This window comes from Haemaphysalis longicornis, unplaced genomic scaffold (assembly GCF_048455015.1).
Source record: "Haemaphysalis longicornis isolate Haplotype H1 unplaced genomic scaffold, Haemaphysalis longicornis Haplotype H1 scaffold_9, whole genome shotgun sequence".
In the NCBI taxonomy this organism is placed as follows: Eukaryota; Metazoa; Arthropoda; class Arachnida; order Ixodida; family Ixodidae; genus Haemaphysalis; species Haemaphysalis longicornis.
Window position 1 is genome coordinate 126,907,304 of NW_027526460.1, and position 57,348 is coordinate 126,964,651.

At 47.2% G+C, this 57,348-nt stretch overlaps 2 protein-coding genes and 1 pseudogene across 6 annotated transcripts; 2 read left to right on the forward strand and 1 right to left on the reverse strand.

Moving 5' to 3' along the window:
- Positions 1-15,810: 15,810 nt before the first annotated feature.
- LOC144153921 (glutathione S-transferase 3, mitochondrial-like) lies at positions 15,811-44,090 on the reverse strand. 3 transcript variants are annotated; one of them, XM_077685692.1, is made up of 6 exons: positions 43,949-44,090; positions 37,648-37,800; positions 22,979-23,043; positions 22,167-22,224; positions 19,101-19,173; positions 15,811-16,198 (listed from the first exon to the last, which is right to left on the reverse strand). In XM_077685692.1, exons 2-6 carry the CDS (start codon positions 37,774-37,776, stop codon positions 16,098-16,100), a joined length of 426 nt encoding a protein of 141 aa, XP_077541818.1. In that variant the 5' UTR covers positions 37,777-37,800; positions 43,949-44,090; the 3' UTR covers positions 15,811-16,097. The 3 variants fall into 3 exon arrangements, with proteins under 3 accessions (XP_077541818.1, XP_077541821.1, XP_077541819.1); XM_077685695.1 differs by having other exon boundaries at positions 43,998-44,070; XM_077685693.1 differs by having other exon boundaries at positions 43,915-44,030.
- Positions 27,160-34,728, forward strand: LOC144152406 (uncharacterized; annotated as a pseudogene).
- Positions 44,066-52,221, forward strand: LOC144153920 (uncharacterized). 3 transcript variants are annotated; one of them, XM_077685689.1, is made up of 4 exons: positions 44,066-44,223; positions 45,879-46,081; positions 49,570-49,723; positions 51,910-52,221. In XM_077685689.1, exons 1-4 carry the CDS (start codon positions 44,122-44,124, stop codon positions 51,985-51,987), a joined length of 537 nt encoding a protein of 178 aa, XP_077541815.1. In that variant the 5' UTR covers positions 44,066-44,121; the 3' UTR covers positions 51,988-52,221. The 3 variants fall into 3 exon arrangements, with proteins under 3 accessions (XP_077541815.1, XP_077541816.1, XP_077541817.1); XM_077685690.1 differs by having other exon boundaries at positions 49,573-49,723; XM_077685691.1 differs by lacking the exon at positions 44,066-44,223 and adding an exon at positions 44,356-44,506.
- The last annotated feature ends 5,127 nt before the right edge of the window (positions 52,222-57,348 follow it).

Consider the following 57,348-nt stretch of genomic DNA (forward strand, 5'->3'; position numbering starts at 1 on the left):
CACATAAATTGCATGAATTTAAACTTTGAGTGTTATTTTTACACATACAGATCGCGTGCTTGTATTACGGAGGACAGAATGGCAATGAAGGAAGCCTGGCTATTCATTGTCACGAGTCCGGTGGCAAGGCCATGTTTGTGTGCTGTGTTGTTTCGAGACGCTGATCAGTGCAGGGGCGGTGTTCTCGAGTTTTGTCCCTTTTGCATCCCTTTCAAAAGTGTCCCTTTTGGCGAGCCCTGATTGGGTAAAAGCAAACAACCGGAAGTGACGTAACACAAGCGCGGCAAACCTACTGCCAACCTTCCTTCATGCTGCCAACCTCCACTGCTTAACCGGAAGTACGTCACGATGAAAGGGGCGCAAAAGGGACGTTTTCAAAAGGGACAGTTACAAGTATACCGCCCCAGGTGAGAGATTGTTGAGGCCACGGAAACGCAGCTCAATGGTGACGGCGCAAGCACGACCGCGAAGAAGGTGGCTGCCTGGCATTGGCGTACAAATACAGGCAGATATGACATGGTGCGAGTTCATGTGCATGACGTGGTGTATATTTCTTTTCATGTTGTCTCTTCTTGGATATAAAATTTAGTTCCGAGTAGCACCTGTGCTTGTCTGTGACGTCCTTCGTCTGGTTTTTGCGGGGCTTAACGGTGGTTCAAAAGTTAACACAGGCGACAAAATTTGATACAAAATACGAAAATATAATGCATCAGTGCAGACTCAAGTAATTCCCGCCCTGGGGCAATATATCCGTGTTTTATAGACTCTAATGAGGGGTGAGGTTGCACTATTTTTGTAGGAAAATACATATAGCGCTGAGGAAGGCCGTTGACATCACACGATTCTCTTAATACAATTTTTGTCGGTCAGTGTACTGATGAACCGCCCTAATAAATGCTTGTTTTTATCGGCCTTCATAGCCAGAGGTGGTGCCGGCACTGTGATAGGCGCGCCGAGGTACACTAATCAATAAGTCCCGTTTCCGTGAAAAGTAGCATCTGTACATGATGTATATAGCTCCCTGGTACCAGGGATTTATACACACCCCCAACACCCCCCTGCCACCCCCAAGAAGTATTTCTACAACCCCCCCCCCCTCGTCCCCCAAAATAAGATTCGACAACCATGAGCACGCTGCATAAAATTTGTACCGCCCCCCCCCCCCCCACTCAACAGCACCCTGACCCCCCCACCCCACCCCCCCCCCCAAACCCTCCCCTCCACACACACACGAGGATTTCGAAATCCCCAAAAAGCGAAATTCCAGATAAACCCCTGCCTAGGACTATCCTTCACTCATTCGCTCGTTTAAATGCATGTGTGTGTCGGAATTTCGATTTAATGAACATGTGTAGTCTCTGTCAAAGTATCCACACCAGAAGTTCCACTCAAGCTTTCAGCTCGAATATTTCGCCTATGAATACAATGAATAATGGTTTTACCGACTATACGGTATAAAACAGTTAGATTTCGGTATCGTTTGACTTCTGTCCTAGGAAACTTTCTTTGAAACTTCGAAGCGGCCTGGAAACTTTCGTCATGGGCTGAGGACTTTTGGCGAAGACTGCATTATTTACATCTGTCTGTTTGGCCATGCAATCTTCTCTTACAGTTGTTTGTGAACGTTGCAGAATTTCCGCCTGCCGCCAATGCATGGTCGTCTACGGAGGGAGTGTAGGTGCAGAAAACGGCTGTGACTCTTGAAACAAATTGTATAAAAATCATCCGCTAAGGTGACTCTAAAGCACTAGCTAACATTGTATGATTACGGTTAGTCGAAACAACTTGTACTTACCTTCCTGCTACTTTCGTTGCTGTTTATTACTTTTATGTACAACTTTGTAACCCCTCCTCTGTGAAATGCTTTCCGACATTGAGGGTACAAATAAATGAATGAATAAATGCCATTGCGCCGAGCTTCCCGTAATTTTCCTAATTCCGCAGTTCACAGTGAATCTGTAAACCTTGTGTAATTCCAGTCTGTTGCCAACACTTCGGCTTCTACTCGGGGGAAACTGGCAGTCCTATGTTTGTCCGGCAGAATAAAGCTCTACTCCTTGCAATTTTCATTCGGCTAGTTAACGAGGAAGTGTACCCATTCGCAAATTGCAAAAAAAAAAAAAACGTGTTGTGTTTCGTGCATAGATGCGAAGATTGAGGTAAAACGCACCACAGCCTCACTGCTTGCTCACCCTTCACAAAGTCGAAGGGATGATAAATTTTTAGCAGCGAAGCTCTTTAATTTTTTCTGACCGCAGTTATAAATACCAAGAAATTTCCGAGCGCGCACGTGTGCGCGTGCCTCGCGGCGACCTCCCAGCCGTTAAAAATACCAAGAAATTGCCGAGCGCCCGCTCGTCAGCTTGGGCCTCGTGACAACCACCCAGCGTCCCCGGCGCACGTTTGTCAAGGCAAGCATACCCACGTAAAGGGAGTAGCCAAAATTGGCCAAAAAGAACTCCAGGGTTCACCGTAATCGTAGCAACACTTGCTCGGTACGAGAAAGACTCTAGCGTTCACCGTAACCGTGGCGACACTTGCTCGGAACGAGAAAGACGCGTCACAGCGTACGACCCTCCAAGGTGATGAATCACTTCCAAAAAAATAAAGGACGCTCAGACCTATAGCAACAATGATGGAGTAAGGGTCTTTGCTGCAGCGAAGAAGGAGCAAATCGTCTGCAATAGTGCACTTTTAGTGTTAGTGTGAGCTTCCTTCATTTTTTTTTATGTATGCGCTGTTATGCCCACCGTCAATCCCACCAGTTATGTACTTTTTTTGGGGTGAGCAATGCATTTTTGTTTTTGCGAATTTTTTAGAACATGTTTATTTTCGCACGAATCGTCGACTTATTCGGTTTTTGTACAAGAATCGGTGTTTGTGTACTACACGGCCTCAAAACTAGCAGCGAGGCTATATAAATAAATCATTTCTAACCGCAACTTTTCACTGCAATCATGCATCAAGATGAACAAAAATTTTGCTCACGTTTTAATCCCAAGTCTATATAGCGCGTAATGGACGGCCATCGAATAGGTATTTGCTGTGCATCTGCGGTACGTGTCAAGCTTGATTTAGCCCCCCCCCCCCTATTTTTTTCGCACTGCCCATAGCTGGCCATAGTTTAGTTCACAAGTAATAAATACTACGGGGACACATCAGCTTTTTCTTCTGATGCAAAGAATGTGTGACCTTCACTTTACGCCTAGTTAAGTGGCGTAGTTTTCTGTGGCTGAGTTTTGGCACCCGCGTTTTGTACTGTATGATGTCGCGAAGCACGCAAGAAACCAATTTTCTTTATGAGTAGGCTTCTCTGCAACATGTGATGTGGGAAAGCCAGCGTTATGAAAATTAAGCTTTACGCCAAGCGTTTAAAGTCGGCTCCACTACTTTACACAAATGCATCGCTCGGAAGAAGTTTTTTTGTAAGGCAACATAAGCAGTTTTGTATCAAAATACGAAATCCCTAGGACCGTAAATTAGCCGGCAGCTTGCGCCCACGGTGTTTCGTTACGTGGACCCAGGGACGGTGCGTTTCACGTGCCACTGTAAGTGATGCTCAGGCATTAATGTTGTCGGTACTACCTCGGCCGAAACCAACGAATACCTTAATACCCTTTTTTCACATTTCGGTCAGGAAGCGTCCTATCTAAGCATGTGTCAGGTAAAACCCCTTCATTCTCCACGAATGCTTCTCTTGAAGTACAATAAGCTATTCACTGTTTGAGTTTCTTCGCGCAAAATCCCCGTTGTAGGCTGTACTGTCAACTATAGAAAAAAATTACACCATCTTCCCACGTGGGAACCCTGAGGGGATGCAAAGCCGTGCAGTCTGGATCAGCTACTCGCCGCTGGCGTTTCAAAGCGGCTCCTCGTTCTCGAAGCGAGGAATCCGCTGCTCGACGCTGCCGTTTACGTTCGGCGTCGCGAGCTCTCCTCTGTGCAGCCTTGTCTTCGGAGGTGCTCGCGGTTCTGGCTCGAGGTTCAACTGACTGGCGCTAGTTGAAGGTATGCCAGCCAGTTTGCTGACGGAATCGTTGGCGTCCATTTCCAGTCATCGGACGGCGCAGTACCGAAGAAGCAACTGAGCGGAGCGCGGACCGGGTTTACTTGCAGAGCAAGAGGAGGAGCAGCGCGCATGCGCGTGATTGGACAGCTGGTGTGGAGAGGGGAGAGGAGGAGGAGCGCGCGTAGCGCACAGGTGGTGTGGAGAGGGGGAGGGGAGAGAGTGGTGTTATCACAGGTGGTGTGGAGAGGAGGAGAGGTGCGGACGCCGGACGCCGGACGACAAAGGGTCGACTAAGAGATGTCGGTGGATCTTTTAGCATGCGCGAGCATCTCGCCCCTCTCCCTTGCGAGCTCGAGAGGGATGAGGGATGCTTCCGCCTTCATCCGGCTTCAAAAGTCTGCAACTCGTCGTTTCTCGCACGTCGTTTGTTCACCGTGCCAATCGTGCTTAGCGCTCTAACCACCTCAGCGGTCGCATCCTCTCGCCTCATCATCAAAATTAGCTGCTTGTCGCTCTTTTGTTGTATCCCACTACCGGCATTTCGTCGCCGTCATTCCTATTCCATCGTTCCATGCTCTTTTGCCGCCCCCACTGGCATCAGGATCGACTGTACAACGCGTACGAACGGCGCCGGGAGTCCCGGGACCCGTCGAGACATCGTACGACCCTACTGCCGTGTCGGCGAGGCAGGTCGCGAGTCGCGCTTCGACTTGCTGCCTCCCAGAAAACCTCGCCGGCGTTATGAAGGCAGCTTTCTCCCCGTGCTCACTCCGCTATGTCGTTTCGAGCTCTCTCCTGCCGCTCGCTCTGTTGACGTATCGATGCACGCGTTGCTCGCAGTGTTGAGAAATTGACGCTAAAATTTTGCCGACATGCCCCATGTATTGCTCGCATGCAACACCATGTGTCCTTTCGTGTTCACTGTTCAGCCAATTTTAATGTTACTGGGGCCTGCACAAGCAGTTGTGTTGATTGTCTTCAATTTTGAAAGTCGGAACATCGTAAATCGAACGTACGGTCATAGACAAATGAAACACCAACCCGAAAATATGAAGCAGAACACACAAATAGCGCCATTTCTTTCCATGCGACTCAAAAAATGGCGCGTGGCCTAGCTACAAAAACACAATTTGTAAATGTGGCTTTCCGAATGTACCAAAAGCGCGCCATTATCGAACCTCAACGAACAGTATTTTTCAATTTTGCGTGTCCTGTTTTATATTCTCGCGTTCGCCTTTCATTTGTTCATGACTGTACCGTCGTGATAAATTGAAATGCCAACAACGGGGCGCGTGGCTTTCAGTACATGCCGCGCATCCTGGAGACGGGCCGCGCATGCGCAGTGCGAAGTTACGAGAGTTTATGTCCAACGTTGATATGGAAACAGCGTCGTTCAGCGTGGGAGCGTTTTTAGTTAGTCTTACCACCGCGTTCGGCGCCCGCTTACGCACGCGTTATGTAACTTTTGTAGCGTAAACTACACTGGCCGAGGTTGGGCAGTTTCGTTTGTGCCGTCAAGGGCCGTTCTGCGCAAGCGCGAGGGACATTGGATTGAATTGACTTGGCTTCGATTGGCTTGGATTGGATTGGATTGAAGTGGATTCCGTTGTATTGTGTTGCGTCATAGCAGCGGCAGACGCACTGGCGCCGGCGTGTGCCCACGTGTCCGCCTAAATTGCGCAGTAGCCAAGTCTGACGCTGCGCCGGAGCCGCTCGATAGCCGTTTCGGGTGGCTCGTGACGAGCCGTGCTGAGCATGCCCGAGGAGCAATGGCTGGACTGGATTAGACTGAATTGGACTAGACTGGACTGGGCTGTATTGGACTGGATTGGACTGGATTGCTGAACCTTAGCTCACGCTACGTATATCCTGTCATAGCAGAGCTAAGCCACTACTAATTTTTTTTATTTCGTGCTGAGCGCCAGACGGACGTTGGGCATACGATGGTCTTTCCATATCACGGTTGGTCACGAACTCTCGTAACTTGTTCGCACTGCGCATACGCGGCCCTTCGCCAGGACGCGCGGCGTGTACTGAAAGCCACGCGCTCCGTTGTTCGTATTTCAATTTTTTGCGATAGTACACTGCTAAATTTACCCCCCGCAGTGGCTCAGTGTCTAAGGCGTAGTTCTGCTGATCACAAGAATGAGGGTTCGATTCCCGGCCGCGGCGGCCGCTTTCCTGATGGAGGCGTAAAGCGAAAAACGCCCGTGTGGTCGAGATTTTGGCGCACTTTAAAGATCCCCAGATGGTCGAAAATATAATCCGGAGCCCTCCATTACGGCGCGACTCATCGCCTGCGTTGCGTCGGCGCGCTAAACTCCCACAATCAACCTATCACACTCCTGAACGCAACTGCCGAATTCAGGAAAGTGCAGTCAACGCTGAAGTCGTCTTCCGAAAGTAATGCTTCCCTAAGAGGACGGTGAGAGTGGTTATTTGTTTGAACACCATTGACGTAACGGTCGTGAAAGCACAAAACGAGATGTGGCCCGGCGCAAGGATGGTGGTTGCCATGACGCACTTGCTCATCTCGTTCCCCGTTTTTTGTGCCGTTTATATGTGAACGAATTTCTGCGTTTTAAAGACAATAGACTTTCTTGGGCTTCTTAAACCCAGAAATATTAGTCTGTATGTATGTCTGTCTCTCCGTCTGTGTGTCTGTGTGTCTGTAACTCGATTTAGCCACCCGGTCAAAGTAAAATTGATATTGCGCAATAGTCTTATATACTCACTCACAGCCAAATGTAAACGTCCAAGCCCGGTTTATTTGTTCATACTTGTCAACTTTGTTGAACAAGAACAAGACATTACGCAAATATAAGACAGGAAATTAGTACACAAGGGATATTTGCAGTGTTCCTTTATTTAAAAATTCATGGATGCTTGGTTTTTCGATAACAAATGATATTCTGCATCTACTGCAGAAAACCGCCGCCTCCTGGCGGCATATAAAAAACCACGCGGCAACAGCAACGAAAGGTTCACTAGCTAGGTTCCACGTTCTGCTTGGAACGCACGTGGAGCACGGCCACGCGGTTCTATAAACCTTCTAGTCGGCCGCCTCCATTCACGCGCGTCTCCGCCGTAATGCAGCGCTGGCATCGAGGAACCCGGCCTGTAGCAGTGGAACGCGGTAAATTCAAATCGCCTTGCGCAAACCTTTCGTGTGTTTACCTTGAGATGAGCGCGACGCATACAGGAACAGCATGAGAGGTGAGCGGGAAAGCAAAGGGGGGCATTTCCTTGGCAAATGTCTACAAAGACTATCGTCTTTTGACGACATTTGCAACGAAAGGAGCAGATACGCGGCCATTTTTTTTTAATGACGGACGCTCAATACTGCGCAAGGTAAACAATCCTCCTGCGGGAACTAGCAACGCGATTTGTCACCCAAACGGTCTATATATTCAGGGGGTGTATACGTATAACCTCAGGCACGCCACCACATGGAACGCGCTTTATTGAGTGCTCGAAGTGCAGTACAGTACACGCGAGATTGCAGGAATGGACCTTTTCACACGCCAGGAATTATGGCAAAAACGAGGTCACGTGTAGCTCTCGGGCCACTCCACGCTGATTGTTTTTCTGCCGCGCAGACCAACAGTTACTGATATATATCTTGAGGTACGCGTTGAAGTCAGTAGGCAGACGGCAGAAACGCTTCGGAGATGGGTTCATTCAGAGCGGCAGGACGGAAATGATGATGTGGATGGTTATCAGACAATCAGGTACGAAAAGATGATGATGATAATGGTCGTGATAAGCAAACGTTTATTGAAGTCAAGAGGTGGGCTTTGACGCTTCAAGGAGGCGTTCTTAGTTCAGATGCCTTGAGCGCGGGCGGCATCGACAGCCCTTTGGGCCAGCCGAAGCTGGTCGTCCAGGCAGGTGCTCGCCAAGGCGTACTCGCAGAGCTCGGCAGCAAGTTTCAGGTTGGGGGGAATCAGTGGTGATTGGTCACACCTGCCGACCATATGGCGTAGCGCTCCAGGTTCTCCGCAAAATCGGCAAAGCGGGAAGTTATGACGGTTGATAGGTGGAGTCAGATAGGATGGGGCAATGTATTAGTCTGGACAGCGCGTAAATGACGTTCGTGCTCTCGGGGTAGAGGTTTGTGAAGGAGGAAGGGGGGGGGGGGGGGAGCGAGTGTCTGGCGCGACAGCCTGTAATTCTGTGTGATGAATGCGTAAGAGGTCAAGGGATGCATGCGCTCGGGTTCGGCAGCTCTCGGCGCACGTACGCTCGGTGGGTCGAGCGATGGCGTCAACCGCCTAGTTTCCTGGGATGCCGTAATTTGCCGGAGCTCATACAATCCTGATTACTCTCTTCAGGGGTTTCTGCTGGATGATGAGTAGTGTTCTCATGTGCAACCGTCCCCAAGCGAAATTTCGACAGGCCAGCTGCGAGTCAGTGGTCATTGCCCTCGCCAAGGCGTGGGCAATGACCACTTTTTTTGCTTGTGTAGGATTGTCGCCGGCAAGAGAAACGCTGCAACTTTCGTAGTTTTTGACGACTAGGTTGGATACCATTGCGGACCTACCCTGATAAGACGCCGCGTCCGTATACGTCGTTTTTGGTTGGTTACCATAGATATCGCAAATGGCTTTTGCTCAGGCTTCCCTCCTGTCGACGTAGTGCACGAGGTGCATATTACGGGGCAAGGGGCCGGTGTACCGTAATGTTTTTGCAGACTTTGTGCGGTAAGTTTCCCGTGAGTGTAGGCGGATGGTCGAAAGGAGCCGAGATTCTCAGGCGTGAGAAGATCCCCCCCCCTTCCCCCGTTTAGTTATCCCCACCTCGCTCTTTGATTGGAGAGATGAGCCATAATTAACTCCTCGGCCGTGTTATGAATGTCAAGCTAAAGAAGCCTTTTGGTTGAGGTGGAGACTGGAAGTCCGAGTGCCTGTTTGTATGCATTGCGGATCATCGTATTGACTTTCTGCGCCTTGGTAATGTTGAGTAGAGCGTATGGTAACACGTTTATAGTCCTCGACACGACAAAGGCTTGGACGATCAGAAGCAGGTCCACCTCTCCCATGCCACGTGTTTTCGGGGCGATCCGGCGTATCATGTGCGTCCCCTGATCGGTCATTGTCTTGAGTTTGGTAATGAGTAACGAGTTGGTCGTGTTTGCTTGGAATGCCATTGCGAGAATCTGCGGGAATGCTGCAATATAGTGATGTTACGACCATTTAACTTGAGGCAGATGGTGGTGTGCCTGGGACATCTTTCTTGCGTGGCGAAACGACTAGCAACTCCGATTTTTGCGGAGCGCAGCAGAGGACGCACGACTTCGCATACTAGCTTACCAAATCCGCTGCTTCTTGCAAGCGATACCGCATTGCCCCAACTGACACTGTGGGCAACCAGATGGTAATTTCATCCGCGTATAGAAAGTGCGACATGATTTAAACACACTGTGCCGAGGAACTTCCGTGTGTCCTCGATCGAAGTGGGCGCTGCTGTAACGTACAGATTGTTGCTCACAAAGAGAATATAGTTTATTCATGCATACCCTCTAGAAGGGTTTACCGAGATTTCATAAACTTGTAATAAGAGGTTGCTGAAAAGAATTCTATGAACAAACATTTTGCTAACATTTTATAGAATACTTCTATTGCGATTTTGCTACAAAGTGACTAACTAATTTTGTAGAGACAAGCTGATAGACCGTTTTGAATATAGATTCTTATGAGTTTCCTGTATGGTTTTAATCTTTTTAATAGGCTTTCTATATAATTCTTACTGGGTACAGTCGTAACCGCCTGTCCTGTGTTAGGTTTGAATAAAGTTTCTGACAGGTTTTAATTAAATTTATCTCAATTAGCTTTTAATAAAATTCTTATTGAGGATAAGTGTAACATCCTTTTGCATGCGAGTCAAGTTTGAATAGAATTTCTGATGCGTTGTTATTATTGGAGACCGGAACTTTAGGCACGAAAAATCCAGGTTTTATGTGCCATTTAGGCATATATAGGCACCTAATACCTCCGTTTAGGCATATATATATGCTCAAGCTCTTTTTGCTTCAGAAACATATTTTAGCACCAATCTTTGACTTGCAGTGAAACCGCGGACACATAATGCGCTGCAGGAAAGTAATTTTATTTTCTTCCGTAAAATAGGCTGCAGAAGAGCTATTATTTTAAAATTTACGTGAAATTCACAGTGATTCAACACCAAAAGACAAGACTGAAAGCCATGAAAAGCCACACAAATCTCAATGATTTGCTGCTTGAAGTTGTACCCCCTTTCAGTCGATAATTGTGCGGGAAAAACAACGCTCAACGTCCACTGAAGTTGGGGGAACGTTCTTGTACTTGGGAACGCTCCATGATCTAATTCCATTTAGAATATCACAATGTTTGCTACTCAGAACATCCTGCAGGTATTTTAGCACGTCGAATCCACTGAAGTGAAGTGGAAGAGACTTTATTGATCGCTGGCAACAGACGTAATATCTCCACTGCGCCCGGACGTAGCCACTCGACGATCCTGGTGGCATTCTAGTAAGCAACGCTTTCCCTACTCACTACGGGGGTGGACACCCTTGTCCCCGAAGGGAGGGCTTCGGCCCGCAGCATTCTCTCCGGCGCTGCCGTTCGAGAGCCGTTAGGACCTACTGGACGGCTGAGAGTTGAAGGAATCCAGGAATTTTACGTCAGGCAGATTTAATCAACCGGTCCTTCGGGGATGGTGGCGGATCTGTCCTGAACCTCCCAGATGAACTCAGCATTCTTAGACAGAGTGGCGCCAAATCTCTCAGCTACTGAAATGCTTTCTGCTAAGAATGCGAAATAAGCACACGAATGCGCATTGTCACGTTGAAGTGTAGCGTGGGGGAAATACTTTGGGCTGCGACGCATTTGTCCATTCCAAAGCTGTTGATAAAACCGGAGTGTTCATGGTATAGTTTTCCGCCCTTAGCCGAGTTTTTAAGGGGTAAAGACGGGCTCTGGTTGAAGAGGCACAATCGGTAACTGCTGCCTGAAGACACAACTGCGCTTCGAAGAAAGATTGCGCGTGGCTGTCGAACGCGAGCTCGCTTGGGCGCACCGGAGGCTGCGAGGGGCCCTAGCCAGACTTTTCGCCGTTCCGTCTCAGTTACGAGGTACACGTTCTGGCCTTAGGTCAGATGGATTCATTGACGGAGCAGAACGAGCTCCTCAGCTCTTCACAACACAGATGAATCCCATTGATAGTACAGGGAAGTGCAATACTTCTCTAGAAATTACTGAGCTATTCTGTTCTGCAGAAGCGGATGACTTGTGAAGCTGCAAGAATAACACCATTCACTAACTATGCGCTATATACCGATTATCAACATTCGACGGCACGCAAGATTCTTTAGAACTAATTCCCTTAATGCGAGGTTCCCAACCCGGCCGTGGCAGATGACGGGTGTCACGACTAGACTACTTGTAAAGTCCTGAGATCCCCATTCCTAAGCTCCGTTTCTTGTTCCTTCTTCGTTCTACGCGTACTGCATCATATGCCAGCCGGCGGGGTACGTGTGATCGGCGGCTGACAATCCACGTGTTCGTGGCATCACCTTAAAACTTTGGTGTCTCAGATCGGCACGTGGTTTCCCGCAGAAGGCGTCTTTGAGCTTGAGCGGCATGTACGCGGCTGTGCCGCGTTCATTTTTTGTTTGCGATCTTTTTATTCCGTTAGCAATAGATATGGCACGTGGGCAGAAATTTTTCCTGTTGGTCCGTGGACACAGCACGTCAGAAGGATATAGAACGAAAGAGTTTGCGCGGACCGGGGTGACGTCGGAGAGCTTGGCTGCGGTGTCGCAGCGCACGGGTTTCTGGCGGCTCGACCGAGGTTGCGAGTTCGAGGTGGTGGAGGCTTGGGCACAGTTTGGGCTTGTCGGCGTGTTTGGCACGACGCGCGGATTTTTCTCGCAAACGGTGTGAAACAAACGCCCTGTTGCGGGCTTCTGAAGCGAGAACTGTGCCTGCAGAACATCGACTCGAAAAATCCAAAAGAGGCATATATAACACAAAAAAGGCATTTTTAGGCGCCAAAAATCCCATATAGTCAAAATAGGCACGAAAAGGTTCATATAGTCAAAATAGGCACTATGCACAATAAACTATTGCTTAAAATGCTCCCCTTCCCTTAGTTCGCGCTTATATGTTAAATAGGCTTGATACGGACTGAAGGGGGAAATAGGCATTTTGCCTAAAGTTCCGGTCTCTAGTTATTACATCTATCCAATTTACCTTTCTATAAAATTCCTATTGCGCATAGTCGTTAACATCCTGTTGCGCCAGAGTCAGGTTTGAATAAAGTTTCTGACGGGTTCTTATTAAATTTATCTCAATTAGATTTCTATAAAATTCTTGTGCCCAGTCATGACATCCTTCTGCAACTGACCTAGTTTGAATAGAATTTCTAATTAGTTTTTATAAGATTTACCTCGATTACATTTCTATAAAATTCTTGCGCCCAGTCATGACATCCTGCTGCATCTGACCTAAGTTTGAATAGAATGTCTGATGAGTTTTTATTACATATTTCTCTATTAGCTTTCTATAAAAACTTTATTGAGTACAGTAGTAACATTCTCTTGCCTGTGAGTCCGGTTTGAATGGAGTTTCTGGCAAGTCTTAACAGCGGAGCTTTTTGGGGGCTCGCAATGTCTCACAGCGATGACGCCACCGCATCGACGGCTGTCCTTGTCCGATCTAGGAACGCGGTGCACGTCCTCCTCCCTATACACGCATTGATAAACTACCAGACCTCTATGGGTAAGCTTCGAGTGCGTACATAAGACGCCAAGTGACGGTGTGAGCGACCGCCCTCATCGGGAGGGAGGGAGGTGGGGAAGGGGGTTCCTAATCAAACGAAGGGTTGTCTCTCACGATCGTGAGGGGTAACTCATTTTGCAGTACGGGACAAACACCGGCCCGCCACCTTCGGACACTTAGCGCGGGCCCAGAAGTTCTCCCAAGACGAAGTGAGGGCCGTGTACCGCGCGATCTCGGTTCATGCGATAGGTTCATGCGATAGGCCACGCGACGCCATTGCACCGCACATATATGCACCGATAAACTACCACATCTCCGTGGGTCAGCTATAGAAACGCAATACAGAGTCTATTAAAACTCAATATATTGAATGCAATAAAATGCTTGCTGCGTGTTCGCAATAAAAAAGTTTTTTGTCTGTCTAATCACCAGTCTACATATAAGCAGTTCGATTGATCCTATGCAAACGCCATAGAGTCTGGTAAAACTCAATATATTGAAGGCAATAAAATGCTTAGTGCGTTTTTGCTATAAAAGTTTATTTACTTTCTATTGGGCACAGTTTATAAGATGGGAGTTTTGGTTCACTCTATAGAAACGCAATATGAAGCGTATTAAAACCCAATGTTATGAACGCAATACAATGTTGGTTATGTGTATGTAATAAAAAGTTTATTGAATTCCTGATGACAATTCAGGCCATTAACTATGAGTTTTAATTGACTTTATTAACTCTACAGAGCCTCAATACACAGTTTGTTAAAGCTCAAAGTCCATTTTCATGGGGGTAGATCAACGTGTCGGTGTACTCGCAGTTGTAGCGGTTTTAGCGCTGCTGCGGGGAGAGCTTTTTTGATAAGCGTCTACTGTTGCGATACGATCCTGGCTGCGTGCTCCGCTGTTCTTTTGATGCCCCTTGTACTATCGTGATGCATTGAAATCCGACAACGGAGCGAAAGGCTTTCAGTACATGCCGCGCATCCTGGCGACGCGATGCGCATGCGCAGTGCGAACAAGTTATGAGAGTTCATGACCAACCTTGATATGGAACTTTAAGACCATCCTATTTCCATCGTCCGTTTGCTGCTCAGCACAAAATAAAAAAAATTGCCCCCACCTCCCCGAAGGGAATCGTGAGGAAGTGCGAATGCATTTCTTGCGCCGAGAGTACACGGCGTAGTAATTCTGCCATCGCCTTGAGAGGCGCAGTACCGGCGAGGGGGAGCTGTCAGGCGAGGGGAGAGGCGCGCCAGCTGCAGAGCATGTGACGTCACGGCGCGAGGAGAGGGGGAGCAGACGCAAAGGCGCCAGCGCGCGGTCACGTGGGAGTGTGACGTCACGGCGCGAGGAGCGGTGCGGGAGCCGGCGCGGGCGCGCGCAGCCACGGCGCGGGAGGCGGAGCGCGCGCGGGTCACGTGGGGTGTGACGTCGCTGCGCCGTTGCTACAGACGCTCCTCTCCGCTCCTCGCGCCGTTGCTAGGGGAGAGGAGGAGGAGCAATGCGGACGGCGGATTCAGGGTTGCTTATAAAGTGCATCGCACTTAAAAAAAATTAGTCATGGCTTAGCTCTGCTATGCCAGGATCTACGTAGCGTGAGCTAAGGTTCAGCAATCCAGTCCAATCCAGTTTTATCCATTCCAGCCCAGTCCAGTCCAGTTCATTCCAGTTTAGTTCAGTCCAATTCAGTCTAATCCAGTCCAGTCACTGCTCCTCGCGCATGCTCAGCACGGCTCTTCACGAGCTACGCGAAACGCCTATCAAGCGGCCCCGGCGCAGCGTCATACTTGGCTACTGCGCAATTGAGGCGCACACCTGGGCACGCGCCGGCGCCAGTGCATCTGCCGCGGCTATGACGCAACACAATCCAACACAACCCACTTTAATGCAATTCAATCCTAGCCAAGTCAAGCCAAGCCAATTTCCAATCGAATCCAATCCAATTTAATGCCCCTCGCGCTTGCGCAGAACGGCCCTTCACGACACACGCGAAACTGTTCAACCTCGGCCAGTGTAGCTTACGCTACAATAAAGGTACATTCCATTCCCCGTTTCCATTCATCGCAGCAACAAAGACAACGCTTGCGTGAGCTGGCGCCGAACGCAGTGGGAAAACAAACCAAAACGCTCCCACGCCGATCGCCGGTGTTTTCATATCCACGTTGGACACAAACTCTCGTAACTTGTTCGCACTGCGCATGCGCGGCCCGTCGCCAGGATGCGCGGCATGTACTGGAAGCCACGCGCTCCGTTGTTCGTATTTCAATTTATCACGATAGTACCTGCATACACTGCATGAAGCATAACTCCCCCATGCAAAGTCACGACAGGTGTCCAAGTTCTCCATGCCATATATAGACACGCATCACTGCCCCAGCACAAAATGTCGTTTGTTCCTCGAGACGTGAACCACGACCGTCGGTGCTGCTCTCATGCCATTGGCAGCCAGTGTTGGCCATGCGTGGCCGTCCACGGGCAGTGCACAGTGCTGGTGCACAATCTTGCCTCGCATCTCCATGCACCACTGCTACCTTCTCAATACTACTACGTGGTACTGTTAAGAACTACTTACCTGGCCTCTCCACCAAACACGAGCTCTTCTCACTGTCTTAAGAACAGATGCTAGCATGGAAAATAGGACAGATATAGAGGAGGCCGATGATGTGCCCTGCAGCTTCCTCTCAACCTGCTCCGTTTTTTTTTCGAGCTAGCTTTCCTAACATACTTTCCTTCCTTTGAGTGGACTTGAAGGGAGGCCAATGCGCACGTGTGACGACAGACGTTGCTCTTAATTGCAAGTTCATATCGGCTTGGGCGGTTGGTTCCATTTGTACAAATCACAAAAGGTGAGGTTTTGCACAACTCGGTGTAAATTATGTAAAATGTAGCAGGATTTGCTGCTTGGCGCACTTTGGTGCAGCAATCACATCCCTTCGACAATTAAAATTGAGCCAGATTGTTGAAAATGTATGCCAGTGAGGTCATCTAAGAGTCTGTATTTTCAGGAAAACAAACCAAACAAGAAAACAATCCCTCATAACACACAAAAATAGAAAGAGCAATTTTATTGCATAAAATTCTCCTTTTATACACTCGCTCTTTCACACTGACAGACCGCATGAATGTTGCCACCATGGTGCATGAATCATGACCCATGAGGATCCTGGGTTATACCGATGGGCCCTGTAACACTTTCCGTGGAAATCTTTCGTTACTGCATGTGAACAAAGGGGTGCCTTAAAAGTAGGAAAGGATGTCGGTGATGTGGGTGAATAAGGACAGACGGTCCGAGACTGCCGGCGGTCCCTGCAGCAGCCGCGGTCAGTGTCCTAAGCGTGTCCCAACATGCGCAGTCCAAGGCGGACGCTCAGTCCGACGAGAATGATCGTGCCGAAGTATTGGAAGCCTCCGCGCATCCGCTTGGCCGGATCTGCATGCACCCAATGGGGCACACGTCAGTCACCGCTGTTACTAGACACTGCGGTTGATTTCATAGAGACTGCAGTGATTTTTAAATGCGGAGCATTTCTTAGGTTCGCCAACTCCTCCGTCCATAGGCGTCCGCAGCTCATGACGTCACGTCGAGGCGCAGGTGCGCGCCTCTCCCCCGTACCCTCCTCGCTCTCAACAACAGCTGCGGCGGTGCGGCAGGAGCGCGTCTGCGCGCGCATGCGCCGTAGCTGCCCCCTGCACCTCGTCGCTCTCAACAACAGCTGCGGCGGTTCGGGGGGAACGCGTCTGCGCGCGCATGCGCAATAGTTACCCCGTGCGCTCCGTCGCGCTCAGCAGCAACAGTGGCAGGTGTACACGTGATAGCGGCGTGCTAGCGGCGTGACAGCTGCGTGACAACAGCGTGGTGGGGGGCGTGGAAAGGTCGCGGCCAATTAAGCATTCCAAACCCTCCCCACATCCAAACGGTAACCACAAACTACCCAATTACGCAACTTTCACGCAATACAACCACCCCTATCCGATGCATTTGCTCGAGTTCCCCCCGTGGGAAGATGCGGGTGGGCGGCTTTTTCAAGTACTGTACAGGCACAACCAAGAACAGGAGTTCCAGTGAGCGACACAGAGCATTTCACAATAAGAGATTCGTGAGAGAACACCCGCTCGTGCTGTCATTTAAAAAAAAAAACAATAAAGGGCGGCCTTACGAAATTGCCATTTACTCACAAACATGTTTAGAGCATTACTGTTACTTATAGCATCTTCGATACACCACACCGGTGTGCACTGGGGCGCACCAGTGCCGCCTTTTCATCCTCGATAAACCACACCAGTGTGCGCCATCTATACTCGATAAACCGGGGCCCACTGTCGCGGGGCAATTTTTGGATGCCCTGTCGCACACCGAGAGTTGACGGAGCGCTGGGGTGCGATCCCGAGATGCATCGCGAACGACGCTGGCGAAGCGACTCCCTCCGCCATCTACTGCAGCGACGGCGTGTCACCGCACTCGTGTGACGGCAGAACGGCTGATGATGTTGCTGACAAGTACAAGTTCCTTGAGTATTCATCAGACAGCAATGCGATGGGCTTAACTGGACCTAATAACGGACAGAGTTGCATATAAGCACACAAACATTATGTGTAATGTGGGAATTTCGCTTACTGCAAAGAAGGCTGCATGGCTGCCCAGTGAGAGTAAATATTGGAACTTTGCATTCATTTTGGTCGAACGAGGTACTACGCAGCCACTGCACTGCTTTAACCTAGCATGAAGGGCCTCCATATTTTGCCGTAGCGGAGAGATGGGCCGAGACTGCAGGCATGATCGCGTTGTTATGGCTTTCAGAAGACAAGACACAGCTTGCAGGTGGCTGCTTAGTATCAGCACGTTGCCGCGCATGTGTGAGGGATATATGTCCTGTGTTGGCTTTCAATAAATATCAGTTTGTAGCAGCGCTGTGACTTATTGGGTCGCTTTCTTGGCACTTGTCAACGCTTTCACGAGTTGGCCTCATAGACCAAGAGATGGCGCTAGTGTAGAACCACTCTCTGTCCTCGATCAACGCTCCGTGCCGGTGCGCCCCATCGTGGTGCACTGTGCACAGCACCGGTTTTGGGGGCAACCCCAGTGCATGTTTCCCGAGGACGCTATTAGCCAAAAGGTCGTCCTCGTGGAGCCAATTGAAGCACTACAAGCTGCATTTGTGTGTGTGTGTGTGTGTGTGTGTGTGTGTGTGTGTGTGTGTGTGTGTGTGTGTGTGTGTGTGTGTGTGTGTGTGTGTGTGTGTGTGTGTGTGTGTGTGTGTGTGTGTGTGTGTGTGTGTGTGTGTGTGTGTGTGTGTGTGTGTGTGTGTGTGTGTGTGTGTGTGTGTGTGTGTGTGTGTGTGTGTGTGTGTGTGTGTGTGTGTGTGTGTGTGTGTGTGTGTGTGTGTGTGTGTGTGTGCGTGCGTGCGCGCGCGCACCCATGTGGGTTGTACAGACACGCACAGCCCTGCCCTGTTGTGTGTGATGGCCACAAGTGCTGCTGCTCAAATATAACATCAATGAAAGCAGAAATTAGGTGCGCGGTGTGGATAGGGGCTAGGAGCTTAAATAACAGCTGTAATTTTTTGCTACTTCAGCTCACTCTGCCCTGTTTTGAGAGCATGTGCCTGTGCGTGTATGCGTGTGTGCGCACACACCCGAGAACGGTCAGTCAATTGGTCCCCGTTACCATTAAAGATTACTGTTCGCTTTGATGTGCAAAGAGGTTCGCCAATCTTTTTTTTTTGCTTTTATTGCTTGACTAAAGAAATAGTGATCCACCTGTGAATACACAGGACAGGCCAATTAAACCACTACACACCTGAACACTCCCACCATCAAACCTGTTCCTTTGCAGTTTCCCAGTTAAAACCAGACAAGAGAATCCTATTCGCAACTACTACAAGACTGTTAAATACCCAACAAATGTACACTCCACTTCGTTAGAAGCTGGAAAACAGCACGTGTGCCTATATGTTGTGCTTCTATGTTCTTCAAATTAACACGTGCTGTTCTCCCACCGAAACTAATGTCCTGAAAACCTATAAATTCAAAGAAACAAATTAACCAAAGCAACAATTTTTTTCCATAGATTACAGAGTGTGCCTGGAATGCACACACAGCCATAAGCTGCCAGTTATCGTACACAAACATTTGTATGAGATTAGACAGACAGACTACAGAGAAATTTAACACGCACTTTTGAGCTCGGCAGTGAAACATTTCACCAACAGACCTTACGAACCATTACCTTGCAGAATAGGAAACTCAAGGGTTTGAATGAATGGACCCGTTGAATAAGAGTTGGCCACACGTCGACGAACAATTCAAGAGAAGGTGAAACCTCTACAACGCACCTCCTGTGGAGTACCCCAAGGCGTAGACGACTCTTCCAGCCAAGTAGACCACCCCGGCAGCCGCAGCCACTTTCTGCGTGGATACACGATGCACGTTTGCACGGTGACGAAACACAGAAAGTCAGCCAAGTTCAACGATGAGGCAAATAACTGAATACTGTTACAATCAAATTAGTGAATGCAAAAAAGGGCCTATATCTGCTCCTTTTGTTACAAATGTAGCCGAAAGACTATAGCCGACTGGCGCCTCTGCCAAGTAAAAGCCTCCCTTCTCTTTCCCGCTCACCTCTTATGCTGTTCCTTTCCCGTCTTGCTCCTCCCAAGATAACACGCCAGAGGTTTGCTTAGGTCAATTTAAATTTACTGCGTTCTACTGCTCCAAGACCGGTGCCTCGATGCTAGCGCTGCTGTACAGCGGAGACGCGCGTGAATCGAGGCACCCTACTACAACGTTTATAGAACCACGTTTCCCAACTCCCCGAGCGTGCCATGCAGAACGTAGATCCAATCTAGTGGAACCTTTCGTTGCTATTGCCATTTGATTTCTTAAATGACGAGGTAGCGCTGGCAACAGCAGGCGATGGTTTTCAGCCGTTCATGTAGTATTTCATTTGCTATCGCAAAAAACACGCATCTATTAATTTTTAAATAACGGAACACTGCAAATATCACTTATGTATTGATTAGCTACCTCATGTTCGCGCAATGTCTTGTTCTTGTTCAACAACGTTGACAAGTATGAACATTGACACTGGACTTAGACGTTTAGATTTGGCTGTGAGCGTTCGTTTCGCTTTGGCAGGGTGGATGAATAGAATCGCAGACAGACAGACCAAAACTTCTGCATTTAAGTAGCCCAAGAAAGACTATCGTCTTAAAAAAATCATGAGCCATTCCACTCTGTGGTTTTAGCACACGAAGGAATTTTCAACACAGGTAGGAATTCATTTATTGTGAACTATTTGTGACAAGTAAATGGAACTCGATGTAATGATAGCAGCCAGTTCCCTTGTAATTTTTGGTGGGAAAGTTTCAATAAAATAAGCATTAGAGGCCGTTTCTGCTCAGCATCCACAATAAAGTTAGTCTCGCCTAACGCATTTTTGCACACACATGCAGGAAAAATACACAGAACGCTAGTCATATAAAGAAGATGGTCTAATCTCGTTAGAGCGAAGTAGTATCGGCACAGCAAATTAGTTAGTAATATCCGATATTCGTTGTAAGAGTACACGTAACAAGCGGCTCTAACAAATCGAAAATCTGGCTGGCGCGAGAATACTTGGTATGGCAATGCATCTTTTTAGGTTTCGAATCCACTATAAACATGGTAACCCTTAAATTTCTCCTTGTTGCATTTCAACCTCAATGAACCGGAACATGAGTACATGAAATTACAACAGAACAAAGTTTACTTGACGAAACAGGCCTGCGTCCTATTTATTTCATGAAGGATGTGATCTTCATCTAGTGGCTGCTCTCAGCCTGAGCAGGATGTTTTCCAGAGCGCCTACGAGCGAAGGACCTTTACACTTTTGCAGTTTTGGACAAGCATAATTTTTTTTCAAGTAGCTTCTCAGACTCCTGCTCAAATATTTCTTCGTTATATTCGATATCGCGCACTGCTCTCACGGTTTCAGTTTCGTTATGAGAGAATAAGTGTCATTAAAATAAAGCGCGACCAACCAAACTTTGTATTTAGCTTTCTATAGCCGATAATTCACTATATCAGTGTTCGCTCTAACGAGGTTCAACTGTATATCATAAAGTTAAAGGAAGCTCGAATTCAAAGCCGCGGCTGTGAAATTAGGTTTCCTACTAATTTTACTAGAACTCATTCAAACTCAGTAAAAGTGAAACATAACTGCAGTGCCCCTCCCATGCGATCAACACGAACAGAACTTGTTCATTTAATTTACACAGAACATGGATCATAAGCCAAACACTGGCAGTAGCTATAATCTGATCATATGGTCTTGAAAAAGTTCCAAAAACCTCTTAAACAGTATAATTATCACATCTTGCTTCACCACGCATTTATCAGATACGAAAAGCGTCAACTAATTATGTCGTAAATAGCGATTCCTTTCCCATTTGGCCTGGTTGGAAATAACTCTCAACCATTTTTTCAACAAAGAAGAAATGTGGCTGAGCCCACCGGGCACAGAAAACGTATTACACTGCTGCTACAATGCTTAACTTCACTTTTCGTGCAATTGGAGATAAAGTAATCAATGGCTAACGGATATTCATTTCTTGTTTATACAGGCCTGGCCAGGTTGGCGCACCCAAACTTGTAGAAGTTAAACATGTCTTGTTTAACAGTGAGCTTCACCACCTTTCCGTGGTGTACAGATATAATTCTGAACAAGTTTCGTTCAATGTGTGCATCGATTTTACACTGCCGAAAGGGCCCAGGTTGATATGTATCATCAGGGACATTTTTCAACATTTCTCTGAGCCATGGCAACGGGTCTGAAAGAAAATAGTAGTACTTCGTTAACATATCACTGCAAATGCAAAAGAAGGGTTAGTTTTTTATTTAAACCCTCAAAAGTGCAGGACTGACACAGTTCACTAAAGACATCTTTGAGATGGAAGTAACACAACCAATTGGCCACCATGACAACTTTTTTTTGGCGCTCCCACTAGTTACATTAGTTAACAAAACATTGAAGCTAGTTAGCTTTCAGGAATATTGCTCAAAATCCCATTTACGCTTGTCAGCTAGGATATTTGAACATTTTTTCTTGGTTAAACTTCGCATCAAAAACGAAAAAAAGAAACGAACGACAACAACAAAAGCAAAACTGCCATGGCATTCTTGCACGGGACACAAAAACACTGCGCCGACATCAAACCAAAACACTCGCGGTTTCTTCCTGTTGCAGTGTTGGTAAACGACTGATACCGGCTTGCCCAAATCACGGTCCCTCTACATACTTTGCTACTGTTTCTATGAAATTTTAAAACCACTCCCTAGCATAGAGCTCTTTAAAGCCCCCTTTAGGCCCGAAGAGATGCTGTGCATGCAAGACTGCCTTCCCCCCTTTCTGTTTCACTCACCGGGGACTCGAACCCGCCGAGAAACAGGGTCATCAGGAACTGTGGGTAGCCCTCGAGGCTGCGTGGAAAGAGGTTCGAGAGCTCAAGTTAAGGGGGCGCACTGGTCTTAAACCAAAACAAAGTTCATTTTTGCTGTTATGACGATGAAAATTGGGGGCCGTAGGTAGTTTTGCAGTCTAATTGTTGAAATAAAATATAAAATTTGTTTTTGTGCAAAACGACTATACTCAGATTTATTCGAATTTTTATACCTGATTTTTTGACAGCCTTTTTACTGCTGGAAGGATGCAGCCGAACAACGTGCCAGTGAACTGTGCACAAATCAATGAGTGCAATAAGACTAAAATTATCATTATATCTGGTATGTAGCGGATGTTACAACCGTTTGAAGTTTGGGCCTGGAAGGCAAAACCGGTTTTTTTAGTTCCTACGTTCCGGGCCCAAACTTCAAAAGGTTGTAACTTCTGCTACATACCAGATATAATGATAATTTTAGTCTTATTGCACTCCTTAATTTGCGCACAGTTCACTGGCACCTTGTTCAGTTGCATCCCTCCAGCAGTATTTTTACAAAGGCTGTAAAAACTAAAATATAAAAATCAAAATAAATTTGAATATTGTCGTTTTACACAAAAACAAATTTTATATCCCCAATCAGAATGAAACACTGCACACGGCCACCGATTTTCGTCATAATAACTGCAAAAATAAACCTTTTTGGTTTAAGACCAGTGTGTCCCCTTAAAGTTGGGGAACGTCCCAGGCCTTGCTACAGACAGAGCTCACGCATAGGGAAAGTAATGAACACTCACTAATTCTGGTGCGAGCGCTGAATGCAGTTGAAGACAATGTCGCTGTCGGAATACATGGCCGGGTACTGCGAGAGATGACGGCAAAAATGAGGAAAAAGAGAGAGAGAGAGAGAGAGAGAGAGAGAGAGAGAGAGAGAGAGAGAGAGAGAGAGATTTTTCGTGTCCCAACCCAACACACACAGCCTCCTTGTACAATTTTGATAGACATTTCACAGGATATAGTGCATGCAGCAGCGTAACCATGCAAGAAGAGACTTAAATGCTGTGAGCTCTGAGGAAGATCCGTGCGATTTATATTGCATGTGGTGCATTAAAACATATTTCACGTACATCTTAACATACATTGTATGTCAAATTGATGCCTAGGCCTCCTTAATTGCTGTGGTCCCACAGTGCTTCCACAGGTGCTGCCTGCAATGATTCAAATGATTCTAACAGCGAAGCTTTTGTAGCTGGCTCTAATATGTGGCACTTAACGCTAAACGCTCGTGGGTGCGCACCTCATGGCGACCGCCGAACGTACCAAGCACACGCAGCGGCTTTAACAACAATAACAACAAAAGCCACTACTCTCAACGCGTAAGCTGTCGGAAGTGCAGAGCAGTGATTCGCCGTAATGGGCTTGTGGCGCCTTTATCTGCTCAGTGCTACCACCCATCACGCTTTTCGCCACCCTGTACGCCTCACTCCTCTCCTGATGAATTGGACGGAGGTTTTTCCAACGCATTTCAAATTTCCCACCTTCGCAGTGCTCGCGCGCCCCGTGCCTGAAACAGCGCGAGCAGGAGCTTTTAAGTGCGATGCACTTTATAAGCGACCCCAAACCATCCACCGCCGGCGGCGGCGGCGACCGCAGCCCTGCTCTCCCTAGCAACGGCGCAGAGCGGAGAGGAGCGTCGGTAGCAACGGCGCAGTGACGTCACTCACCACGTGACGCCACACCCTCACCGCTCCCTCGCGGCGCGGCGGTGTGCGCCGCGCGCATCCCTCTCCTCACCCGCGCCGTGACGTCACGCGCCACCTCCTCTCCCGGCAGCTGCCGTGCGCCGCTGCGCGCGTCCCCCTCCCCCTTCGCTCGCTCCTCCTCTCTCCTCGCTGGCTGCAGCTGCGCGCGCACCCCTCTCTCTCGCGCGCCCGCCTTCTCTCTCAGCCACCTGGCTCGGCGCGCTCAGCGCGGCGTACCCCCCTTTATATGCAGCGATAAACCGCCAGACCTCCGTGGGTCGGCTCGCGCGCGCTCTCTCGCTACAGTCTCCTGCTCGCTCTGCTCCAGTTTAGACCGTTCGCTGGCTGGGCGCCTCTCAAGGCGATGTCAGAATTACTACGCCGTGTACTCTCGGCGCAAGAAATGCATTCGCACTTCCTCACGATTCCCTTCGGGGAGGTGGGGGCAATTTTTTTTGTGTGTGTGCTTGCTTTTAATTCCGCACGTGCCGCCGCCTTACTGCCCATGCAGTTTGGAACGCGCCGTTTTTTTCTTGCACTGCTACTTCTTCCCGCTTACTATCGTAAAAACCAGCACAACTAGTGTTCCGAACTAAATGAAGGCTGGGCTGCCGGTTAATTACAGGTATTTTGCCTCAAATGTACTTGCAGTTTGTTTTGCGCTAAACAACGCGGAGATGTAGACAAGCGTCAGCGGTTCACGAGTTTCAAGCAGTTATGACTATATAAATCGCTTATTTTTTTAAGCCTGAGTTTGACGCCGTGACGACGGTACGCCGTGCGGCGAGCTACCTCGATAAGGCAAGCCCCTAATACGCGCTGCCCAAAAAAAAAGGCGGAACATTGAGGAGCGCTTTGAATTGCCTAGCAACCAACAACGTCACAGCTGGCGCAACACGTGCTCCACGGAACCTCAACGCGACTCCAGGAACGCCGTGCATGCGTCGTGCACGTACGCGCCGCCACTGCGCCCCAGCTGTTGTCAAGCGCTGACCAGCATGTGCATAATGTTTGATATGAGGAACCCGAGGTTATCGATGCAAATTACGGTGACTACAACTAGCACAGTGCACCGCAACGACGGAACATGTAAATAAACAATTTCAAACTTCTACAAATGCATGGCGATGTGTCCTTAGAAGTGCTCACGTAGAAATAAATCGTGCAGCTTTGCTGCGGTTCAAGCCTCGCGCGACTTAGAGCAAGTTTAGCCAGTTTTTTTCATAAACTATGAACACTATGAAACTATGCTCATTATATGCCACGATTGAACTTTGATTACATGGCTGATGGTTGTCAAGTAACCTTCCTTAGGTCTGGCCTGTTGTATTAGTTGATGGAAATCTAGGCTGCTGTAACTTTGGTATACAAATTGTATAAAACTGATTGCAGATGGCCACTGGCTGGCCAGTTATTCTTAGGCCCTCTTACTATCACCCTTAATTCTTATAAGCTAGCACTAGGTTGGCATCTTTCTATACCTCTAAAGTCCTGCGCATCCTTGACAATTTTGAAAAGTTTTCCACTACATGTATATCTCAATTATTTCGCAGGATCCACACAACCCCTTGCTATTCCAGAGGTTTTCTCGTCATATACTGCACGTTGTCTTTAGTTACTGCTAAATGGCTGCTTACAAGTTAAACCTCGATGTAACGAAGTCGGTAAAATTCGTAATTTACTTCATTACATTGAAATTTCGCTACACTGCAATTCGCGGTTAAAATGAAGGATTAACCGCGTGAAGCGGTACCTGCAAGCGAAAACGTGACGCACATACACGGCTGGCGCACTGACATCGCCGCGGGTACCACCCGCACGATACGGCAGCAGTGAAGCGAAGCAGGTGCAGGTTGCCCAAACTACTTACGATTGCCAGAACTTTCCCGAATAGAACTCTTCGCTCAAAAAAAAAAAAAAAAAAAGCAGCGCGCCATCGGGGCTTAACTGTCTACTCGGGCATCGGCGTGAACCGCATGGGTCGTTTTTTCTGCAAGCAAAAACGCGTCGCGCAAGCCACAGGCGCGCTGTAAAACGTCATACGCGCCTCTTGGGAAAGCGCCCATCAAGTATCCTCCACAGTGCTACATCTGCCAGTCGTCAGGCTCCTCACACTGCCGCGCGCGGCGCAAGCAGCGCAAGTCGTTTTTCGGCCGAAGCAGAAGCCGCCATCGGCGCGCAATCGCGATTCACGGGCGTGCAAAAACACACGCACAGGCTCGTAGCGACCCACAAATGAATGAATGACATTTATTAAGATGGGGGAGGCTACATCGCCGTAGTTGGGGAAGGGGAAGAAGGGAGGAGAGGGGGAAGTGATCACTGAATCGTTAGAGATGACTCGTTGGATATAGGTGATCAGTGATTTCTTTGGGAAGGGGAGTGTAGACCCCATCTCACACTACCCTTGCCAGGCCACTCTTCACGGAAAACACACCTAGAGCATGCAGAAAAGTTGGATCTTCGTACGGGGATCATCGGGGGACGAGTCGGGGGACCCATAAATGCTTCGCCGCGCACTTGCTGGAACGATGTAACCAAACAAGCGCGAGTGAACACGAAAAACAAAGTGGCGGCGTGCGGCGGCGGCACCTTACACAATTTGTTGGCAAGGAGCTTCTAGGCACTACGCTCGTTCAGACTCCTTGATTCGCGGCATCGGGTGGCCTATGTCGCCGCTCGCGGTGAGACCGCGTTCCGGCGCTTGTGGCTTCCAAATATACTTCTACAACCAAAATTATGTGCCTAATTGTCCATGAAACTTCGTTACATTGAAATTTCAGCACACGGGACTTCGTTACACAGAGGTTAAAAATACATGGTGTACATAAGGGCGTACGGAAGTTTCGCCGCGCATATGCAGCGCCGTTTCCTCCCCTGGCGGGCTTTGCTCACATTTCATCGGCGTACACGGGGTACGCTCTTCCAGAGATTCGGTTGTCGTACGTACGGTTCTTGCTGCTTCGCCGTGATGGAAACTAGCGCGCCTAAGGCAAAAAACAGGGCACTAGATGTTGTTGTGTAGTTGGATGCCACAACAGCGTCATAAACACGAAGGGAAAGGAGCCCCTTCTGAAGTTCTATGCGTTTCCCGGCAAGTGGTTCGAGACAGACAGACCGCCGAGAAGCCTGGATTAGGGCTGTGCGGCGGACAAAGTGAGTGACCGTTTCTCTGCCTTTCTCCGATGATTCAGTAGCTCAACTGCACTAAATTACCTTGTTTTCTAATAGCTCTGATGGCTCCCCGTGGGGGCCAAAAAGACACACGAATATGCAGTAGGCACTTCGTAAACAACGCAAAGAGCGTGAGCCAGGCCAACCCAGCCTACCTGCCGACTTTGTTTCCCGATGTTTACAAAAGGCGGCGGGTACGCGGTGAGAGACACGAGAGGTAAGATGAAGCCGATTCGGCGGTGCAAGATGCCATCGTCGCCCGGGCTGCCAAAGTCACCGGGGACCTTCCTCCATCGGTCACCACCCCTCCCCCGAACTAGCGCTTGCAGCAATAAAATGTTTTGTCTCTCTCTCTCGACCACATTTCGCACTGACTCATACGTGTCCTCCTTTTACAGCAGGTGGGCGAAGCGGAGTCGATCTGCTGCTCCAAATTTGACCTCACCGCATCCACCCGAGGAACCTTCACGCGTGGACGTGCTGTCGAACACGTCGGAGAACGACGGCTCGCCAAACACGAATGCCCCACTAAAAGCCTTGGAGTAGGGCTAGCTGCTCCTGACTGAGGTGAAAGTCGACGCTCAGCAGCTTCCATTGACTTTCGTGGCGGTTAGTCGTCTTAGTACGTGCAGATCGCATGTTATGCGACCAGTGGCATGTAGTTCACCATTTATTATTGTTTTTCTTCGAACTATGCAGGAAACGCAGACAGATCTTGTGTACTGCAAGGGTCCTTTGCAGCTCATGCTGTCTGCAACCAATGGAACACATGGAGCCACACAAGTAACTCACGTTGCTCAAGCAGACAAGGTGGTTTTTCTGTACTCAAAGCAACATACTTTCAACTCCTTCAATGGATTAATTAAAAAAAAGAAATCTAATATTCAATTTTGCAACTTTAAAAATTTATAAATTTGTACACACACACATTTCACCCCTCTAACTTCCGAACCGAAGCTGCACTCATCCCAATCACTTGAATTTGTATCCACAATTGGTCCTGATGTACTACTGCCCCTATCTCCGTACTGCCGGTACCGCACTTTCGTCTGCTGGTGACGAACCTGACTTGTAGTTGGAAATAGCATAAAATTTGGGCCTGCAAGTTCCACTTTTTAAAATTTAGCCATGTTACCGAGGGCTGCACTGAGAACAGTTTACTAAATGCTGCAGATACTTCTAAGTAAATCCTCGTTGAGGGGGTTATCGTAACTTCTGTAAATTGAGCACAGCTGCACAAACTATCCGTGGGTGAAGAAGGTGTTGCCATATCTATGTTTAGTGAAGCAGGGTGCTCAAATAAGCTATTCCCATAACTTTTATTTGCATGAAAGGTCGATATCTACGCAGTGTGCTTGCTGAATGAGGTCAATTGTTCTTTGACATGTTCATTGACTGTGCCACAACCATTCCTATCTTAGGTCACTGGGGTCTAATGTACATTACACATTTCCCGTGCTTTTAGTGACATTCGAGGAATGCAGAGGTAAAGCTGATGAAGCTAAACACAAAAAATGAAGCCATGTAGTAGACATCTATTTAAAACTATTTTTAGAGTATTTATAAACGGTCTATTTTATTCTAGATCATCCATCCTGAAAAGACATAGGCAAGGAGGTGCAGCCTCCTCGGATACGAGTCCGTGAAATCATCTGAGCAAGCACTTCAAGACCTCTGCAGTGTTACAGTGACAGTCTTCAGCATTCTGCTCAACCTTCTGCCCGAGCAAAGGTACCGGTCGTCAGATGTGACAAAAGACGACAGATTGGTTCTCTTTTTGATGAAACTTCAGTTAGGTATAAGCTTAATGGCACTGGGCATAAGTAAATCCACAGCCTCACGGGTGTTTAGGGTTACACTAGATTGCCTGAGTGAAAGCTGAGGAAGTAGGTGTTGGTTCCCCCGCGGTGGGCAATCAAGGGCACTCTCCCAGAATGCTTTGTTGAGCATTACCCTGAGTGCACATTTATTATTGACTGCACTGAAGTCTGGACAGAAACCTCTAGGACACAGAAGCACATTACCTCTACAGCAGACATTCAGACTTTCATTACTCGAAATTTGGAATTTGTCGCTTATCGAATCGGCGGATTTGGTACTGTACGACAAGGGGTTTCCTGCGATAAAAACCACCATTGCGGTCGAGGGCGCTGTCTTAGTGATGCCGCCTTTCAATGTCGGAGGAGGGCAGCTTTCCAGGGAAAGCATGAGACTACCTTAACCATCACCCAGGTGCGCTTTCATGTGGAGAGAGCCATTCAGAGGTTGAAACTGCACAACATGTTGACAAACCGTGTGCCACTGACTTTAATTCCACAGATGGAGAAAGTAATACAAGTTTGCAGTGTTCTCGTCAACATGCAGAGCTCAATTATAAAGTTGTAAATAATGAAGAGAAGCTGTTTGGGAAATGACTTAAATGTACACAACAAAACAACAAGATCTCGCAAGATCAGCATTGGCAAATGCGTTATACCATCGTTGATCATTATTCTCCCAAATTTCTAATTTGGAAAAAGTTGTGTCTGCAACCAGTCACTCAGGCTAAAAATGTCTAAAGCACGACACACAATTTTTAAACATTCGTGAAATGTATGGACAATATTTCATTTAGCACTTTGGTAAAATCAGTGTTAAAAACAATCACAAACAGAAATAAAGCTTTTTCGAGCACATTTATTCTGAAAATAAATGTTCTGCGTTCTCTGTCGGTAAAAAATGGCAGTGGTACCGACTGCTGCTTAGTGCAGAGTGACAGCCACAAGGCCCCTAAGTGTTCGTTTTATTCTCCTAAAATGTTACGGGCATTTCATTGTAATTCCTCGACCACATACCAGCATCACTTGGTGGTATAAAAAATGTGTTTTTAAACCCCAAAGAAATGAGAGACACGTCAATTTTCGCTCACAAGGCAGAAAGAAGACTCCCATTTAAGTTTTCTTAGAGAGTTCCTCAAGTAGATAAGAGGGATAAAAGATTTCTAGTTTTGAAACAACCTCTGAAATGAAATTCATGTCTCTGTCTACAAAAAGAAACTTGTCATCCTGCTCGGTGCTCCACGCATAAAACACTGCTTGACTAAGGTTCATGATGTAAAGCTGGAGCTGTACTTGAGAATAGAAGCTGTGGGATTTCTTGAGGGTCAGCTCGCCAGCCTGACAATCGAAAAACTCCAAGATCACCTTTCCCTCCTTATCGATGATGGGTACCTTCTCACACCTGGCTCGACACTTGATTTTCACAAGCACCGTGTTTCCCTGATACCGCATGAGCCCATCGGCTGCAAGCGAGGCATGGTTGCTCCAGCAAGTCCAGTCTGAAAAAATGTATCAATTTGAGCTAATGACGGGCCAAATTTTTGCCAAACTGTTAAGCAGCTCTGGCTGAACACAAAGCTGCGAGACCCTGGACGACTGTTCTTTATTTTCTGCCAAACAAAGACAAAAGTTTGAAACATTTACAATTGTGTTACAACATGTTCACAAATTTTATTTATTTATTTATGTTAGTACCCTAAGTGCCCGTGATGGGCATTAAATAGGGGGAAAGCGGTTAAAAACAAACAGCACTATTTCCCAGTTGGACGAGGCGTGACATACAGAACACATCGATCATTCATCGTTCTTCCTCGTGTCTTTTTTGTTTAACAGGGCAGGTATGAACGCAAATAACTTAGTACTGCAACAGTGTTATGCATAAAGTGCTAGGAAGAGCAACCCGTAACATCAAAATCGTCCGTAGTCGAATTGCAAAGCATGCATACAATAAAATCAAACATTTCCAAACTTTGTGCACATTACAAGATTACACTAGACAACTTAAACTGCAAAACATGCACATTTTAAAACACTTTTTCAACAAAGCAGTTCTTAAGGCTTACTGGTCAATATTTTTGGTGATAAATGAATGCAACGCGGTTTGAAACGAAGATGATTCCTTCGGATAAACAAGACTTGCTGGGAGCGAGTTCCATTCCTGTATTGATAAAGCAAGGGGCGAGTTCTGGAATTTTATGGTTCTAGCAAAAATCGGCCGTACTTTGTGCGCATGATCAGTTCGGGAGGAAATATGATGAACCGGCAAAATATTGGATGACCTGACAGATGACTCAGAGTAAAGGGAGTGAAAAAATGACAAGCGCGAAAATTTCCTTTGGGTATCCAGATTAGGCAGATCAAGAGAACGTTTCAGAGCCTATACGCTTATATTAGAAGAGTAGGAACGCAAGAGAAATCTTGCAGCTTTGTTCTGCATAACAATAACAACACAATTAGGGCTACAGGAGTCTTTACTTCACAGAACTCAAGGTATCTGTTTCATCTGACCGCAGAGGCGGCCTAATTAATCTTTACCAAATTTTCACCATATATTCTTTTAAGAGTTCGGCATGTGGAACTTTGCCCAAGTTAAAAGATCACTAGATTGAGTGACAAGCCTTGCATCTTAAAATACAAATGGAGGGTAGACGAACCCTTTAATTATGATTTTATGTGACAAGATTCAATGACATTTATGCAGGTCATTATCAAAGGCCCATTTCATACAGATGTGACGACAGAGCCCTAGATGCCCAAAAAATGTTTTTCTTTGCCATGCGAGAATGTATCTTGAGGTGAGCAGCTCCAAGGTGCTGGGTTTGTCTAGATCTAAGGCCCACAGGCAAAAGCTCTTTCAAGAAGTGTTCAACTCTTGTTGACATGGCGTCATAAAAGGGTCTTCGGGATTTGCGGCACACATACCTCAAGAATGGGAGTCTGAAGTTTCTGCTCCAGTGCCGTGGGTTCATTTCAGAGACCTACATGCAATCACCAAAAATATTAACAATGTAACATGCAAAAAAAGAATGCACATAAAACATTCATGGCAGGGGACCTTCTCCCACATCTGTAAGTGACTTATTAATTGTGCCGGCTCAACTTCACTGTTTGGATATAACCAAACCTGTTACTATATCCAGTGGCTGGAGCTGAGAAGGGTTTTTTGCATGTCACCTGCTTCGCCAAGGCTTGGGGTAGCTTTCTCCTGGTGCGGATAGGATGGCAGCTTGAGCTCGTGAGGCGATACTTTCGCGCTTCATGCCATCTGTACAGAGAAAAGAAAGATTGGTTCGACACAAACCACCGATGTATAAAATAATTGTGCTGCACATGTAGGTCAATAGCAGTGCAATCGTGAAGAAGTTTTGCATTTTAAGGCATTAGAACATTGTAATTCGCCCACTGAATCTCAGGCACTTGCCAGTGTGTCAGTTCTTTGATTTTTATAGCTTGGTTTGACCTACCCAAACAAAGGATTTATGAAATCGTTATACCCCTGCTTGCCAGCACTGATGCTACGCAAGAAAGAGATTGAATGCTCAAGGAACTTTTTTTGCACAACCGAAACAGTTGCCGTGATAAAATGTGTTCGTGTGCAACAATATTTCCTAATATAGTTTTTGTTATTCCTATCCTGGAAAGGTCAAGCAACCTTCATACTGCACTCTGTAAACCCGTATGATTGCATTCAACCGAAGTTTAATTGATACCTCTATATACCACCAGAAGCAATTCAGTAATCGTCAAAGTGGTGACTCCGGTGCCGGTTGTTTTTAGCCCTTTAATTGAAAACTGCCAGAAAATCGTAAGCCCAAAGGCATACTTTTGATCATATTATCTGATGAGTTAATTGTGAGTTGAGGAGTTTTGTAAACTCTAGCTTCATATGGACGACAACACCCTTCTCTACAATCTAATAAAACTTTTCTCCGGTGTAAACATGTCTTCCAACTTGCCGAACATTGCTTGACTGGCCATTGGTTGACGTGGCGAGGTTGACAACTTTATCAGCCGAGACCACCTCTGTAGAATAAATGATCCTGGCCTCGCAGGACAGACCACCCATGAAGTCTGTGATTGCTTGCTGCGTTGTTTAAATGTTGAGGTCATACACGGTACAGTTAAACCTGGATGTAACTAACCTCTATGTAACGAATTCCTGGATTTAACGAAGTTTTTAAATTCCCCATTGCCATCTCCATTGAAACCTGTGTTTGGGACCTCTATGTAACGAAGGCGTTGCGACGGTTAAACTTGATGTAACTAATTCGCTACGCTGATTATCTCTTGTTTTTTCCACTTTTTCTCAAAAATCTGCTGGAGAAATGCACTAATTTAGCTAGCTTCGCCCACACCGCGAACTACCGTGCGTTTCCAGTGTCAGTGCGATGTCGGTTAGGTGCTAGCCCTGCCTGTCGGCATGTAGTAGCGAGCCTCCACTGCTGTCTCTGGTTTCGGTTCGTCGGTGATGAGTTCTGCTGCCAGAAAACTAAAAGTTTTGTCTTTTCAAGACAAGCTCGCAATTTCAAATTCCGTCTCCGCTGGCGAGAAATAAAAATGTCGCCGCCCGGTACAGTATCCCAGCTAGCACACTGAACAATTTTGAGTGCGGCAAAGAGCATCAAGTTCGCGAAAAGGAGCCCTTTCAGCATAAGTTTGGTCCCTGAAATGGGCGAAGGCACCAAAAAACATGTAAAAGTGATAGTACTTATACGTTTGTGAACAATCACGCAGTTTTTCTCTGTCCTTTAAAGGTGAGTTCACCATCACTGATGTCTAGCATTTTGGTTTGGTATTTGCTTCATTTACGCGACCCTTAACTGGAAACCTGCGTGTAAGGAAAACCTGGCTGTAACGAAAAATTGAGATATTTTTGTCAACTTCGTTATATACAGGCTTAACTGTATGCGTGTGGTGAAACAGTGTCCTGGCAACACTCATTATTCCAAAAAGGGCCGCCAGATGCTCCCTTTCAATGTTGGCGGAGACTGTCGACAGCAGACTGTCCACCACTACCTTGGCCTCTCGCTCCACCTCTGTCATCTTCATGGCCTATAGAACACTGTTCATTGGGCAAACTAAATCTTCATAGTGTGCCATGGCATTGTTGGGGAACTCTGGCATTGTGTCCTTGGGAGACGCGAGGCTGAAAGAAATAATTCCGGTCAGGCATGCAGTGGTCATTCAAGACAAACTTACACTACTAGCTGCGTCCTAGTTTTTTAATATACTTCGCATTTATCAAGCCTTATTAGCTTTTAAGTGGCTATACAGCATGAGCATTTTTGAATCACCTAGTTGAATAACTGGAACGTTTATTAAAACTCCGATTTATTTCCTGCAACTTTTGGAGGAAGAACAAAGTTTTACACACTCCCCTTGTGCAGAGAGGCTCTATAAACATTGAGCTAACTGTGCATGAAGAGTAAAGAGAAAGACTTTGAGACGGGATCTTTTCCCAGCCCCTTGCGACTGTATAGAAATTACGATTTTGGTGTTCCTTTCACAAAAAGAATGCAACGCTGCTGGCGAGAAACGACTGAGTTTCACTTGGTTTAACAGTAGATGTAAGAGGAGGTTAATGTTTTAAGTGCACGAAACCACGGTATGCCAAGGACACGGGTTCGATTCCCGGTCGCGGCAGCCACTTTTCTGATGCAGGCGAAAAGCAAAAACGCCCGTGTGTTTCTAATCAAAATACCTGGGAACAGGTCCGCGATGCTCTTGTTCCCGTCCCGCTTCCGTTTTTTCAATGGCTTTCCCCAGTGCTGGGGTCTGCTTGTGCAGGTCTCGCCAGTTGCCTCATTCACGTAGGCGCACACAGCCGCGGCATGCTTACAGCAGCCGGTCATTCCCGTCTAGCAAAAGCAAGTCCCGAATGCCACGGACCATGTGTGACTGCAGATCTGCATGCAAAAAGTCAATTTTGCATCCTCATCTTTGTGTAGTTAGCCTCTGAGCGCCAAGACGTTCGACAAGAGCGGGCGAAACCACACCAAAAAAGAAAAAAGATCGTTTACCTCGAGACGCACATCGTAGATGACGTTGTCTTGCACTTGTGAAATACGCTTGACATTCAGTTGATGCTCATCCGCTTGTATAATCTCCTCCACCGCGAACACGTCGCACGAGTAGCGTTCCTTTCTTCAGGTTCGCCTCCCTAAAAAATAGCTCACAGTTTTCGAGAGGCAGGAAGCCGCAATAGAATGACAATGTGTTACTCGCCATTACAAACCAGCACCGGTTGAAAGGCTGCCATGGTACGCGTACGCCGCTCTAGGGCGATTTTCTGCTACGTACGGCGCTACTCCGGCGCGCCGCCCGGCCCATCCGTACGCCCCTGTACACTTGAACTTAGAAAAAAAATTACGAGGTTTGTTACATCGTGGGTTTCGTTATATTGAAGTTCGTTACATTGAGGTTCGACTGTATATACGTAATTAGTCTGGTCGAGAATGTACCGTGGCCCAAAGAGACGTTCTAAAGAAAAGACGTCTTTGGAGCAGCTGACTGCCATTTGGATTTGGCCCAAAAGCTACATGGTTGTCACATCGGGGGTTTTGTTACATTGAAGTTCGTTACATCGAGGTTAGACTATATATACGTAATTAGTCGGGTCGAGAATGTACCATGGTCCAAAGAGATGTTCCTAAGAAAAGACGTCTTTGGAGCAGCCGACTGCCATTTGGATTTGCCCAAAAGCTACGTGGTTTTGTTACATCGCGGGTTTCGTTATATTGAACTTCGTTACATCGAGGTTCGACTATATACATAATTAGTCTGATGGAGAATGTACCATGGCCCAAAGAGATGTTCCAAAGAAAAGACGTATTTGGGGCAGCCGATTGCCCATTGGATTTCGCCCAAAAGCATGCTTTGATCATGCGCTTTATCAAAGTATGCTGTTGCACTAGTTGATGCACAAGTTCAAAAAATTGCCCCCACCTCCCCGAAGGGAATCGTGAGGAAGTGCGAATGCATTTCTTGCGCCGAGAGTACACGGCGTAGTAATTCTGACATCGCCTTGAGAGGCGCCCAGCCAGCGAACGGTCTAAACTGGAGCAGAGCGAGCAGAAGACTGTAGCGCGAGAGCGCGCGCGAGCCGACCCACGGAGGTCTGGCGGTTTATCGCTGCATATATAGGAGGGTACGCCGCGCCGAGCGCGCCGAGCCAGGTGGCTGAGAGAGGAGGCGGGCACGCGAGAGAGAGGGGTGCGCGCGCAGCTGCAGCCAGCGAGGAGAGAGGAGGAGCGAGCGAAGGGGGAGGGACGCGCGCAGCGGCACACGGCAGCTGCCGGGAGAGGAGGTGGGGTGCGTGACGTCACGGCGCGGGGGAGGGAGGGGGATGCGCGCGGCGCACACCGCCGCACCGCGAGGAGCGGTGAGGCGTGGCGTCACATGGGTGAGTGACGTCATGCGCCGTTGCTAGGGACGCTCCTCTCCGCTCCGCGCCGTTGCTAGGGGAGAGGAGGACTGCAGACGCCGCCGCCGCCGCCGCCGCCGCTGCCGGCGGTGGAAGGTTTAGGGTCGCTTATAAAGTGCATTGCACTTAAAAAAACGCTTTAGTCAGACACAGAAAAGAACGACAACACGGGCATCTGCATATCGTCCTTGTCTTCTGTGTATGACTTTAGCAGTCCATTTTTTAAACTGATAACGTGGAATTTTGCACTAGTGCTTGCACAAGGTCAACACCTTGTAGATAAGTGTATGCACTGCGCTGTACACTAATTACTTGCCATCAATTGCTGGGCAACGTTTGCCCCATTTCAGTAATAATCTAGTGTTTCCGTAGTTTAACCATTTTGAAGAACCGTAAATTTGTCAAAGTTCGCGCTTCTATGACACCAAGACAAATGAGGGCACTGCGATAAATATTGCAGACACTTGCTGCATTGCAGTCTTAACGATCTGGGCATGAAACGCACCCAAGCACAGTCTTCAATCGGGAATGGAATGCCCTGAAGAGAACTAACCTAGGAACGCTTAGGCCTAGCATCTTGCAGGGAAAATATTAGGCATGAGGTGCCCCTAGTGGGCCCCACCTTAAAATATTTGTGCAATCACTCATGCGTCGACATTTGTGGCAAGGACAGTTCAAATAAAATTTGCAGAGCATGGTGCTACTCAAAGGCATCTATTGGTAACGAGGGATCTTGAGGACTTCAGAAACTGCACCACTGCAGTGGCTCGGTGGCCAAGGTGTTGTGTTGCTGAGCCCAAGAACACGATATGATTTTCTGACCGAGGTGAAAAGCGAAGACGTTAAGGATCCCCAGGTGGTCAAAATAAAATGGAGCCCTTCACTACCTATCTGCAGGCATTGCTTCAGCACGTAAGCTCCCAAATTTTGAAATTTCGAATTGCGAAACTGCCTTCTTGCCACTGAGGCTTATGCATGGTGCCGAATGACTGTGACTGCCCTCTTCATTATGGGCGAACAGCGGGCGGCTAAGCAGTGACAGGCTAATGGTATAAATATACGACCACGAGCGTAGGCAGTGACCGGTCCCAAGTCGGGGCAAGACATTCTAAGCAAGCAGTTCTCTTCCCTTTCTGTTCCCAGAGTTCTGCAAGTGCATCGATGCCTCCCACTACTACATTTGCCATGATGCACGCAGCCACAGCTTGGGCTGCAACCAATTGGTGCAAATTCAGCGGAGTGCAAGCGATGCGTTGGAGCAACGATGCCACTGCAGGCCCCGCTGCCTTGTTGACGGAGCCAGGACGTACCTTGACGTTGTACTGCTTGCGAGCCCGGCCGACGCGGCAGGCGAGCCACATGTTGACCGCGACTGAGCCCACACCCACCATCACCACATAGCCGTACTCCTTGGGCACTACCATCCTGAACGTGCTCATCGTGGACGGGCTACTGCGTCAGACCTGCGGGGGGGACCAATGAGCGAGGGTTCAGAAGGTGCAATATGCACAACACCCACCCACAGGAAATGAATGAGCCGGTGAGAGGATGGTGTCCCAACTGAGTGCACTCTGCCTGTTGGGTGAGCACTCCTTAATTATGGTGTCAGTTTTAACAGCGAAGCTGCTCAGCAAATCGTAATTATACCCCGCGCGAGCCTCGCGGCAGCCGCCCGGCAGTTATAACAAAGCCAAGAAAATGCCTAGCGCTTGAGTGTGCGTGCCTCGTGGCGACCGCCCCTGCGCACGTTTGTCAAGCCAAGCCTACCCACTGATGGAGATTGGCCAAGATTGGCCAAAAGATACTCCAGCCTTCGCTGTAATCCTGGCAACACTGGCAATCCTGGCTCGGCACCAGAAAGACGCCAGCGTTCGCCGTAATCAAGACACCACTTGCTCAAAAGAAAGACACGTCATAGCATTTCTTCTTCTAGGTGATGTCCAACGATTAACACTTCCAAAAAAATGAAAGACCCTCACACTTACAGCAACAATTATGGAGTAAAGGTCGTTGCGGTATCGAAGAAGAAGCAAATCAGTGAATTACGGAATTATACCTTTGTGATGGTCGTGAAGGTTGTGTACAGCATCGCTACAAAGTCTTACGCGTTGGTGTGAGCTTCCTTTATTCTAAAGCAAAGCGTTCTACCTCTAATTGCCAACGGTTATTTCGTGGCGTGCGGGACAAGAAACTCCAACGCGGCTGGGGGTGCGGAGGGCGCCTTTCACTCACAGAGCACAGTGTAGATGGTGCGGCGATAGGGCGCTATTTATTACCCAGCGCTCCCTGCATGCAGGTGACTGCTCGCACCGGCGGGTACATTGGCGGGACAGCTTTGTCGTCTGCTTTAGTGACAGTTGTTTTGGGCCTGTTTTGGCGCTGCTTCACGTCCATTGCGCGCTTCTTTCCCACGGCTTGATTAACTTGTTCGACAGTACCTCCTGGGTGACCCGGACCCGACGGAATTGAGTGAACTTACGACAAAGATACGTCAAGGATTGGTTTGCAGGGCGGGAAAACAAAATGTAGAGAGCACATACAGGCATCTGACCGCTAGAGAAACGCTACCTTTTGCGCACTGCTTGCCACGAATGGGACTCCGTTCTAAATTGGTGAATACCAATTCGGTTGTGTTTTAAGAGGTATAACAAAACGCGAAAGGAGCAACTGGATTTGGTAAATAGCGAATATAAAAGTTCCCTCAGATTTCTCGCATTTCTCATACTTACTAAACTAGTTTAAATCGCTATAAATGGGAATCACTAAGCTTTCATGCTAAATTATTGCAGTGTCTGCGCTTGTGTCGCACGGTGGTTTAGTCCCGATCTAGCACATCAGGATGGCTACGTTCCACAGTCTCACCCTTCGAAAGACGCTCCTCTCCGTTTTCTTTTCGCGTAAGGCACTGCTGGGCTAGAGCGGCGGTGTCCGCCGCTCTAGCTCGGCAGTGTCCTACGCTGCTGCGTTCGGGATGCCGCCCTCGCGAATTCCAGGTAACGGCTGGCAGAATGTCTGGTTTCACTCTTTGCAGAGCCACGCTTGACGTCGAGTGACGTCGCACCAGGCATCACAATTCAAGTGACGGCGCTTGGGCAATTGTTGTGGGTGTCATTTAAAGCTTTGCTTTCCAATCACCTTCACAGCATGAATTGGAGCAACGTTTTTTCTTGTATTTTCAATTAAAAAGAAAATTCAGTTGTTAGAAGCGCCCGTCCCTGTGTCCTTTCTTGTCGCCATTTGTGCGCGCTATTTGTCAAGATGCCCCTTTATTACAGCACGTCTCATAGTCATACGCCCACGCTCCAACTGCAAGAATGGTGCGGTTGGCAGTGCGGTCACACACGCTGCTGTATTCAGGGCACAGCAATGCTTTTTAGGAGGAACGCAGGTAATATCCCGTTGTCATGACAATGGTATCACTCGAGGTGCTGCAGAATAAGACTGCCAGTGTGGAACTCAGTGTGGAACTCAGCTGAATGAGGGAAGTGGAGCTGGCGAATCCATCAAACTGTCTTAGAGACACCTATAGCCGGTATTCAATGGCGTGGAATGCATGCAGGCAACCAAGTGTGCTCCGCCATATCTGTGGACAAGCGTCTGTTGCTAGGCGACGTTGTGCACACGGCCCACAGATCAGGCACCCCTCTTCTCCATGCAACCGTGCGAGTGCGCCGTCACTCGCTCCGTCGGGCTCTGCGGGATGGCGGTACTTGTCCATGCTAAGCACGACTCTGAAACACATGACTGTTTCACGTTACAAACTCTACCTCACCTTCGCAAAGTATTGCCTCCAGTTCAATGTGAGTGCGATTAATAACATCTCTGTTGACGCCACCAGTTAGAATCGGATTGGAACGGAGCAGATGACGCACGCCGGTGTTTTTTTTTTTTTCGGTGTGCGGCCGCAGTGGCCCAAGCCGCGCTGTGTCTGTGGCGCATCGGCCATGTCTGTGACCGTTTCCAGCGTTGCCAAGCGAAGAAATTGACCGCTAAACTTTTCAACGAATACCGCCTATACGGGAGTAGGCCTAACAGTGGCAGCGGGTATGTCACCATGGGTGCCCATTTCCCAGACGGGATAGCAGGGGGATATATTAAAAGGAAAGAAGGCACACAAGGAGAATTTTGAAGGTATTTTTGAATATTAGCATGAGCGGTCAAATAGTCGGCACATCGTTAACTGCCAAACTGAAGTTCGTTACAGCCCCTACAAAAGTTGAGCATTTTGCACCACAAACTGGGGAACAGTGTGCCATGAATCGGGTGACAGGAAAACTTGCGTGCCAATTGAGATAACCCACCTCAGTATCTCTTGTGTCCCAGCCTAGGCATCGCAGCCAGCGCTTCGCACGGCGAAAGTACGCGCCAAAGCCGACGAGAAGTGCAAAGTGAGAAAAGATGCAACAATCGTGTTCGCTGGACCGCTCATGCTCACATAATACCGGCCTTAAACCACGTGCTGTCACCAGATGTCTCGTGCAGTCCAAAATAGGCCGCTCGATTGTTTTAGACAGCGCGGCGCCCTTGGTATGGCTACGTTGGGCGGCATGACATCATTCACCATGACTGGCCTTTTGGAACGGGTTCTTCCCCATGGCCTTTGCTAGTGCCCATGTGTATCGCCAATCATCAGTGCAGTTTGATGGGTGAATTTGACACTTTTTCCTGGTGTTGCTACGAATGGGGATTGGTGTCCAACTATGGGTAGCGTCTGCAACCTGCAGGGATTACTTAGTCACGAAAAATCTCCTTTAAACGTCGTTTAAGAGCTGTTTTGATTGGCGTCCATTGCCTAATGTCCTGTTCACGCATGTCATCCAGCGTTTATTACTGCATACTCCCTTCATTAGAGCAATAAAATAAAGGCAAAAGGGCTGTAACATCATGTATACAACACAATTACATATGTATTAGCAACATTCTAAAGCTTATCTTGAAGGCTTTCCTTTCCTGCCTATGCTAAAATTGCTGGCTGTGGATGTACGATATCATGAATATGTAGAGCAGTAAAACAAATAACCCTGCAAGGGTGTGGAAGTTGTAAGCTTATCCCTGACAGCGCCTTCATATTTGGATGTGCGACGAAAAAGCTTCAGTGTTAGATGTTAATTGTCGGCTGGCCTACCGCTGACGCGGTTAGCCTGGTATAAACTTATTCCACGTTATCGTCTGTTGTTGGTTCATTCAGTGCTAGCTTGCGACTATGCAAACACACATATTAAAACTGCGATATGGCACATACAGTGGATGAAAAAATAGCAAATGCACGGCAATTAACATATGCATGACGCTTTCGTGCACAAACTGCAAAATAAAACCACGTACAGCAAAATTTCTAAATGCTCAATTCGAGGTATCACGTTTGTTAGCACATGAATTTTTTTTTCCCTCAGCTGGCACATAAGGCTAGCTTGTGTGAGAGTTTTTCTTTTGCGTTTTTACATTATGCATTGTATAAGTGGTCCAGCAGCATCTGTAATATTACAATTTTTTGGTAATCCTAGTTTTCATTTTGACTTGTCCGTTTGTATGGCAATTTTTGCCAGATTGTTATTTTTTGCAACTTTTATTTATTCCAGGATTAGTGGTTTCACTGCGATAATCAAGCGTGTGTGCCGCCAGTTGGATTTAGTTACTAAGAGCTGAAGTGACGAGCTTCACTTTAGTGACAACCTTTCAGTTCTAATGCTGCATCGGACTACGCTAAAGGGGTCCTGCAACACTTTTTCAACTTCTTTAAAAATCCTAAATGCTTGCAGAATGTAGTCACCCAGCACATCCAGTACTTAGATTAGGGGGTCGCAAAGTACCTGAACCAAAAATTACTGCTCTATGCTCATCAGATAACTTGTAAACTTGCTCAAAAGATTTTTCTCTCTTTCCGGGCCTTGGCGTTCTTCGACGGCTCGAATTGCGTCCCCAGGGCCATGTTGCGGCTGTTGGCCAGTTTTCCTTAAGTTGCAGCAATGAACGCTTTTAGAAACTAAAAGAAAAGCCACAAAAACAACGCACAAATGGAAAGCGTATCTGGTGCAACCAGCAAATAGCGCAGTGCCGCTCCGTACTGACAATAACTATAGCTTTTGCAGTGGCTCCAGACGCGAAGGAAAGAGTAGAAGCGCTTATCGAAAGTGTTGCAGGGTCCCTTTCAAATGTAACGTTAAAATGAACTGCTTCAACATTAGCAAGATTCACACATGCTGGTGTCCTCGAGAGTGGCCTTTGTACGTGAGGCTCTCAGAGGGCGCAAGCTATGCTCCGAGAGACAGTTTTAGTCCATAAATGCTAACGTGTTTTTGTTGCTTTATCACACTTCATCTGATCTGCCTAGTGTAATAAGTGTGGCACACCAGCCTGTTGAGAAACTAACCTGAAATGTTGGGAGTGAATATCCTGTGCGCCGGGAAATTCACGTTTTTCTACATTTTAGTGCTTCCGCGAACATTCTGTTCTATTTCGCTGTGACCAATTCATGAGCCCCAACTGCACAATTGTGCCTTTGTGCCTAACACATTTCGCTCACGACGCAATTCAGGCGGTCTGTAGTAACCAAGGGTGGATCCAGACTTTTTCTGAGAGGGGGATCAGCTTCTATCGGTGATGATGATGAATAGGAGGAAAGGGAGGGAAGTAGTAGAGCCCTGTTTATTACCGATATTTCGGAAATCAAAAGATCAATAAAAAGAAAAAAAATCCCCAACTGGACCTTTTCAATTACCTGGCGGGTCATCTCCTTGGGGGTACAAATTCAAAAATTAAGGGAGGGGTCAGGACATCCGGACCCCCCATCTGGATCATAACCTATGGCGGAATTTTAAACTGGAACTGGCAAAGGCCAGTAATGGCGAATGCGGCGCTAGCGCCATCTGGCTATGGCGGGGCCTAACTGCTCGCTGTAAATGCGTTCCTAGACAAGCGTTTTTCCAAATGTACAGTTAGGTAACATCGCGACAGTAATTTTCGTTCACGAATTCTAAACGAAAGCGCGTTGACACCAACAGGACGCACTTAGAACGAATGTGAACGAGTGCAGACAGGCCCGAAATGTACTGCGACCGCCAACGTCGTCGCCGCAGCACTGACGCGTCTCGATTCATGACAGTACAAGAAACGAAACCACCCCAACTGAAAGGAAAAGAGGCCTGCTTTCAACGTATATAGATGCAATTCTTAGCCGGTATTACACGTATATGGAAAAAACACCACTGAACATTATCAGAAGCTTACACGGGCACACGGAAACGTTTGAAGCACTTCATGCAATTTGTATCACACGACGACATTGCATGATGGCACGCGGTCGAACCGGTCGTCAGAACCTTGCTCCCGCAGCGTGGTGCTCAGGACAATTGTCCGGGGTTAATCAACCTGCAGGTTACGTTACATACAGTCAGCTGTCCAGGCGCACAATAAATGTAGCACGGCGATTAAAATCACCCACGTATATTTAAAAACCGAGGCATTCACGGTCCCGTCTACTTCGTAGGTTACAATCAACGGGAGGCACCACACAAGACGCTCCTTGAATTTCAACTTTACATGATTTACGCACAACTACGAATCCAAGAAATTCTTACGGAGATGACGACGAGTATTGGATTCTGCACTTACGTAGCGACGACAATGAGCGGTTACTTGGAAGTATGCGAGATGAACTGACCAGGAGAACGGCGCATTGACGTCGAACAAGAACCTCTGAAACCAAAAACGTTGACTGAAGCGCTAAAACAACGGCCCAACCGCCCAACTCCAATCCAATCCAATCCAATCCATAAAAAATTGCAATGGCGGCGTCCGGTAACGCGTCGTCGGTTTCGTCCGAAGACACCGATCTACTGTACCCCGAGCTTATGTCCGCCAAAGCCATCGTTAAAATACTCAAAGAGGTTGTTTACGTTCTTTATTTTGCGGGCAACGTAAATCTGTGCTGGGATAATTTGTCCCAGGTACTCGATCGCGTGTGCCGTCAGTGCGGGCCTCCGGTGTCCAGTGTTCCAAGTAAAGTGCAGCTGTAGTGATCGTAATGCCCAGCTGTGGTGTGGTAGTACGAAATCGCCTGCGCCATAATTTCTTTACAGTCTCATCAAGACGCCTTCCCGGCACGTCGAGCTTATCCAAAAGTGAAGAATTTGCTCTGGTTGCCTGTGGATGGGCACGTGTAGTCGATCGGTCAGCAGCTGTTGGTGTAGTCGTTTTTGTGTGGATCTCGCTTTTCATCGAATTTTTACTTAAAACGTGCCAGTTTTGTGTCGTATACTAAATGACAATAATCAGTTTGAAGTTGCGTTGAGGCTCATTTTTCATGCGATCTGTTCGATGCGCTCCTGCCCGAGTGTTTATCACACGTTGTTCCGAGCGCGTGTATGCACTGTACGTATGCCGCTTGTAACACCTCGCAGAGAGCACTCCAGGGAAACAAAATCGTCGGTCATTGTTACGTGACGATAACGTTTCAGTTGAGTCGCTTAGCAGGTGACGTGGTTCTGCCTTACGTCTCACACACAGTTTCCAGCGTGGTTCCCAGTGTATTTATTTGCGCTTAAGGTACGTAGTTGAAAGTGGCGCCATAAGTCATATTCAAACAGCGAATACAGAGAAGCAGTATTAGTATGGGTGTGTTTACGGCGCAGGGGCGTCTAAGCAAAAAAAGAAAACGCCACAATCATGAGTACAGAATCTTACGGGTTATTGTTTTTGGTGCTAGTCTGTCCAAAAAAAGAAAGGAGACAGAAGTGTAGAAAAGTTAATTGATAAAAAAGTGAGGCCGCAATGTCTTTAAGGGACACAGAATCGGGTTGCATACACCGCCTAGGCACATCAACAAAATAAACTCTGAAATGAATGTTCAGGCCATGTTTTGAGTTCTTTTGATGTACTATTTCTGATACTCTGGCCAAATATTAGGCAGCTTCAGTTCTGATGTGAACCCGTTATAACAGCTCTGTGTACAGTTACACGTACATAACAGTTGTCGCTGCTGGTTACATCGAACTTATAGGAAAAAGCTTTTTTTAAAATTTATTATTGTCTTTTATTTTTGTGTTTGACACCTCTCTGGGCTATTAAAGTTTGTGTGCCGCACGTCACGCATTCCTTGTTCTCACATTTGGTTGCCCGTTTCTATGATTGCACACTTTTTGTGTGAGCAAATTGGTCCGCAGACAATAAGCATGCTCTCTTCTATAGCATGAAGCATCTTTTTAATGTGCTTGTAACTCGTGAAGTGTTTTCATAATCACCTCAAAACAAAAATTGCAACTCCTTGCCGCGTATGTGTTCTGACACGGCTAATGATTAAGTAAATAGTTTCCAAACATTCTTGTTAATATAACATCGCTCTATAACAGCATCCTTATTGCGCTGGACATTACTTGATTGGGGATGGTCATGACTCATGACGACACACTTAGTGCATTTCATTTCAGCAGCCCCTCGTTGCAGCTAGCTCATATCAGCCCCAGTGCAGCCCTGGTGCACATGCCTGCACTGCTGGGTGCAAGTGTTGCCTTTGTATCAACTGGCTTCCTTATTCTGTTGGCAGCGGTATGTGAGGCACCCGAGGCTCGAAGAACTGGACAAGGCTGCCCTGGTGCAACTCTACGAGAAGACGGTGCTGCCCCTGCCACAGCGCGAGTACCGGACCGACACACGAACGGGACGCGCCCTTGCCGCGCTACGAGAACGCGCCGAGGGTCGGAAGCGGAAGGCCTCCACCTCCTCCGAATCCTCATCCCGTGCAAAGAGGTCAGTGGTGGCAGTCATGCATTTCCTGGACATTTGTAGAGTGTACTACGTGTAATTTGTGGGGTGTGCCAGTGTTGCGTAGTGGCAAACACAGTTTGCTAGCAAAGGTTAGGTTTGAGGTGTAACCAGCGATGTCCACCGGTGAAGGTGGTGATGTAAGCTGTTCCTCTTGGTCGGTCACGTGGCCTCCAGGAGTTGTGTGAAAGGCCATATCAGATGCACCTATAATGCGTTGGACGCCACTGGCTTGAGAACTTCGCAAAACTTCTCATGCAATTGTAATAGCTCCATCGCTTGCATTTATTCTTCCTTCATCACTGTATCTCTCTGCTGAGCCTGATACACTGGACGGATGCCAGACACCGACCGGAAAACTGCCGGGAGTTGGCCGCGTAAATGCCGAGCATTTAGAAGCCCGCAGCACTGGCTACACGCTCTAGACCGTTCTTGAATAGAGTGGTGGACAATGTTCGTTTGTTACCTTCCATGCGACATTCCCACTCAAGCAGATCAACTGTTCTGAGAATACAACTCTGCAGCACCCCCTTCAGGTTCCACAATCATGTGCTGCAGCGCTGATTACTTTTCAGCTGATATCCCTGATGGACTTTTGTGTCATGCTCCCTCCCCTGTTTGCCCTCCATGTCACCGATCAAAAATTACTCGAGGCACGTAAATCCGCTTACGTGCTTTGAAGGCTGTCTGGTGATACTTACAACTTGAATGCAACATCATATTTGCTTCTTTTTCGTTTATTTGTATTTTGGCGTTAAATAGTTTTGCTGGCTTCTTTTCTTCTACGCCAGCTCTGAATTTGTTTCTTCGCTTTCATTCCTTCGGCTTACTGCACAAATTAGGTATGTCAGCAAGCAGAGTGGCACACGCCACGTTGCGTAGAATGATGGTTCTGCGCTGCTTCTGTGCACCTGTTCTGCTCACACGCTATCATGTTCGGGTGTCACGAGATATGCAGTAAAGCATTCAGGAAACTATGCTTTTTGAGACGGTAATTGAGAACGTCGTCAAAAAAGGCAAAACTTGAAGCCTGTCGTACTCGGATCAGACCAGTCCTCGAATACCCCTCCATTGTGTGAGACCCTTTCTATGTCCGGGTTGAGAGGATACAAAGATTGGCAGCAAGATTTATAATGTATGACTACCGATCCTCGTCATCTGTAACAAACGTGTTGGAGCAGCTGGAATCGGAACCACTTCACCTGCGTCGACAGATTGCAAGGCTAACATTTTTTTTTCTGTATAACAGTAAAATTGCTTTATGCAGAGACATGTATATACATCCCACTCCACTCAGATCAACCAGATTCAATCACTCCAAAATTGTACGCCCCTACTTTGGCTGAAGTAAGCGTTTTCAAATGTCATATTTCCCCCCCCCCCACTGAAGAAAGAAATGCGCTACCTGAGTGTATTGTTCAGTGTACTAATGTTAACTGTTTTGAAAAATTGCTACTAACACAACTACAATAACCCCTCTACTGCTAGGACAGCAGTACACCCTGCAGTATTTGTAAATAATAAATAATAATAATAACAACTTTTATGTTTCCAGTCCATTTTGTGAACTTTGCGAAGCGGGCACATGATGCCTCAAAGCACCCGATTCGTGGCCAATCCCCCAAGTGGGTATGTGCAGCCAAGGGAGCAACAACGACAATGACAACAGCTTTCATTCTCCACTACTACTGTGCAGACCCAGGTTTGAATCCCACCGGATCACACATTTGTTTTAAGTGCAGAGCACTTTATGAGCTCACCTTGTCGTCTCAGCTCGCTAATGGCCGATGTGACTGCCGGAATCAGGCGGCACAGAGAGATAACGGACCCAAGTAGAGCCTTCTGTACCGAGGTTAGGGAGTCATGCTGAGGCTTCGAAAACCCACTATAGTTGAAATAGTCATAACCGTTCCAACCTCGTCAACCACTGGCGCTTGTCATACAGCTCCCCGTTGTTTTATAGCAAAGAAAATTTCAGGTACAAAATCTGTGCATATAACCAACAGCCCCATGTTCATTTAGTTAGGAGTGCTCGTTGGGTTGGTTTTTACGATAGTAAGCGAAAAAAGCGGCCCCGATAGAAAGGCGCGTTCGAAATGACGTAGAAAGGCTCCAGCCGCGCAAGAAAAAAATGACGCATTCGAAATGCCGCAGAAAGGCTCCAGCCACGCAAGAAAAAAAAATGTCGCCTTCGAAATGATGCAGAAAGTCTTCAGCCGCGCAAAAAAAAATTAGCGTCCGAAATGACCCAAAACAGCTCCAGCATGCGAAATTAAAGCAAGCGCAAAAAGAACAGAACTCCCGCTGGCACAATTTCAGGCAGGGGGCGCGCGAGCACTACAAAGGCGGGAAATTTAGGAAGCATTGGGTGGCAGCAGTGAGCAGATAACGGCGCTGCAGCCCATTGCGGCGAATCACTGCTCTCCACTTCCGACAGCTTTCGCATTGAGTGGAACGGCATTAATTTTTCCGTTTGCTTTTCGCAGCAGTGGCCTTTTTGTAATCTTCACAACAACAGCAATGACGGTGCTTTTTCATTGAATGGGACACTTAAAGGGGCCATGCAGACAAAATACAAGTTTGTTTTATTTGAGAGATATCCTGTTTTATAGTGCCCCCAGAGCTTGTCCGGAAGCAAAGGACGCGTTTTTCACTCAGAAATTAATCCAATTTTTAAGTTAAAATTTTGATTCTCCCGCCACATATGTGTTTTCTTCACATCTGCAATGACATCATGTGTGCTGGAGAGCCCTGTTTCCGTTAGTCAACCTAGATGGCACCACAATACCACGGCAGGCCGTTTTCTGCCTTTGCTTTGTTTTTGACCGCATTTGCACCTGGCTTGTTTATGTTAAGGTAGAAAATAATCGTATCATGAAACATGGTGTTCGCTCCACAAATATGGCCATGTAAGACAGCGTCGCTTACGCGAATCGGCCAGTGTCGTCTGAGACAACCCCAACGCGCCACACTGCTGTGCAGCTAAAACAGCACAGAGCGCGCAGTACCAACAGCAGCGTGCCTGGGTACTTCTATGTTTAAGTGCGCTTCCGTAACTTCCACTGTTTTTCCCACCTTTCTTACTGATATAAAAAGAATGTGCCCTAAATTTAAGCGCAGATAGCTTGTCTGGCAAGCTTATAAGTTCTGCCTGATTTGCGTTTGCTTTTGCTGGCCTCCACCAATCGCAGAGCAGGATGGTATGACATCATATGTTCTGTTGCGGGAAACGAGCGAGTGGGTCGCGTGGACATTTCCTTTTTTCTTAATTATATAGCTTATTTGAGCGAAGTTTGCGCTAAAACTGGTGTCAGTATGATTCTAACGAGGCCGTCTTTTGAATGAACCAAACTTGTCTTTTGTCTTCATGGCTCCTTTAAGCACCGGGGTCAGACATTTGCCCAAAGATTCGTTTCTATGGCAGTCATGAACTGGTAAGACTTCCACTCCTAACACACCCCTCTGTTTGACAGCAGTTCGAGCAAAGCCAAGCACCGTTCGACAGACAATGGCGGCAAGGAGCGGCGGCAGTCACAATCGGATGACCCGCCTCCTGCCAAGCGGGACAAGAAATCAGACGACTGGGGCTCCTGGGACGAGGGGGAGCCCAAATCCAAGAAGGGCAAGGTGGGTCACTGCGTATGCAGGATCGTACGACGATAACTGGAACACTTTAACCTTTTTTCCTGAGCTAACCGCCGCTCTGGTCGCGCTCATACTTCACACAGAAGGTCGCATTTTGTGGTCTATTTTGTTTGACACCAGGAACAATGACGGTACTCACTTGTTTATTCTGAAAATAAATAAAAACAATTTTCGCCTGTGGGAAAATGGCCGCTAATTTGGATGTGCGAGCCAGTGCAAGCTGGTATTGAAACGGTGGCGCCACCTGGGCTATGCAGAGCGAAACGGATGATGGGGATTCATGGGGATGGGGATGGGGATGATGGGGAAGGAGCCAAATGGGGTAGCTGACGATCAGAAAATCTCTCGTCCCTAGTTTACGATGATCACAAATAGTTGCATAACAGCTGATACCAATCACAATAAGGTATTCCCATGGTTCATTGTTTCCAATAATTTGTTTCCTCACCTGCTTTCACATTTCCTGATCGTCTGCTACCCCATTTGGCTTCTTCCTGCCGTGGAAGGAGCGTGAATCCCCCCATCATCCGTTTCGCTCTGCGTACCCCAGGTGGCGCCACCGTTCTAAGATTACCTTGCACTGGCTCGCCCATTCAAATCGGCTGCCATTTTCCCATAGGCGAAAATCATTTTTATTTATTTTCAGAATAAACAGGTAAGTACCGTCAATTTTCCTGGTGTCAAACAAAATAGACCACGAAATGTGACCTTCATGTGAAGTTTCAGCATGACCAGAGCGGTGGTTCACTCAGGAAAAAAGTTCAGGAAAAAAGTTTGAAGTGTTCCAATTATTGTTGTGCCACCCTGTAGATGGATAGATTCATATTTGTGGCCCCTTAATTACGGAGAGATGCTCCTCGAAAACACTTTTTCTTCAAATTAAACCTTAGTTATGAAACGTTGGTCTAGATTGGGTTTTTAATGCTGATTCCAAATAGGTTCTTAGTTTTTATGTCGCTTTATTACTTTTTGTGTGAGACAGGCCTCAAGGGCACAATATAGGTCTTTTTGTGCACATCTTTTTTTTCATATTATAAATGTTTCTTAGAGCAGCCTGCAAGAGCTCATTTTGCTGCTTAGGTAAGGTAGCATGTGGAAAACTACTTAAAATTTATTCAGATAATTCCTATATTTGTAAAAGAGTTTCAAAACAGCAGCAATAGTATACATTTTGGGTACTATAAGTTAACATTTTAAATATTTGTGAAGAATGTATAACCTAAAATGCATATAGATATCCACGTTTTACACACTTTGAAGAGGCCATTTGCAAAATTTCATCCAAATCGAACCATTAGAAGTACTCGAAATGGGTTGCACAAAATGTAAACAGTACTGAAAAGTGCAAATGGAGAAAAACGCTTTTGAAACTTTTTAAAGGTCCGGTAGAAACGCTTGAAACAGGCGCCAAAACGTGCATTTTTAAAATTTTTTTTGGCCGTAATGCGAAACCGCGGGAGGTGCCATGAGCTAGAAGAAGGCTTACTCTACCTTTCCGAGCAAACGGCAATGGTGGGTGACATTGGCATTTTCGAGATACAGACAATCGAAAACTGCTGATGTGTGACAAAAGTAGCATTTTCTCGAGCTGCTGTGACTGAATAAAATAAAGTTTTTACTAACTTCTCGTTGGAATTTTGCCTTTATCTTTTGCGAAGTTGTAGCTGAATGTAGAAAGATAATTTTACAGGCAAAATCTCAAAATTAAAAACTTGTGCAAAAAAGTCTCATTAAACTTTGGTGGCACCAGTGGTAAAGAACCATTTTGAGTGCCCATTTCAAACACCGAAGTTCAATGAGCTGTAAAATTAGTTCCAAGCGGTGCATTGAAAAACCGATTCTCTTATGGCACTCACCAGGGTTCACAGTATTGAAAATATAAAGGTTACAGTTTTATGGCAAACACTGTTTTGTCTATTTTTCTTCAAAAAGTGGCTAATTATCTCTAATTATCTTGGTAACTAATTGACTTTAAAATAATGGCATATTCGAAAACAGTGGAAAAAAAAAGCAGCTAAACTGACAAGTTTCACAGAGTTCACTCAAAAATTAGAAGAAGTTGTTTTAAGAGCAGTGTCTTCCCTTAGTGAAACCAGAGTTCATGCTCCATAGACTTATTGGCGATTCCTTCATAGGCTTATTGGCAATCCTTGACCTTGTCTTTGCAGACGGGTGCCTCGAACAGCTGCCATGGCGATGGGTCGCATAGAAAAAAGCACGGCAGGATTCCCATCACTTGGCCATGACAACATTCCCACTACTTGGGAAAGAAAAGAAAAAGCGAAGTGTCACCACCGCCCCATGCTGTTGCTTCACGATTTGTTGGTGAAGGAGGGCTGCACCCTTGAAGACCTCACCTTTCCCCATCACCTTCATTAGCTTCATCACTAGTGCTTTGCCTAAACTTATTGCGCTTGCCGTGGATTTTTGGCCGGTGTGGGGCGTATAATAAATGATGGCAGCTTGTCGGCAAGCGAGAACTTGTTGTCCATGCTACCAAATTTTGTTTAACTGACCAAGGGACAGCCTCGCCTATCAAAACAACATTAAAAATGGGATTCGACAGGACTTGGCTTGGCTATGATCGACGCTTTCTTTTTATATCCAATCCAGGACCAAATTTGCCTGGATTTGCACTTTCCAGTGACATTAGCAGATGGATGAACGCAAAATGTGGTGTCCACACAAGTGACCGTAAACTGGCGGCAATCTCTCAGACGAACGCATAATCGGGTTCTTTTTTAACAGCAGTACTGTGTTGCCTTGGTCATTTTCAAGCATGGCAACAGTAAAACACATAAAGGTGTGTCTTCTGAAATGAGCATTAACACCAAAGCTACACTTAGATGGTCGTCGCAGGGACTTTCTTCCCTAGGTCACAAACAGTCTATAGGGCGCAGATGTTCAGAGTGCAAGTAAACTTCAGAATGTTAGCCTGTACTGCTAAACGTTTTTTTTTATATAACAAAAGGGCACCTTTACTGACATTAGAAGTTCTCTACCTCTGATCTTTGAGTATATCAAGTGTAGTAGCAACACTCTCTCTGTCTTTAAGCTTTTTACCCCCTGAAAAAAAGTGCGTAATAAAGGCCGCAGTTGGGCAGCTTGACAGTCAACCTGTCTCAGTGAACAGACTCTACAGGACGCCGTGGCTGCTGTACAGGAGTGACACTTTTCTGGGCAACGTGATAAGGTGTCCTAAAAAAGATCAATGCTGTTGCACCAGCAGCTGTTTAAAAAGCCCTGCAACATTTTCGTCAACGTTTTTCAAGCCTGAAGTGCCCTAACAGTGCAGCCAAGACCACCCCATATTTGGGATAGGGGGTCACAAATAAGCTCAGCCAAAAACTTCTGCTCTATGCCCATCATAAACCTGCTCGAAAGATTTTTCTCTCTTTCCCAGTCTTGGCTTTGTTTGGGAGCTCGAATGATGGCATTCGAGCGATGCTTGGCTTCCTTCCAGTCGCAGCAATGAACACATTCGACAGCCACTTTGCAAAAAATTGCAACGAAAGCAAAGCAGAAATTGGAAGACATTATCTTCTGTGGTGAGCAAACATTTAGAGCCACTCTGTGCTCGCGATAACTATAGCTTTTGCAGTGCTTCCAGAGGCAAAGGAAAGAGTGAAAGCTAGATTTTATCAGCACTGTTGCAGGGTATTTTCAATGTAATGCAGTAAAAGGTCGTTAATTCGAAGTCAGTTAATTCAAACTCCCAGTTAATTCGAACTCGCGCCCTTGTCCCGGCACAGCCCTGTATATTTCAATGGGAGAAAACTCCCGATAATTCGAATACGTCGGTATCCAGAACGGTTAATTCGAACCATGATACCCTGGTTTCCGTCGCTCCTCGCAGAAGAAGGCGGCCCAGAGTGATTACGATGAGTTGCAAATCCAAACCAAACGAAATTTATAGAGATGCAAAACAACGAAACAAAAACAGCGTGGCGTGTGCACTACGCTCCTGCAACAGCTTATTTCGCTTCTACAGAGGGTGCCGCCCCACTGGCACCAGTGCTCCGGCGCATGCCATTCTTATTTACGAAACATTATTTATGAAATTACCTGCCACAAACGTATAGTAACGCCTAATCTGCGATAACGAGTCCAGAGGTGGCTTCTTTGTGTTCTGCCCGCGCAGTGTGGTGCGATTTCCATTCATTCTAGCGCCCGCTCACTAAGTCAAACTCCGCTTAATTCGAACAATTTTATGGTCCCCTTCGAGTTCGAATTAACGAACTTTTACTGTACCATCAATGGTGCCGCAACAAGCAGTGGTCAACAGAATCCTTCCAACGTAGAGAACATTTTTTATCTCGCCTACTCTTGTTCACATAGCTTAATGTGGTAGCAACTCATCAGCCAAGGTTTCTAGGATGGCGCAGGGGCTGTTACATTGGTTCACTATTGTGTGCTACGTATTAGGCTTATCAACATGCTTCAAGGTAGTATTTGGCAGTGCAGTATTTTCCTCGCAATAGCATACAGCGAGTTAACAAGTTCCAACCCCTAACTGCTTCTCTCCTAACTAAATGTCAAGTCATACTTGCCCGACGTTTCTTTTCTTTGCGCAGGCATTTCCTGCAAAAATATCAACACGATGCTGTGAAGGGCAACTTAGAGAAACCATTACTAATGGTTAGTGGGCAAACTTAAAGGCTGGTGTGATGACAAAAAAAAAAAAGAAAAGGCAGGGGGAAAGGCTTCACACACTTATGAACATGCAATTACACCTTTACAGCAAAAGGTTTTCGAGTTCCACGAGAGAGAACAAACTTTATTCTGCATCGTTTTGGTCAACGACGAGTGCGGACCAGGACTTGGAGGGTGCCGGTCACCTTGGCTGCTTGTTCCGCGAGTCCTCGCTGGACCTGAGGATCTGAGCTGCCTAACGCCACCTCCCAGTGTTCCATGCAAGAGATGAGAGGGATGGATGGATTGATTGTGGGGTTTAACGCGCCGGCGGTGAGGCGCACTGTAGTGGAGGGCTCCAGATTAATTTTGATCGCCTGGGATGGATCTTTAACGTACGCCGAAATCTCGTACACACGGGCGTTTTTGCTTTAAAGCGGCCGCGGCAGCCGGGAATCGAACCCGTGCCCTCGTGTTCAGCAGAGGAACGCCTGAGCCACTGAGCCACCACAAGTAAGAGATGAGAGGGAATCAGTTGTGAGAGCATTGCCAAATGATATGAGCAACTGTTTTGTGGGCTCCACAGTCGGGACATTGGGGAGAGGGAAATGTAGATGGATAAATTGCGTTTAATCTGGCGCGACAGTGGAGGGTGTTGGTTTGGAGAAGGCACCAGTATCGTTCTTCCATGATAGAGAGTGACCAATGGGGTGGGAGGGTAGTGCCAGTGAGAGAGGCGGTAGTGGCAAGTGATTTCATGGAAAGTTGGAAAGCTGTCACGGGTGGATTGGGCTCCAGGGAAGGGGTGCGGCTTGGCCCGGCTCAGTTGGTTAGCTCTCAAGCTGCAAGGTTAGCCGCTTCCTTTCCTTCTAGCGCCACATAGGCAGGAGTCCAAATCGGCTCCGCGAGGGAGGTGGGAGAATTTTGAAAAAGGACTTTGAGAGCCTGCGGGGAAATATTCCCCTGGGCAAAATTTCGAATTGCCGTTTTTGAATCGGAGATATCAATTGTTGAGGTAGGCCGACGAGTGAGGGCTAGCGCAATAGCCACCTATTCCGCAGTGGCAGGGGAGCGCGTTCAGATAGTGAGCGAGTGGTAAGAGGTGGCTTTTGGATCAGACAGCAATGACTGCGTAGGCATCGTGACGGCTATAACTGGCTGTGTCCACATAGGCGGTGGAATTGCCCATGGGGTATTTGCGGGCTAGGACGTGTGCACGAGGTTCACGGCGTCTAATATTGCGCTCTGGGCAATGGTGGAACTCGGGGGGGGGGGGGGGGGGGGGGCGGTGTCGGGATGTCCTGAATGCCCCCTTAATTTTGGAATTTATACCCCCAAGAAGATAACCCCCCTCAGGTCGTAGAAAAATTCTAGCTGATTTTTTTGTACGTACTCTTGTATTTTTAGCTTTCCAAAATTTTCGTGAATAAAAAGGCTACCATCCTGCTACTATATCATTTCCATCACCATCATCATCACGATAGAAGCTGGCCACCCCCTCAGACATAACCTGGACCTGCCCCTTGCTCCAGGTGCATATTATGCTGAATTGGTCACACAAGCAGGAGATCCTGCAGCTCAGGAGGAACGTATACTCTGGGGTCAGTAGGAATTGGTACATGAAGCCCGAACAATTCTAGCATGTATCTGCCAGTAGGGGTGGTAGAATGGCGGGAAAGTTGGCTGAAAGAATGGGCTTCTACGAGCTCTTCAGCTGTGTTTTTAATACCTAGGCATTCCAGTTGGGCAGTAGTAGCACTTTGGGGGACTAAAAGCACCGTTTTGTACATTTTTTGTATGAGTCAATTGATTTAGAAAGCTCTGTTTTAGTTGGGTTAAGGTACGGGAAGGTGTGTGTGAAGCGACTTAACACGAAGGCTTGAAGCAGCCGGAGATGCTCGAATTCCATCATTCCCTTGTGGCGAGCTAATAGTATGGTTAACATGCGAGGCAAGTTGAGAGATACGTGTATTGCATATTGGTTCTGTAGCGCTGTATGATTGAACCTGGGACTTCAAGCATAGGGACACATGATACGGCATTATTTTGTATTATTGTTTCCAGTGGAAGGCAGGGAGAATCAAGAGCTCCGACTTACTTGGGAAGCATTCAAGACCGGCCAGTGCTGCTTCTGCTACGACAATGTCTGTCCCTAACTGAAGCACCTCCTCAATTTGTGCATCACTACCTCCGGTGCACCAGAGAGTAATGTCGTCAACATAAAGACTGCCTAAGGTGTGGAATTTGAGTTAAACGCTTAGGGAGATTAAGGAGAGCCAGATTAAAAAGGAGAGGAGAAAGGACTGCACCTTGAGGGGTACCAAATGAGGGCATGTCAATGGTGTTTGATACCAAGTCACCGACATGAATAACGGCAGTACGGTCAGTAAGGAATTCTTTAATATAAGTGTAAACCCATTGCCTGGGGCTAATCATGGCCAGAGTTTGGAGTATCGCTCGGTGAGAGGCTTTGTCGAAGGCTTTGGTGAGATCTAGTGCTGGAACAGCAGCTGTATCTACCTCAGAAGCTGGGATAATGATCTCATGTTCTGAGTAGCAGAAGCAGATCCTGTGTCGAAGGACCCGGCCTGAAGCCTAGTGTGGTGTGGGGAAGTGCATTGGTTTTGGTGAGATGTCGAACTACCTAAGTGGGCTTGGATGATGTGTTTAAGAACTTTCTCTATGCATGAAGTGAGTGATTTGGGCCGGAGATATTCCAATTTCAATGGTTGTCCAGGTTTAGGTATTAAGATTATTTTAGCATGATTGTATTCATGGTAATAAGCTAATGTGTGATTTGTTTCATCTACCACCCACAGCTTTTTTTCCCCAAGCGCCTTAGTTGACTGTTATTTGTAACAGTGTCCGTGGCGGGAATAACAAAATGCAAATCAATCGGCGCTGAATGTACAACGTGAACTCCAGTGACAGGTCAAGCTTGCATCCAAGGCATCCCGACGCTTACCACAGACCAC

Excerpts from the sequence above, each read along its gene's own strand:
- LOC144153920 (XM_077685689.1), top strand. The coding sequence starts at position 44,122 with ATGGCGGCGTCCGGTAACGCGTCGTCGGTTTCGTCCGAAGACACCGAT. Across the intron at positions 44,224-45,878 it reads TCGTTAAAATACTCAAAGAG|CGGTATGTGAGGCACCCGAG; the intron begins GTTGTTTACGTT and ends TTCTGTTGGCAG. Across the intron at positions 46,082-49,569 it reads TCCTCATCCCGTGCAAAGAG|CAGTTCGAGCAAAGCCAAGC; the intron begins GTCAGTGGTGGC and ends TCTGTTTGACAG.
- LOC144153921 (XM_077685692.1), bottom strand. The coding sequence starts at position 37,776 with ATGAGCACGTTCAGGATGGTAGTGCCCAAGGAGTACGGCTATGTGGTG. Across the intron at positions 23,044-37,647 it reads GCAAGCAGTACAACGTCAAG|TACCCGGCCATGTATTCCGA; the intron begins GTACGTCCTGGC and ends CATCTCTCGCAG. Across the intron at positions 22,225-22,978 it reads CAGCGCTCGCACCAGAATTA|CCTCGAGGGCTACCCACAGT; the intron begins GTGAGTGTTCAT and ends CTTTCCACGCAG.